General features: G+C 60.1%; 2 long non-coding RNA genes across 2 annotated transcripts; one reads left to right on the plus strand and one right to left on the minus strand.

Annotated features, from left to right (window-relative positions):
• Positions 1 to 1,780: 1,780 nt before the first annotated feature.
• Positions 1,781 to 10,901, minus strand: LOC142830836 (uncharacterized). The gene is made up of 2 exons (XR_016350336.1): positions 7,590 to 10,901; positions 1,781 to 5,075 (listed from the first exon to the last, which is right to left on the minus strand). It is a non-coding gene; the product is annotated as an uncharacterized LOC142830836 (long non-coding RNA).
• Positions 10,902 to 14,686: 3,785 nt separating this feature from the next.
• LOC149523843 (uncharacterized) lies at positions 14,687 to 19,001 on the plus strand. The gene is made up of 3 exons (XR_016350337.1): positions 14,687 to 14,817; positions 15,656 to 15,784; positions 18,830 to 19,001. It is a non-coding gene; the product is annotated as an uncharacterized LOC149523843 (long non-coding RNA).
• Positions 19,002 to 69,485: the final 50,484 nt, after the last annotated feature.

Below are 69,485 nucleotides of genomic sequence, written 5' to 3' on the forward strand. Positions count from 1 at the left end.
CTTATTTGTTCCCCTTTCGGAGCTTATGTACGGCAGCGAGATTCAGCGCCGGGGAGGGAGCCCTGGTTGATCAGACCTGGCTTTTCGGATTCGCAACCCGTCTGCTCGTGGTCTGTTTCTGCCCACCTTATATACCCTGTTTCGGTATTTTGGTACTCCTCCACTCGCCTGACAATTGCTGACGTTAGATTTTTGTTGTCTCATTCTGCCCTTACAAAAAACTTTCGTCTGCTCCATTTGGGGTAATCAGCACTTTGTTGCATACTGCTGTCTGAGTTACTTACTTCCCTAAAAGCGGGGTTATTGTTGGTCAACCAATCAAATTTTGTTTTTATTTTTATCTCCTGTATCTGAGAGTGCTGCCTTTCCTTTCCACTTACAATTAAACTGGTGCTCATTTGACATATTCTGGGTAGGCCTCAATACCTTCCTTTCACAGGGAGGAGACAGGCTTTCAGATGAGATGAAAAGTGAAGGTCCTGACCAATGTTCCCTCTAATTTTTTCCCATCAATGTGCGGACTACATTTTGTCACATGCACCAAGGGATGTGCACCACCAGTAGAAACACAGGCTGCTGGCTGTGGGAGGCTGTGGACACTCTTCTAATCAGTTGGGCAGCATTTGAATCTCTCCTGAGTGACTACCCAAGTGCTCTGCTTAGACAGGGAACGGATCCTGACCCCTCGTGGTCAGCACTGGAACTAAGGCATTGTGTAAGAGTGGGAGAACTTGTTCCAGGGTCCTGGGCAAATTCTGATTTAGGTAATTACATTACACTGCCCTAAATCTCCCTCTTCCCCCTGCCTTTTGCTTTGGACCTAGTATCTCTAGTTGCCTCTGACCCTAATTCTCCTGTGGTGGGTTTGTGCAAGAGTCGCCATGTTTCGCCCCAGAGGTAGCTGCATCGGCAGATATAACTCATCCCTCTTGTCTTGTCCATGCCTGCACCAGCTGCTGCCCCCTTCTCCCATAGGCCTCAGCAGGGCTAGCAGAGAACCCACCACCTGGGTTTCCAGGGCAGAGTGGCTGGTTGCAGCAACAGGGGGATGATCTTGGGAAGTCCTGGACTCCAAGGGTACGTCTAAACTACATGCCTCCGTCGACGGAGGCATGTAGATTAGACAGATCGGCAGAGGGAAATGAAGCCGCGATTAAAATAATCGCGGCTTCATTTAAATTTAAATGGCTGCCCCGCTCTGCCGATCAGCTGTTTGTTGGCAGATCGGGGCAGTCTGGACGCGCCGCGTCGACAAAGAAGCCTTTCTTGATCGGCACAGGTAAACCTTGTTTCACGAGGCATACCTGTGCCGATCAAGAAAGGCTTCTTTGTCGACGCAGTGCGTCCAGACTGCCCCGATCTGCCGACAAACAGCTGATCGGCAGAGCGGGGCAGCCATTTAAATTTAAATGAAGCCACGATTATTTTAATCGCGGCTTCATTTCCCTCTGCCGATCTGTCTAATCTACATGCCTCCGTCGACGGAGGCATGTAGTCTAGACACACCCCAAGGGTCCTACACTGCACCGTGAGTCGAAATAAGATACACAGTTTGAGCTGTGCAAATTGCATATCTTATTTCGAAACAACTCGCTCTTCCGAAACGTCCCTGACTCCTCGTGGAACGAGGTTTACGGGGACGTCGGGCTAGCGAGCCCGTTGATATTTTGAAATAACGGGCGTGCTCAAAAGACGCAGAATTGCTATTTCGGGGATACCAGCGAAAGTGAGCGAGGGTCAGGAAGAGTGAGCAAGAGGAAGGCGGAGGAGGGGGGAGCAAGTGGGGGAAGGCGCTCAAGAAAGGGGCAGGGCGGGGGTGAGACCTCAGGGAAGGGGCAGACCCCAGGGAAGGGCTGGAACAAGCAACTCACTAGCCTCCCGCTGCAGGTAGTGATCGGATGGAAGACAGGAGCATTGCCTTGAATCCGGCCTGGGCCGCCGACCATTTCTAGCCTCTCCCCTCTGCTGACTGCTGGGGAATGTTTCAAGGTGCTGGGCCCCAGCAGGGAGTCCTGCCAGCAAGGGCTGGACTCTCCCAGCCCTGTCTGCAGAAAAAAAGGGGGCAGAAAGCAGCTGGAGGTCCCAGAAGGGGAACCCCTGGGGAAGAGAAGTTCCCAGAGGGGGGCTCAGAACAGCCCCACCCTGGCTAGGTGGGAAGGGGCTGTCAATGGATTGAGGGGGCAGCTAAGAACCAAGGCCACTGGGTTCAAACATAGTCCCCCGATGGGCTCCTTGGGTGCTTGGTTTCCCTCGCGTCCGGTCCCTGCTGCAGCCCGGAGAGGGGACAAGCCTCCTGCAGGGCAGAGCTAGGGTCTAAGGACCGGGTCAGGCTCCCTCCCTGGGAGCCCCAGGATGTCTGCTTCGGGCTGCGGTTGCCTCGGTCCAGGCCTGCGGAGAACAGCAGTGGATGCATGAGCCGCCGAGCCGGGTTTAAAGTGCTTGATCAGGGAGCCAGGCACTGCTGGCGGGAAATTGGCCAGGACGCTCTGCTGGGGTTGTGAGCATGCCAGGCACCGAGCAGAGCCCACGAGCGGCTGCTAACGAACCTGCCGCTCCAGCCGCGTAATTACATCAGGCTGGGCTTTGTGTCTGGGGCCACTTGGCATGGACCAGCGTTGCCGGGGGTGGGTGAATAAACAAGGGGCCGGGCAGGTTCCCACACACAATCACACCGGCTGCTCGTTAGCACGGTGATGGGCAGATCGGATCCAACACAACCGCCAGGGCTAAACCCCGACAGCGGCCCTGTCTGCACGGTGCAGACTCCAGAACAGGATCTGGGGGGGGGGGGGGGAGGTAGGACGCTCTAGGCAGAACTTTGGCCACCTCAGCCGTCCTATGGAAGGCTCCCAGACGAGAATCTGGGGGCCTGAGGTGGGTGGTGGTCAGAGTTGGGTTCCCCTCTCTCTACACCGGTGGGAGCTGGAGTGACCCAGCAGCCTTGCTCTGTCCCGCGGCCCGGGCGCTCCGCTTCCCACTGCCACAGCAAAGCCCTTGCTGCCTCCACGCCGGTCCCCTGATAATCCCCCGGCTCGCACTGTTTGAGGCAGGGGGTAAGAGGGCGGAGCAGGGGTGGAAAGGGGCAGGGCAGGGATGGAAAGGGGCGGGGCTTGGCGGAAGGGATGGGGCAGGGGGTTGCCTTGGGTGCTGGGCCTCTGAGCGCTGGGAGGTATCAATTCAGTGGTGGAAGGGCAGGGAGCTCCATTGACCAGCTTTCAGGGGCACCATGTGTCGCCCCCCCCCCCATTTCCTCCCTTTCAGCCTGTCCAGTTTGCACTCAAAGCCAATAGGGTTCTGGCCACTGGTGCCTAAAAGCACCCCTTGGAATTTTGCAGTGGTCCAGATATGGACCCCCCCCCTTGTCTCTCTGATGGCCTGGCACTCCAGGGCAGCACCCCTGCAGCCGCAGAGGGGTCCCACGCTCAGAGCCCAGCCTGAGCTGCCTGCAGACCTATAAGGGATAAGACCAGCATTTCCAGGCCAGCGCTGCTGCCACCATACCCACCCTTCCTGGGCATATGGATTTAACAGCCTGACCACAGCTCTGGGCCTAGCCTGTCCCTTTTCTCCACTCTTCTGTCCTTATCTCCTGGTATTTTCCGCATTCACTCTGCGGCGTTATTTCCCTTCCCTGCTCGGATGCAGTGTGCTCCTGGATGCTTGCTCGACTCCCTCCCTTGGGAAGGAAGGAAGGCAGGGTGAGAGTTAGGAATCAGATCCACACACCAACTGCAAAGTTCAAGGTGCAGGCTTGTAGCAGAGATGGAGTAAACTGCTGGCTTCAGTCAAGTCCCTGGAGAACCCCCACAGTTTAGATAGGTCAGTGAGTCCTATGCTGAGGGCTTCAGTTTGTAGCAAAGTTCCTCCAGAGGTGAGAGGCAGGATTGAAAACAAAATGGAGGTGTTTCCAGGGCCTTTCATATCTTCTGCCATGTGGCAGGAATACCATGCTTCCTGCTGTGGAAAAATACAGCCGCAAGACGGTGTTTGAAGTCCCATGGGCAAGTTCCTTGGCAGGCCCGGATGAGAGGTGAGCACCACGGAGCAGAGAACAGGCGCGAAGCTGCCAGGGGTGAGAAGCGGCGGGTTTGGGGGGACTCCACTGGGAGCTGGGTATCCCAGGACAGAGGTAGGATGCAGCACCCTGAAACCTTCACCCTGCAGGAGGGAGGAAGAGGATGGGCGAGAGTCATTCTCATTGGTCAGCGCTAGGTTCCCATGGTAACACCTCTCAGGAAAAGGGCGACCCCATCTGGAGCCAGCCCAAAGAGCAGAAACAAAGCTCCCATGTACCCCCAGGGTCTCCCAGGCTTGCACACACCCCAGTTCTGGGCCCCCCATTGACACTGTTATCCAGGGTCTGCCATGCACACAATGCCTCCCCATCAGGCCTCCCCTGCACTCAGCCTGCACCCCATTGCAGGATTCCCCACGCCCCCAGGGCCTCCCACAGCCCCCAGCAGCTGTAACCCACTGACTGCTGCATTTCACAAGCAGACAGTACCCAGGCTGCTCCGACCAAGTCCTGCACAAGGGGCTGGTGCAGGGAAGCAGAGCCCTTTGCAGAAAGCCCCGGTTCATTGAGGCTACGTCTAGACTACAAGCCTCTTTCAAAAGAGAGCGTCTAGACTACAGGCAGATCTTTTGGAAAAGCGCACCGCTTTTCCGAAAGAGAGTCGAGACGTTCTCTTTCGAAAAAGCACAGTTTGCATTCAATAGCGCCTTTTTTCGAGAGTACTTTCCAAAAACGGCGTTATTCCTCGTGCAATGAGGTTTACCGTGATCGAAAAAACTGCCGTGTTCTTTCGATTTACTTTCGAAAGAACACGGCTGCCGTCTAGACGCAGGTGAAGTTTTTTCAGAAAAAGGGTACTTTTTTCCCCCGAAACAACCCTGTAGTCTAGACACACCCTGACAGTCCCAGCTGGGCAGTGCTGTGTTGGGGGAACGGGGGGGACACATAGGGTTGTCGGAGGAAGCCACGTCCACCCGAAGGCCAGGGTCTTGCCAGGCTGTAACAGGGACCGGCAGTGACCAGGTGCTGAGCTGTAGCCAGGGGGAAGGAAGGAAGCCACCTGTTAAAAGCAACCATGGAAGAAAGCCAGATCCTTTCATTCCTGTGGGTCTCCAGCTTTTCCATACTGGGACTCCCTCTCCTACACGGATCTAGCCAGAACATCCCGCCTCCCCCAGTGACCCGGCGCCTGTTCACGAGCCCAGGTTGAGCAGCGCAATTTAGCCAATAAATAGGGCCTAGCTCCAAAGGGCCCCTGGTTTGGGGTCTGTAAAGCCACCTCTCCGAGCCAGCCCCTCAGCTCCTCTCCGGGCCCCAGCCTGCTGGTGGGAGGCTCTTTGTCAGGGGGGTACGTGGACCCCGGCCTCTCCCGTGGCTGACACCGGCTGGAGCCAGAGGCTGTCATGTCTCTGACCCCAGACTGACAATGGTCAGGGCCAAACTCAGCCTCCGCCTCGCCAGGAAATGGCCCATGCCCCGGCTGGCAGGTCAGTGAAACACCCCCAGCCGGAGGGGCTCTACATGGGAGCATTACAGACCAGCACCCTACTCTGAGATCTGCTTTGCTACAGGGGGAACCACACTAGGGCCCCGATCCTGACCCCCCTGGGCCTCCCCAAGCCAGCAAGGATGTCCTGTGCCACAAGGCAGGATGGGGGCAGACCCTCCCCCTGCCCCCATGGGCCCAAACCCACCCGTAGCAAAGGGATCGCCCCGAGCTGTTTGCACCAAGGGCTCAGCTTTGTGCACAGGACAGATCTTTGTGAGGCCCCCTGCAAACACCCTCCCCCTCCCCTGTACTGTACTGGCATGGGTCTCTCAGCATCCTTCTCTCCCCCACTCCCCTCTCCATGGCCTGCATGGTACTTCGGCGTCCTCTGGTGGGGACATGTCAAAACTACATCAGCCCAGGGAAATGATGGGTGTTCGGCCGAATCAAAGACTCAAGAGAACACTAGAACTGGAAGGGACCTCCAGAGGTCATCAAGTCCAGTCCCCTGCCCTCACAGCAGGACCAAGCACTGTCTACACCATCCCTGACAGGTGTCTGTCCATCCTGCTCTTCGATATCTCCAGAGATGGAGATTCCACAACCTCCCTGGGCAATTCATTCCAGTGCTTCACCACCCTGATAGGAAGGAAGTTTTTCCTAATGTCCAAACCTAAACCTCCCTTGCTGCAGTTTAAGCCCATTGCTTCTTGTCCTGTCCTCAGAGAATAATTGTTCCTCTCCCCCTTGTAACACCCTTTTAAGTACTTGAAAACTGCGATCCTGTCCCCTCTCAGTCTTCTCTTTTTCAAAGTAACCAAACCCCGTTCTTTCATGTAGAATAGTGATGTGTTCCCATGTTTGTTTATTGTATCCTTTGGTATATATGGTCGTACCAATTTTCTTCCACAAATTGATCTGAGGAAGTGGGTCTGGCCCACGAAAGCTCCTCACCTAATAAACCATCTTGTTAGTCTTTAAAGTGCTGCATCGTCCTGTCTTTTGTTCCAGTCCTTTCAGACTTCCACCGGAATGACCTTTCGTCATTTTTGTTGCTCTTCTCTGGCCTTCTCCAAATTCTCCGCATTGCTCCCGAAATGTGGGGCCCAGAACTGGACCCAATGTAACCCACACACTAGGGCTGTGTCTACACTCGCGGCTACTTGCGCGGGTAATATGCAAATGAGGCGGAGCGTGGAATATCGCCGAGCCTCATTTGCATACCTAATGAGCCACCATTTTTTTTCAGAAGAGGCTCTTGCGCAAGAAGGAGCGTCTATACTGCCCCTCGTTGCGCAAGAAAAACCCTCTTGCGCAAGGCCGTTACACCTATTACTTGACAGGAAGAACGGCATTGCACAAGAGGGTTTTTCTTGCGCAAGAAGGGGCAGTATAGATGCTCCTTCTTGCTCAAGAGCCTCTTCTGAAAAAAATGGTGGTATGCAAATGAGGCTCGGCGATATTCCACGCTTAGCCTCATTTGCATATTACTCGCGCAAGAAGCTGCAAGTGTAGACACAGCCCTAGTGTGTGGTTCACTGTCCCATGCAGTTGAACTTAGACCACGGCAACAGCTAAGAACAAGAGACCTCCCCAGCGTAGGCTGAGAACCAGTTGGCTTTATAGCTCAAAAGCTGTAGAAGCTCCTGTACTAAGCTTCAGAGGTGCTGGATTCAAATCCACCCAGTGGTGGTTAAACCAATACTCCAGTTGAGGTCTCATCAGCACAGAGTGGCAGGGGGAAGAATGACTTCTGGGTATTGCTCACAGCACTCCTGTTAATGCATCCCAGCATGCTGGCCATCAGAGAGCATGCTCCTGCAGAAGCTTCTGTCTCCTTTCCCGCCACGACCACCAGGGCATGACCCCACTGCAGCCAATCAAGGGGACTCGGGGGGTCTGGAGCCCCCCAGCACCTTCCCTGCCTCAGCCACAATGGTTGCTGCTAAGTGGCTGAAAACCTGCCGTTAACCCTGCTGCTTAGAAGCCGCCACTGTGCAGCAGTCTCTCTGAGAGTCTGGAGCAGCGGTACCCACCCCCACACGGGCCTCCCACCTCTGGGGAGGTGCCCAGCAAGCTGCCCACCTTGGCCAATGTCCTCGGAGCCCTGGCAGCTCCACATTGCTTCCATCCTGGCCTGGCCTGGCCTAGAAGCAAGATCTGTGCCAGATGGGCCCCTGTGCAGAGTAGGGATATAAACAGGTGATGCTTATTGAGTAATGGTTAACCAGTGCCCCCTGCCTGCCGCTGCTGTGGGCGGAAGGCTGCTCCAGTCCTGCCAGGCCCCCACATGGGGCTGTCAGCTGCTAGCCTGCACCAGCTGGGAACCAACAGCCCCAGTTAGGGCCAGCAGCCCTGAGTGGGGCTGGGAGCAGGAGCCCCATGGGAGGAGGGGGCCCCCCACCCTGGGATCCCGCTTAGTTGGGTAACCGGTTCAATATTAGGTTAACCTACTGGTTAACTGGTTAACTGACTAACTGGGATGTTCTGTCCCTAGTGCAGAGCCACCCCCTGCCTCAGAGCCACCCCGTCCCAGAGAAAACTCCAGGGATCCCTTTCCCACTGTGATAAACGTGGGTTCACAAGGCTGCGGGTCCCTGAGGACATGCCAGCAGGGCACAGCAGGGTTCCCTTGGCTCTTTGTGGCCACCGGGCTGGGCAGACTGGCTCCTAAACCAGCAGCTCTTTGCCCTTCTATGCACTAGCACAGGGGTGGGGGCCACAGACCCAGAAAAAAATCAGTTGGGGGCCACACAAAAGTGAGAAGCAACCCCCCCCCCACACACACACACTTCACTGACATGACCCCCGACTGAGAAGGAGAAAGACGCTCTCCACATTCCCCTCGCACACCAGAGCCTCGGGGGGCCCAGGCTAGTAGATTTTGTGGGTCTCCCTAGGCTCTGGGGTGGGCCCAGAAATGAGGGGTTCAGTGTGTGGGAGGGGGCTGCTGGGAAGGGGGCTTGAGGTGTGGGGTCTGGCGGGAGAGAGGGTGCAGGAGCGGGGTGGGGGTTAGTGGGTCTGGGAGAGTGGTCAGGTGCAAGAGTGGGCTGAGGATGGGGATCTGGGCAATGAGGAGAACTTACCTCCCCAGGGATGTGTGTGGTCCTGTGTCCTCCACTATGCCCAGGCACTGGCCCCTACTGCTCCTATTGGCCCTGATTACAGCCAATCAGAGCGATGGGGGGGAAGCCTCCTGCAATGCTTTGCTGCACTGCGATTTCCCCAGTGGGGGGGAGCCGTTCCCCCCGCCAGGCAGGGCTCATGGGTCAGATCCAGCCCTGGGCTTGCCTGACTCCAGCCCCAGAGGCTCGGGGCTCCTCATTGCAGAAGAGGAGGGAGCCCCAACCCTCAGGGGCTGCATCCTCCACCCCTGCGCTAGCAGCAGAGCCAGCTTTGAATGGACAAACCAAAGGGCCAAGGAACGGAGGCTTCAGCACCAAACCCACGATCCTCTAGCGCCGAGCGGCCCTTTTGATACCACAGCAGAGCCGAGCCCTCCAGAAAATGCCCGTCTTTGTGGCCGACCAGCCAACACGGCTACTGCCGCTGCCAGCGACTGGAGCTAATCTCTGAGCTGACATGCCAGAGGCTCGTGAGTTCTGTCCTGGAGCCCCCATAGTCAAACCCCACTGACGACTCGTGCGGAAGGTGGCCAGTGACAAAGGGGGGGGATGGGTCTGATTTCAACAGGATGAAAGTTGAGAATATGAGAACATCAAAATGGCCACCCTGGCTCAGCCCCAAGGTCCCTCTAGCCCAGTGTCCTGCTCTTTTTTGAACCTGTTATAGTCTCTGGCTTTCTCAAACTTCCTCTGGCAAGGAGTTCCACAGGTTGACTTGACTTCAAAGCCAGACAAATCCGAGTTAGAAACAAAGCTCATGGGTAAGAGAGAGGCAGATTAACCCTTGGAAGACACAGCCAAGGGAAGCTGGGAGTTGCCAGTGCAAGGGTGCCTGGGTGAAATGCAATGCCCTGCGGTATGCAGGTCAGGCCAGAGGTGCTAATGATCCATTCTGGCTTCCAGCTCTCTGGCGTAGTGATCGTGTGCACTGGCCTTATGCCCATAACCTGCAGACACTGTGCTGGAAGGGCTGTGCACACCGGTAGGACGCACACGGAGAAGGCTGGGAGGGACGGGAGATGACCAAGCATCAGGAGTCCCTGCGAGGCCAGCTGGGTTCATGTGCAGGGGCAGAGGGGAAGTTGGGGAGAGAACCATGTGATCCTGCACCAGCGCCTGGGATGGGAAGAGAACAGGGCATGGGCAATTCCAAGATCCTTATTGTTGCTATTTCGGTAGCAGCTGGAGGCGCCTCTGGGCTGGGTGCCCTGCTGGGCTAGTGAGCAACAGACGCGCTTACAGGCAAAACGGACGAAGGGTGGGAGAGGCCGCGGCTCGCAGACCATCAGAGGCAGGACTAGATCCTAGTCTCCAGGGTTTAATCTACAAAGCCCCCCTTCCTCTCCTGGGCCCCCCTGCAGAGCAGTGGGGCAGGAGCTGGGCCAAGAAGAGAGGTTGGGGAGGAACAAACACAGCTGGGCTCACACATCAGCAGGGTGCCTAAGACTCCAGCCAGAGGGCTGGGGGTAAGGAAGGTGCTGTGTGAGCCAGGTCGCCGGGACAGGCCAGGGAGCCATAGTCCCCTCACTTGTCACCGCCCAGAGGACAAGCGACTCAGAGATGATGGAGAAGAGCGAATGGAGTCGGGGTCTGGGGGAGAAGAGGCGGTGCAAGTCCTGGCGAGTACAGGCCAACGGCTTGGAGACTTGAGGTTAAATAAAACTCTCCAAGGAAGGAGGAAAACCAGCCCAGAATCTATAGTCCGTGACCGCTCGCAGGGAAACGAAACGGGCAGGAAGAGCCCGGCGTGCTGGCTGCCGAGGTTAACAGGAATCAAAAGGAGCCCCGCCCAGAGAAGGAGGCCGTTAGTGGGGGACGAGAGACAGGGGACAGTAACGAGGGGCCAGCAGTGCTGGGGTTGTTGTAAGCCTGACTGTAATGAAGGAACGAAAGCGCCGCGGCTGGAGCAGTCAGGAAGGAAGGACGCGCTGGGACAAATCGTTATCAGCGCGAGCCAAGAAGGGGCTGCTCCGAACATCAGCACCCAAAGATCAGCCCTTCCAGAGGCGCATTACGTGACCTCCCCCCCCCCCACTCGGACTCTTTGGCTCCTTCCAGTGGCAACGCCACGCATACAGGTCTAGGAACGCTTCTGGCCGTGGTAACAGGGCAGGGTGCTTAGCCCAAGGGGCAGAGGCTGAGCCGTGCTTTGGGTACAGATGGGCAAGGCTCAGGACAGACAGACAGACACTCAGGGTACGTCTAAACTACATGGCGCCGTCGACGGAGCCATGTAGATTTGTTGTTTTGGCAAAGGCAAATGAAGCGGCGATTTAAATGATCGCGGCTTCATTTAAATTTACATGGCTGCCGCGCTGAGCCGACAAACAGCTGATCAGCTGTTTGTCCGCTCAGCGTGCTAGTCTGGACGCTCCCCTGCCGACATCAAAGCCCTTTGTCGGCAGCCCCGGTAAACCTCATCCCACGAGGAATAACGGGGCTGCCGACAAAGGGCTTTGATGTCGGCAGGGGAGCGTCCAGACTAGCGCGCTGAGCGGACAAACAGCTGATCAGCTGTTTGTCAGCTCAGCGCGGCAGCCATGTAAATGTAAATGAAGCTGCGATCATTTAAATCACGGCTTCATTTGCCTTTGCCTATGTGTCTAATCTACATGCCTCTGCCGACAGAGGTATGTAGTCTAGACACAGCCTCAGAGGCATTGCTATGCACTAGGGATGTTAAATATCAATTCACTGAATAGTCGAGTCACCTCATGAATTCTTATCAGTCACTCGACTATTCTGTAGTCCCCGGGGGCAGGAGCAGCAGCCAGCGCGCTCTGGCTTCACTCCTGAGAAGCCCCCTGCCACACCATGCTGCTGCCTCTGTAGCAGAGGCAGCAGCACGGGGTGCCAGGCAGAAGCTGTTCCTTGTAGACTGGCTGCCTGTCACCCCACGCTGCTGTCTCTGATAGAGAAGTGCTGTCTAGGAGAGGGTCTGAGCTCCCCGACCCAGCGCAAGTCAGAACTGAGCCAGGCTGCCTGCCCGCCCAGCTGCTAATACACTTTAAATGCAGAGCCGCAGCGGGAGCAGGTCCCAGACCCGTCGCAAGCCAGGACTGAGCTGGGCTGCTGGCCAGCCTGCTAAAAAATGTACTGGCAAAGCAGGGGAGGGAAATGCATGGAGTCTGTAGCATTAACCTATAAGCCAGTGGTCACCAACCTGGAGATCAGGATCTACTGGTAGATCGTGGAGCCTTTGACAGGTGATCCTGACAGGTTTGGCCAGAAGTCTGTCAAGTACCAGCAATTCATCTGCCCCTCTAAGCACTGCCTTGTTGTCCCTGCCCTCTGCCTTGGAGCTGCCCACAGGCCTGGGAACCCCCTGCTTGCTGTGCAGGGCACAGGAAGAAGAGGAAGAGGTGCTGATGTCAGGATGCCCCTCCTTCCACCCTGTACCCCATCTCCACGGAGCGGGGGTGAGGTGGAGGGGCAGGGATGGAGAGAGTTTGCTGGCTGCTTTTGGGAATGGTGCAGGGCCACCCAGGATAGGGGTGAGCCTGCCTTAGTCCCCTGTACCAACACCCAGACGCCACCTTTGGTAAGCGGTGCCCAGCTGGAGCCTGCATTCCAAATCCTAGCCCTAGTCCGGAACCCCTCCTGCATCCCAAACCACTGCCCTAGCCCCGAGTCCCCCTGCACCCAAACTCCCTCCCAGAGCCTGCACCTGCACCTCAACTCCCTGCCCCGGGCTCTGCTCAGAACCACTCCCACACGCCAAATCCTTTAGCCCAAGAGCAGAGTCCGCATCCCCCTCCCCCGCAGCCCAGCCCAGCCCTCTGCCCCCAGCCTGAGAAAAGTGAGTGAGGATGGGGGGGGAGGGGGGGAGGATGGAGTGAGCAGGGTGGGCCCTTGGAGAAGAGGCGGGGCAAGTGTGTCTGGGTTTGAGGTGGATCCTGGATTGCATTTAAATTCAGAAAGTGATCTCATGCTTTAAAAGGTTGGCGACCACTGCTATAAGCTTTTGCTTATCGGTTAATTGGTTAATTGACTGCACTATTACATCCCTTCTATGCACTCCATAACCCTTATCTGGCTGTGAGGAAAGGGAATAGGGCCCACGGGAGGAGGGCAGGGGGAGGGGCAGGATCTGTAACAGGCAGATCTGATGGCTTTTCCTAAACCAAACTTGTTGGCTGTGTCTAGACAGGCCAGTTTTTCCGGAAAATCAGCCGCTTTTCTGGAAAAACTTACCAGCTGTCTACACTGGCTGCTTGAATTTCCGCAAAAGCACTGACTTCCTACTGTAAGAAATCAGTGCTTTTTGCGGAAATACTATGCTGCTCCTGTTCGGGCAAAAGTCCCTTTTGTGCAAAACTTTTGCGCAAAAGGGCCAGTGTAGACAGCTCAGATTTGTTTTGTGCAAAAAAGCCCCGATCGCGAAAATGGTGATCGGGGCTTTTTTGCGCAAAAGCACGTCTAGATTGGCCAGGGACGCTTTTCCACAAAAAGTGCTTTTGCAGAAAAGCGTCCGGCCAATCTAGACGCTCTGTTCCAAAAATGCTTTTAACGGAAAACTTTTCCGTTCAAAGTATTTGCAGAAAATCATGCCAGTCTAGACGTAGCCGTTAAGTGAGCAGCTGCTGGGAGAGCAGGCGGCAGCTGAAGGCCTGTTGGGTCCCAGGGAAGCAGCTGCAAGGTAGCTCACAAAATCATGCCATCAAAGCTCATCCCAAACTGGCCTGACTATGGAGTCGGAGCGCTGCCGCCATGCCCCCTCCCCGCCACGTCGCCGGCTGGCTCGCCATCCCTCCCAGTGTCACATGGAAATGCTTGTCCTCACCTTTAAGGCTGGGATCTTGGCCGTCTCCCCAGCTCACGCCCCCTGCTCTGTTCTGTGGACCTCATGTGCTTTGTCCTGCTCCTACGTGGGAGGCAGTATGGCTCAATGCACGATGCACTGGACTGGGCCTTGGGAGGCCTCGAGTCAATTGCCACCCCTGCCACCGATGTGCTGGGTGACCTTGGTCAAGTCTTTGTGCCTCAGTTTCCCCACTGTAAAATGACGATACGGCTGCCGCCCTCCCCGCTGTAAAGCACTTTGAGAGCTGCTGAGTAAAAGCGCGACACAAAAGCAAGATTGTGTCTTATTATTCTTAGTCTCTCTAGGGCAGAGCGGCCCCCATTTTACTCACGTGTGCGTGGCCCAGAGCCCTGGCTGGGTGCTACCCTCCAGCCAGTGTAATACATACAGCACCTGAGCCTCAAATCTCGTAACAAGCGGGCCTCCTTCCTGCTGGCTGTGCCCCAGCGCTAGGATGCCAGCCCGCCCTGGAGGGGTGCGGCGGATCCCACGTGCCAAGCCATGGCGAGCTCCCAGAGATAACCAGGGAGGGAAGGAGCCAAGTGGATTGGCAACACCAGTTAATCCCCATGGAGGCCGCTAGATGGCAGCCCCTGCTCCTTCTTTGAGGGCCTCCCCCTCTTCGGTAGGCGCCTAGCTCCCAGGCGCTGGAGGGAGTTCGGGGGGGCAGTGCCACTATCCCAGATGGCTCCCCGGGTCGTCTTCCAGGGATGCACCTGACTTCACCCCCCAATGGGCCAGCCTCCAGCCGGGCCAGCCGCTGAGATTCCGGGAGGGGCTGGATTTCCCCAGCCTCCCCCCCCGGCCAGCTTCAATTCCAGCCCGCTGTGACCCCTCTGGGGTTCAGGACCCATCCCCTCTTTCTGCCCCCGGCTGCCAGCCGGGTTGGACACTGCTCAATCTCTGCCCCATGGCCTGGGGTCACAGCTAAACCCCAGTGCGGTGCCGTTTTCCTGCCTGGCCAGTGGGGGCCCAGGAAACAGCTCTTTGCTGGGCACATTAAAGCAGGATCCTGGGGATCCAGGCATCACCTGGCCTGGGCGGTGCATGAGAAGCTCTGTGCCAGGAGAGGAGTTAGGGGAGATGTGATCCTGGGGTGTGGCTAGGGCCTCTGATGTCATCCTCCTCGTTGTGACATCACATCCGTTGCCGTGGCGATCAACTATGGCCGCACAATAGACTTTGGAGAGGCTCCGCCCATCCCCTGGCTCCTCCCCGCTCGATTCGGGGGATTTATTGCTGGCAGAGCTCCTAGGGGCTCGGGGTTGGAGCCGGGGGAAGGGGCGGCAGGACAGAGTCTGCAGCGCTCCGTGTCCAGGGAGGAAGAGGACTGTCTCGGTGCAGGCCGGGATGCTGAAGTCCGGGGCTTTGATGGAGGAAAAGGGTGGGAGGCCCAGGCCTGGGTTCACAGTTGCCAGGCTTTCGAAGCAGGGGCAGGGGAGGTGCAGGCTGGCCTGCAAAAGCCACCGTGCGTTGGCAGAGCTGCTCCCTCCTGGCTGCCTGTTCCAGCCTCCCTCTTCCCTGCGGAGCCTCCACAGGTGTCACTCCTGCCTGCCACCCTGCCCAGCACCGGGCAGTGACCCCATCCCACCACCCCTGAAAGCCAGCAGTGGAGTCTGGAGAGCCAGGGCTCGTGGAGGGGGGTTGGGAGACCAGCTGGGGTGTCTGTCCCTGGGGGGGGGGATGTCTCCACTTCAGTATCCGGTTGGGGAAATGACAGGCCCTTTCTGCAGCCAAGCACATGGGTGGGAAAGATTAGAGGGGACCTTGTCCTCTGCCCTGTGCAGTCTGGGGGCTGGGCTGTATGTGCCAGGCTGGCTGGCTGGCCTGGGGGAGTCTTTTCCTGGGATCAGTGCTGACTCCAGGCTGCTGCTAGGCCCCGCGGTGCTCCTGGCAGTCCCATCCTTTCACTCCTTGTGACCATTCCAGACCCCCTGGCAGTCAGAGGCAGCAGCCCTGATGTCCTGGCTGAATTCCATTCAGCTGTATCCGTCCGGCATCCCCAACCGCCCCATACTGCTGCATTTGCAAAGCAATTCGGCCTGGCTTCCTCTCCCAGGCTCTCTGGGGTGTAGTGGGTGGGGGCTGTTAAACTGGGGCATGTTCCTCCCCAGAACTGGCTGCATCCCGCTGTGCGGAGTGAAGCACTCCGTCAGGGGAAGGATGGGAGGAGCTTTGGGGTGCTGAAGCGGCAGCCCCAATGTCGCCATATTCCCCCCGAGGCTGAGGCCTCGAGCTGCCCCACAGAGGGCTGTGCCTGGGAGCTGGCAACAGGACCGCGAGCCAGCCCTTTGTCTCCCCTCCTCCAGCCGTGCCCAGCCGGGCAGATTTCCCTCTGGGCATCGCTACAGGTAAGGCCCTTAAAGTCTCTCTCCCCTCACCACCCCCCACCTCTCTTGGGCTGCCTGACACAAGCCCCGGCTAATCCAGCTTGGCAAATCCACTGGATTTCAGATTAACTGGTTCAGTGGCCTGTGCACGACCAGCCCGCAGCTTGGAGATGGAGCTAAGCCCGGAGACCCAGCTGTGCAGATAAACCGGGGGGCTGGGCATGCTAATCTGAAGAGAATGAAGCAGGGAGCTGGGTGAGATCTGGGCCAGGGAAGGGAGGATGAAAGGAAGCGGGGGCAGGGGGGTTGGCTGGCTTGGCAGCTCAGTAAGCCATTGCTCTCATCAACACCCCCTATCCTTGCACTGGCCTGTCCCCAGGGCCCTTGGTGCATCCCCCGCACACAGCAGCCTCGCAACTTCCTGGGGCCGGGGCAGTTCCCGTCTGCTCTTCTCCTCTGCCTTATAGAGAGGGTGGTTTTGTGGCTGATTCCCAGCCCCCGCAGCCAGGACTCCTGGGTTCGGTCTAGTCCCACCTCTGCCTGTATGGCCACCTCCTTTCACTTTCCGTGGGCTTTGAGTTCCCCTTCTGTCAAAGGGGGCCCTGCACTGCCAAAGGAGACCAATGCGTAACTCCTCAGGAGCTGTCCATGGGCATCAGGAGCCTAGGAGGGGGACCTCCGGGCATGACCCTGTCCACACTCCGCCCCCAGAACGCCTGCTGTAGGCCTTCTGTGGGTGGAGTGTTGCTGCCCCCAGTGCCCACCCTCCCGGTGCTTAGGGGCTGGGCCGCATGGCGCGCCCTCCTTCCTCCCCCGGTGCCCTAGGGCTGGGCAGGCTGGGGTGAGCACACGCCTGCCCACTCCTCTACCCCCGTATGGTGGGGGGGCATGTATGCAATGTGCTGCCCCACCTCCCTGTGGCACTCGGTCCTCCTTCCTCAGCTGTGAGCCGCGCGGCCGCAGCTGGGACAAGGGAGTGTGTCCGTGCGCTGATGGTTCTGTAGCAGGCCAGAGAATAATATCTGTTGGCCGTCAGCACTTGTGGGGAGCCAGCCAGGTTGGGTTCCCCGGTCCTGGGGCTTTGCATCGCTCCGCAGCAAGCCGCTGGAGACGGCTGAGGAGGGTCTTGGCAGGGTCTAAAGAGAGCCCAGTCCAGGTCTCCTTTGTTCTAGCAGCAGCAGAGGGCACGACACGGAGGCCACACAGTGGTCTACGCTGAATAACCCAGCTGGTGTCTTGCTGGGCAGTCCTAGTCCCGCTCTCCAGCTGCAGCGGCTCACAGTCTCCGTTCGCTGCCGGTATCTTTCCACTTCAGACTCAGCCTGAGGCTTTCCTCAAACACTGGCAGTCCAATCAATAGGGGCCTCAAAATGTTTACTGTCTCCTCATCTGCCCCTGAGCACCCACCAGACAGACTCCTCCCGCTGGATTCTCCTAGGGTAGCCCCATCGGACCACTATGTCAGCAAAGGGAGCAGGGCCCCACCACTTTAATGGGCCAGAGTCCAAAGCAAAGTGGTTGGGATAAGTAGCTCCAAGCAGGCCATTTATTCAAATGGCATGAGCTTTGGCTAATGCTTTAAGGCCAGACCTCATCCAAACCCCTGGGGACAAGGGGGAAATCTTGCAGATTCATCTGATAAGAACTCTAAATTACACCATTCGTTATCTACTTGCTCCTATAACACAAGAACTAGGGGGTCACCAAATGAAATTAATAGGCAGCGGGTTTAAAACAAATAAAAGGAAGATTTTCTTCACACAGCGCACAGTCAACCTGTGGAACTCCTTGCCAGAGGATATTGTGAAGGCCAGGACTTTAATAGGGTTCAAAAGGAGCTAAATAAATTCATGGAGACAAGGTCCATCAATGGTTATCATTCATGATATGCAGGAACGGTGATCCTAGCTTCTGGGAATGGGTGACGGGAATCACTTGATGATCACCTGTTGTGGTCATGCCCCCTGGGGCACCTGGCATTGGCCACTGTCAGAAGACAGGACCCTGATCTAGACGGACCTTTGGTCTGACCCAGTGTGGACATTCTTATGTTCTTATGACTCCAGCCACAAAACTCAGATCCTGAGCACAGGTCTGGGGATGCAGAGGTTGGCTCAGGCCCTGTCACTGCTAAGGAAAAACCCTGCTCAGAGAAGTTTTATTGCAATGATATTGTGTGTGTACGCAACAACTGTCTCAACGCACTTTCCCGGCTCTTGTAAGGAACTGGCTGACATGCATATACGCCACTGCCTTCTACTGGAGAGATTCAGAACTACAACCGTTTGTTAAAGGCCTCCGCCTGCCAGCAGTGCCTGGAGAGTCTCCCTTAGATCAGGCGATTGGTGAGGCAGAAGGCTCTGAAGGCTCCCCCCACAGTTGCTGCTACATTCCAACTGGAAGAGAAGCTAGGCCAGGACTTTGAAGGGTTTGCAAGGAGGCAGTGGGTTTGCAAAGAGCGCCGAACCTGGCCTGCCTGCCCTTGCGTCTGCCTGGGGTATTCGGCACAGAACTTTCCTTTCTCCCAAATATTTTCCCCCAGTTCTGGAAGCCGAAGGTGGAAAAGCCTTTCCCCAGGTGCCATCCCTCCTCTTGGCCTAGACAGGAGAATTCCAAGTCTCCGGGGCTTTGGCCTTTCAGCTAAATTATGCCCAGGCTAGTTTGTGTGAGTAAGATGAGCTATCGCTCATAGGAGAATGGCTACTCCAGTGCCCACCTGCCATGTGCCTACGCCGCCGGTTTGCCCTATCTCTGTCCATCTATTTAAGGAAGCTACCGTCTGCCTTGCCTGCTCCTGGGCAGCTCTCGCTAAGTAGCTTTGGCAGAAGCCGCTAATCCCAGCCTCTTACTGGCCTGAGGGATCACAGGAGGTGCTGGGGAGAGCCTGCAGGCTAAGCGGGATGGGGAAGGTCAGTACAGAAGGTGAGGGGAAAGTGATGAGCGACTGAAAACAAGGCGTTGGTGTGGTAACTGTTCTGCCACCTTAGCTACAATGGTCATGCCGGCTGTTGTCCATCCTCTGGTAACCCCACAGCCTGACCACACCCCAAACGTTCTATCACCCAGCTGACATAGAATCCCAGAACCCTAGACCTGGAAGGGCCCTCGAGAGGTCATCGAGTCCAGTCCCCTGCCCTCACAGCAGGACCAAGCACCATTCAAGCTGGGCAGAGAAACCGTGACTGCGCCATGTTCTGCCAGCAAATGCAGTTCTGCCAAAATCGAAGCACATCGCAGAATCGGGGCCATTTTGCCAACCTTTCATTGTAGCGGAAAAACCAAGTTCTGATGATGCTGAAATATTGAGTTTCCACATGTACAGAGTGAAATGTTTAGATTTATTGTAAATGACTTCGTTTTGAATTGATTTATCCTGTCTTTAAATTGAATAGAAATATTAGAGAGTTTGTACGTCTGTCTGTGTGTCTGTCCATGAATCCATTTGTTCAAGAACTCCTTCTAAAAGGTAAGCGCTAGGATCACCAAATTCAGTATGCAGCTTCCTCTTATCATAACTTAAGGCAACGTCAGGGTTTGGTTGTGCCAGGAAAACGGGATGTGCATAGAATGGGATTGCTTCTCATAAAACCAAATAGAAAAGAGACAGAATCACCAAATCAAGCACAGTCCTCAAAATTGACATAATTGAGCGAATATTGAAAGAGACTGAATTAAGTTGAGACAGAAAAATAGGACGAACCTGGAATAGGACTGCTTCTCAAACCTCACACAAAAGATATAAAGTGAGAAATTTGGAGTAGTGCTTTGTTTTGACACTGCTAAATCAATGCTTAAGGTTTGAAAACTGGAAGAAAATTGTATTAGAAACCAAATTGACTGTAGCCCTTTTTTGTAAAACACAACAAATGATAAGAGATTGAAGGGATGAAGAAAAAACATACTTGATGGAATTCCCATTTAAAAAAAACACCTACAAATTAAACTTAAAAATGTTAAAAATCCCTTTTATAAAGAAATCCAACATAAACATTAACATCCTAAAAATAACACTGTATTTTAAAAAAATAAAATCATTTAAAAAGACACCGAAGGGTAGCTGTGTTAGTCCTTAGCTTAAAGCAAGTACATATTCCTTTTATTTTCCAAAAAGAAAATTAATTGCATTAAGGACTTGAGCAATGCCGGATAAATCTGCTAGCATAATATAATAGAAAAAGTTGAAATCGAAGTGTTTTGATAGATCCAAAACAATTTTTTTTCCTGTACTATCTTCGGAGGCTTTCAACATTTTCAGGTCTCATGCCCTTTCTAAATGAAGTCAAACTTTGAAACCGCAAAGTCCTTCATAAAACAGAATCTTACTCTCGGTGTCAGTTTGGTCAGTGTGCTCTTTATCCAACTCTGACGCCCTCGTGCCTATGACTCTAGCATTTCTATTAACTCACGCATGCCCTAATGTCATTCTTACCTCTCAGATACTCATAGTACCAGTACTTGTCTTGGACTCTAATCTCCCTAATACCTCTCTGATAATCTAGTACTTTTCATTCCACATAAACTAACGCCTCTATCCCCTCCACCCCAATACTTCAGTGTGCCCTCACCCTCTCGCTTCTTTAGTTCACAATGCTAACACCCCAGTACTCCTCTTACATCTCGCTGCCCCTCTCATGCCCCGCTGCGCTTTTAGTACCTCTAGTAATCCTCCTTTGACATGTTAGTATCTAAAGTCCCCCTGGCTCGCTAACACTCAGCTCATACTCTAGAACGCTCTACTACCACGCTGACGTAGATAGGCTAGTAGCTACAGTAGTGCTTTTGATGCTCTAGTACCCCCCAGGACTAACCCTCCTAGTACTCTAACACCTCAGATACTCTCGAAGCTCGAGTAACACTGGGATCGTCTAGTCTCACTCTGTGACTCCAGTCTCTCCAGGTCCTGCTGATTTCTCTGAGGCCTCTGGGATGCTTCTGGCAATGCAGCACTGCCCAGATGCTTTGGGGATATTCTACTACCTCTCCGTGACCTTACCCCTCTGGGACTCTAGTATCCTATGATCCTCCCCCCAGCACTCCTGCTCTTTAACTGCATTTGCAGCACCCATCCCCTGCTCTCTGCCCCCCGGGAGCGGCCCTGGGTCACCACAAAGGGCAGCAGAGCCAGGCTTCCCGTCCCACTTGGGGCCTGTGCAGCCGGGAGCGTGATGCGACGGCGTTTCAGGAGCTGGCTGGGCCCATCGAGCTGGAGCTGCCGTGGGGCCAGGCCGGCTCGGGCCACGCCATCTCCGTCCCTCCCCGCCCCGCCAAAGCACCCTCGCTCAACCCCGTCTGTCGCCATGGCAATAGTGACCTCACGCAGGGACAGGCAATCTGGGCCCGTCGCCGTAGCAACCATCCCAGTGACATCAAAAGCCGAGCTCCTTGTTCCCAAGGCAACCCACCAGGGCTGGCTGGGCAAAAGGAGCTATTTGTGTCCCTGGGATTTGTTGCCAGAGAGACGGCAGCGGGAGGGGGAGCGAGGCGGGGCGGGGGGGTGCGCCCCCCAGTCATAGCCGCCCTGGGCTGGTGAGCAGGCGGTGTGCATGGGGGTCCCCTCTAGAATCAGATCCTTGCAGGGGGTCGGGCTAACCCCACTTTCTCATGCACACCAGGCGGCTGCTCCTGTCCTGCCCCACAGGAAGCGCCATAGGGACTGGTCTATGCTCAGCCTGTAAGCAGTATCCAGACCTCACACAGCTCCACAGGGGCAGGCCCGTGGTCTCCATGACGCTGAGCCTGGGCCATCAGCACCTGCCATCCCTGTCTCTCTGCGTGGCTCCCTGCCGCGAGGCCAGACGCTTGCGGGAGGCTTGCACGGTAGCCCACTGGGGCGTGGAGGTCCTAGGAAGTCGTCCCAGCAATACAGACCATGCTAGGCCACCGTGCCTAAGTCACCTGGCTACCGTCTTTGCAAGACATTAAGTCAGCCCAGCAAGGCCGAAGTTAAGACATAGCCCATCTTGGCCAAGCCGGTGCTGTGATGAGCCAGCCAAGCTAAAATGAGCTTCATTCCCTGGCTGGATGTCTCTATCTTTTGTCCACTCAGGTGAGAGCAGCCAACTCCCTCCAAAGCCAGCCCTTCTGGTCCCTGCGCCCTTTGCTCTCCAGCTCCATCCAAGAGTCCCACCAGCTGGAGCTTTCTGCTCTTTGATGTTGATTGTTCAACATCTAATCTTAGGGGCTCTCATTGTCTTGGTTGACTGCTATTTTGGGGTTGGCCAGTTCTTGAATGACTCTATTCATTCTACCCAGAGCTAGGTGACACACACTTACCTCCTGTCTCCTGCCCTGTTCCAGGAGCCTTTTGGCCCCGCTGGGTAGCAGTGCAACAGACATAGGGAAACTGAGGCACACCTCGGCTTCATAAAAATATTACAGCTAATTCCCACTCCACGTAAGGTAACAGGACCCCATGTACAGACCCCTGGGAGAGCCATGAATTTAGTGCTGCCAGTGTGACCAACACACCAACACAGGTTGGCTCCAGCCAGCCCTACCCTGGTTTCCTCTAGAAATGGGGGCTTGATCTTGGGAGTGTTCTAGGCCCTCAGGCAGGATGGACTGAAAAGGGAAAGGGCAGTGAGCCGTGAAGATCTGTCTTTATTCTGTGTGCTTCTGCAGAATAAGGTTCAGGAACTGCTTCTCCCCGCTCTCCCCCACCCTCCTCCACCCGCCCCGCAGGTCCCAGGGAAGTACTCAGATAACAGTCATTTGTTTCCCTTCCCTAGTGTCTGCTATCTGAGGAGTACAGACTTTTGTATTCATTCGTGGATTGTCTCCCAGCTACCCTTGGAGGGAAGTGTGCATCGATATCCCCATTGCACAGATGGGGAAACTGAGGCACAGAGCAGGCTGGGTACTTGTCCAGTGAGCTGATGACAGAACCAAGGAGAGAAGCCAGGGCCTTGACTCCCAGCCCCCTGCTCTAACCATGAGAGCGCACTCCCTCTGGCCTACGTTAAATAGGACGCTAAAAATACAAACAACCAGGCTAGTTATTGCATGCATCCCAGCAGGCAGAAACTGCAGCGGGGTGAGGGATAGGGGGAGCCCATCTGTGATAGAACCAAGATGGAGGCCAGCAGGGCTGCCCAAAATTTGCCCAAATGCGGGGCTGTCTGAGCAGCTTGCCAGCAGAGAAGCAGTGGCGCCCTGATTTGTACAAAACAGGGCAGATTGTGGCTACCCTTAATTCTCTATAGAGGTGCTGGATCCAGAGAGAGGCTGGATACCAGCACACCACCACTCAGACCAAGATGGGACATGGGACACTTTCATACTGTATTAGAGCACGAAGTCACATGCCCCGGGCCTCCTTCAGCCAGCAGGCTGCACCATGTCCCCTGGCCTACAAGCAATGCTCCCTCTAATTTTTTCCATCCATGTGCAGAATAAAATGTATGTGCACATGGCATGTGTGGATGTGCACCACCAATAGGAACACATACTCCTGGCTGTGAGTACTTTGCCAATCAGCTAGGTGGTCCCTGAATCTTTCCTGGGTGCAGTTCAAGTGCACAGCTTAGAGGGAACACTGCCCACCCGTGGCATGGCTTCTGATCCATTTGTCAGCCATTGCCCTCAGCAAGATGCCAAGTTCATGATGATCTACTAACCAGGAGGCCATTGCTACACGTGGACCTGGTTCTTTCGAAAGAAGTCCTGGAGGGCGAGTCTCTAGCTGGATGCCAATTTGGTTCTACTGGATCAGGTTCTGAGCTCTGTTCCCTATCAGTAACTGGGTCCAACCTGGCTCCTCTAGAACAGGTTCTGGAAGAACCACATGGAGCTGGATGCTGACCCGGTTCCGGTGGCACCGTCTGGAACTAGAGGCTGATGGGATTCTGGGGGAACAGCTTGCGCTCTAGTTCCCCTGCTGTCCAGCTGCCAGACACTGGCCTCGCACTGCCAGAACAGGCTGCTGGGAATCCCTCCAGCCTTTGTTCGCACAATAATAATGCCATCTGCGCGCACACACACATGGGGGGAAGCTCTGCCAGCCACTGGGGCTTTGCACAGCACAGCAAGTGAGATGAAGTAACAAAGGAAACCTGGGCAGTCATGGGTGATTCCTCTTGTGTGCATGTGTGAAGACAGGCCTGCAAGCTGTCCCTGAATTTCCAGCTGTACCTTCACATCACCTCCCACAGTGCTCCAACAGCCAGGAAAACCTCTGTATACACTACATCCAGGGTTCCAGGGGGAGTTCTCTGCTGTAGAGCTTCCAGGAAAGGGTCCATCCAAGAAACACATCACCGGAGTTTAGCGGGGCTAAAATCAGTGCCCCACCCTCAGCCTAAGATCAGCCAGTGACAGCGAGTCGTGATGATGTAATGATTCTCGCCGGCCATTTCATTGGCTGGGCACACTGTCACTTGGTCTCCGTCTGGAGAACTTTGGCAAACGCCTTTCACCTTTGAAACAGTACGTCAGCAAGTCCCCTCTGGGAGGATAGCTCGTGCCCTAATAAATTTGTTAGTCTCTAAGGCTATGTCGACACAGCAGCGTTATTTCGGAATAACTAACTGGAACTTCTCGAGAGCAGCAGGTTCAGCTGCTGCCTCAGCACTGGGGAGAATCCGTCATGCCACAAAACATCTTAACTAACATGATGTTAAGCCCTTTGTGTGGACAAGGGAGGTTACAGCTAATATATATCTTTAAACACAGCTGTCTTTGCCCACATGTCTACAGAAGTGTTTTTAACCTAAATTCTAGCATCTGCCAGGCAAGATGTAGTTTGAACCCTTGTCAGCTGATCAGAGTAAAACCAAGGCTCCCTTCTAGAGCCGTGGGATCGTCCAAATTGCCCCATCGACACTAGGATTGTAACACACCTGTCTTCCTATTAAAGATGAGCCCATTAGGAGCCAAGTTGTGTTCATATGTTACTTAACCTGTTTGCTCACCGGGCGCCTTGTCCTCAGTATAGCCAAGCCCCTATGTGACAAAGGAAAAGTGAACGTTGTGCTTCTCACCCTAAGTAGCACAAGTCCTCCACACAAACTCCCTGCAGGCACTAGAAATACATTATCTAGCTGCAAAACTCAAGGTTTCTTTTCCAGTGGCTTGGATTCCCAACACGTCGTGAAACTTCTGAGTAAGGCTAGAAGAATGAACACAAGGCTCACAGCCTGGACCTCCTGACTTCTGATCCCAGCTCTGTCCCTGTCTTGATGTGCGATGTTGGTGTAGATCCCATTTGCCTCTCCAAGCCTCAGTTTCCCCTCTTAACAATGGGAATAATTTGACACTCTCCACTCCCAGGTAAATTTTCAGGCTTAGCTCATTAGTGCTCTCAAAGGGCTTTGAAGAAGTGCTACCTATTTATTAAGTAAAACTAACCACTAGATAGCACTGTTGTTCCACAGATGGACAGCTGAACAAGCAGGTATTTGGCAAGAGAGAGCCTGGATTTTAAAGGCAGCCTGCTCACCCAGCACTGCCCACCAGAGAAGATGCAACGCCAGATGGGATCCACTGACGTCGCTGGAGCCTGGCCAGACCTCCAGTGCCCACAGCAAACCAAAAAATAACAATCGCTGACAGTTATATGGTGGCTTTCAGTGGCAAACATGATTTAAAGTCACATGTACCAGTGTGACCCCACTCACCATTGAAATGCAGCCACCTCTGGGGTGGAATGTAGCAGGTGCTTCACAGCAACACAGCCACTGTTTTGAATGGTGAAAGAAGACTATCGCTAACCAGGACTCTGGGGGAAGTGAGGGAGGCAGGCTATAATCATATGAGTAGGAATTTGACTCCACCACCATGGTAAATGCCCTGACGCTTTATTATTTGGGGACCCTTTGTGGTCAAAAGTGGCCAGGACTTTGGGCTCACACCTGGTCTGAAATATGGCCCATGCAATGACTGAACCCCCTAATGGGGCCTGGGAAGAGGACTGACTCAGAGAAGAGAGAGCCTCTTAATGAGTTATCCACAGATCAGAGAGAGAGAGCAAAGGGGCATCCAGGGTTCTGCCTGTCTAGAAAACCAAGTGGCGTGTTGGCTGTTCGAAAACCCCCAAACACCCGCATCTCTCTCTCTCTTGCTCACTCTGTAGCTGTGACTCATGGTCTCCAGCAGCATCTATGCCGAGGGCGTTTTCTGTTTCCCAAGACTCCTTCAAAGACGGTGGCCTGTTCAGAGGGACTCAGCTGTTTGCTTGGGCTCTCGAGGGACCCCCGGGAGGTTTGAGGGGCAGAAGAGAACATGTGTGTGCTGAGGGCCCTTGGGCATCCATTGGCTAGAGGTCATTTTGAATACTATAGGCTCATAGCACTGCAAGGGACTTCTCAGAGCCAAGGCAAAGCTGGGACTGGCCCGGCCGGGCTGTAACAGTACGTCTTGGCATCACTCCTCAAAGGAGCACCCACGTCAGAGCAGATGGGCACTTCCCACACTGCCTCCGTCCCTCCCCTGCCCCTGTGGGGCCAGCAAACCCCTATATTCACCCCCAGGTCCCTCCCCTGCCCCTGTGGGGCCAGCAAACCCCTATATTCACCCCCAGGTCCCTCCACTGCCCCTGTGGGGCCAGCAAACCCCTATATTCACCCCCAGGTCCCTCCGCTGCCCCTGTGGGGCCAGAAAATCCCCAAAGCCACCCTCTCTGGCAAGCTTTGACCTCCTTGGAGAGGGCAGTGCCCTCTGGATCATGCAAACTGGCTGAGAAGGGACTCAGAGGGACCCCCCCCCCAAAGGGGGCAGTTGGGAAGGGGGTCTGCAAAGAAATGGGGAATGGGTGAGGCGGAACATAGGCACAAGAATTAGGGATGTAGGGAATGCTGCAGCACCCCCAGTTTTTAGCCAGAGGTGCCAGAGCCGGCAGCCGCCACCACCCCCGGTCCCATACGCTGCCCGTCCCAGGTCCTGGCTGCTGACCCCACACTGGGGCCTGGGGCCCAGCTCCCGGCTCAGTGCCCACCGCTAGTCCACGGTGGGGAGAAGACAGAGGTAAGGGGGCTGGCTTTCAGCACCCCAACTACTAAAAGTGTCCCTGTGCCACTGAGGCTGAGAAAAGGGCCAAGGCGAGGGCTGTGGGGTGCCCCTTGGACTGGTGCCTGGTGGGCAGCCCATGAGGAAGGCCTGTGCTCTCTGCCTACTGCCTCTCCTGCCCTGCCCTCCGCAGGCAAGGCGGGGCGGCAGGCTGGGCCGTGTGGTTGCATGGGGCATCTCTGCCCTTTGAATCCCGTGGGAATGTGGAGGTGGTAAAATGCCACCAGCTGGGCTGCCGGGGCCAGGAGGTTCACAAAATGCTTTTGTCTGCAGGAGAGGCTCTCCGGGCCCGGATAAAGGAGCCGCTGGGCAGCCAGGGCCATCTCAGGGATCCTGGCAGCTCCGTGTGCCCGTGGCTTAGCCTCCACCCCCCCAGCTGCGTGGCCCCGCTGGGGAGCCCAGCACAGTGTCCCGGTGCCATTTCCAGTTTTGAGGCGGCTTCTCCCCCGGCGGGGGCAGTGGATGCCCTTGGATGTTTTGAAGCGTTGCTGGGGCTGAGGAAGCGACACCTTTCCTCTGCCTGGCCCTCCGTAGCCGTGCCAGCGTCTCCCCCGCTTTTCCTCTCCCTCCTGCCTGCTCTCTCGGCCAGCGGGAGCATGGAGACGTCCCAGTGCCGGGAGGGGAGGCTGCAGGGTAGTGGCCCAAGGGGAACGCTGGGGGACTCCCATGGCCTGGGAGATTTAAAACCCAGCTGGACAAGGCCATGAAGAACAGAGCGGAAGGAACCATCCTGCTCTAGTCCCCAAGAGAGCGGGGCTGGATGGGGCTTTTCCTGCTTTAATGCCCATGATCTCCCCCCATCCGCCCCCACATGTTCAGGGCAACTCCCAGCTGTTCCTGGCAGAGGAGGTCTGTCCCTTTAACAGGGCTGGCCTGGGAGCAGCAGCCCAGCCTCATCAAAGACTCTGGCTCAGCCCCTCCATTAGAGCCTTTTATGGCCATTAGCTCATGGAAGGAAATTATTGGCCGGCCTGCAGCTCTGGTCTGGCTGCCTGGGGGTTGCCCAGGGCAGAGCCCCCACAGCCGGGAATGGGCAGGGGAGAGAGCCAGACACCGCAGTGCAGCCGGGGCTGCCCCGAGACGGCCCCTTCTCCACTGCGGTTCTCCGGGGCTGCCACCAGGAAGGAGCCCGGTAGGACAAGACAGCTGGGAGGCTGCAGCCCAGCCAGGCCAGGAGCCAGAGCCCCCACGTGTCCCAGGGCCAGGGGCCCCGGCTTTATTTTGGGGAACTGTCCTGAAAGCGCCATAGCAAGCGCCCCGCTGCACCGCCCGCGTGGGCGTGGACCTGCCCTCATCGGGAGAGAGCGGGGCTGGAACCAGGAGCTTGCTAGGAAGGGGAGAGGCGAGAGAGGGCACCCTGGCCAATCCGTGGCGTCTGTGTGCCGGAGCCCTGGAGTTCCCAGATGCTATTTTGCCCACCCGCGTGTGCCAGATGTGCCCTGGCCAGGCTGGGTTCTCTCCGTCCCCCTGCCCTGGTAGCTGCGGATCTCAGTGCGCTTCACCCACATGGGCACGTCTGCAACCCTCCCCCCTTTTTACCAGCAGGCAAACTGAGGCAGGGAGAGGGGGAAGGGCTTCCCAGAGGCCATTGAGAACAGGGCCCGGTTCTCCAGACTCCCACCCGGCTGGCCACCCACTAGACAAGGGGCTCTCGACCTTTTTCTTTCTGCACTCCCGCCCCCAACATGCTATAAAAACCGCCTGGCCCCCCTGTGCCAGAAGAATGGGGCTTCCACAAATGCGAGTGTGGCATTTGCCTGGGCCCCAGGTCAGAGGGGCCCCCGCAGTTACATTGCTCAGGCTTCGGCTGCAGCCCCAGGGGTTTCACACCCACGTGGGGGGCTTTGGCATTCTGCCCTGGGCCCTGCCTCCTGGCCCCTTGAAACCTGCTGGGGGGCCCTGGTTGAGAACTCGAGTACTAGACTATCCCATGCGGCAGCTCGGCTCACATCTCTCTGCTTCCTTCTCCTCTGATGCAAAGCAGAAGGGCAATTCAGGCTCATGTGATCCATTGTCCCTGAGCACCCCAAAAGCCCGCTCCCTGCTAACAGCTCCTTTCCGGGCCTCTACCAATACCATGTGTGATTTGACCCTCCAAAGCATTCGCTGGACAGTGGCCCGGAGTGAAGCGATGCTGGCAAATGGATTCTTGATCATTTGGAGGGGAGGTTGTCTCCCATTCTCTCCTCCCCCCGCAGCACACCCCACCCGCCTTCGCCATGCCAGCTCCTGGAGCAAGTCCAGGGCATGTAGCCCCTCGTGCGGCGTAACAAGCCTTCTGTGTAAGGCCCAGTGTTCCCAACCTCGGGAGCCCGCACGCGCCTGGCTTTCCCGCCAAAAGTCGCCGGCCACTGCTCAGCTGTCGAAGGGCGCACTGCCCTACTTCCCCTGGGAGCCACCGCCACAGGGCGCGTGAAGAATTCACGGCTGAGGAGCACCCGACGACGTCCTGCTGCATCGGCCCCGCATGGCATGCACCGCCCACCAGAAATCCCTGGGTGAGCATGGCCACTTGCTTTCCCGCTCTCCCCCCTCACCATCCCACCCCACCCGGAAGGCCCCGACATCCATTATCTGAAAAGATTAAGCAGCTAATGGATCCCTCCCGGTGTTGTCACTGTCTGCGGCCTCTTGGGTGGCACTTCCATGTGGCCCATTAGAGGCAGCCCCCGGGTCTCCGAGGCCTCTGTGGTTTAGCTCAGCCTCTCTCTCATACTGTGAACTTGTCTTGTCCAAACGCATATGCAGACACTTCCTCAGTGCCTCTCTTCCCAAGGGGTGCCCCAGCTATTCCGGGCGAGTTAGGACAGCTTACCCCTCTGCACTGCACCCACTGCAAAATTTTTCTCCATGCCCTGTTCTCAGCTGTTCGGCTACACCCTGCTGTGCTCCTCCCCAGAGGTGGCTGCATGTCAGAGGCCTTAAGTGACCCCTGTGGGTACGTGTAATGCACTCCAAGCAAAGGTGTTACTGTAAACATCAGTAATTATTCCTCCAGCTCAACAGCCTACGCTCTCACACAGCCAAAGCAAGGGAACGGGTTCTGCAGCAAGGAGTGGGATGGGGAGAGGCAGAACGGGAGAGGCTTGGCCGGCGCTGCCTCAGCCACCTGGCGTGCAGCAGCAAGACGCCCAGAGTGCTCGAGATCTGTCAGTTCCACTGGAGAGGCACCGCCCACCACCCCCGTCCTCGGTAACTCTCAGGGAACTGGATGGGAGAGGAGCGTTTGCTCCTGAGGCTGTGGGGCCTAATCTAAGCCTGCCGCGAGGGAAAGTCAGTATCGCGTGGTGGCCGCTGGAAGGCTGCAGCTCCTGCACCCCTCGAGACAGGGCCCTTCACAGACATCGCTGAGCAAGGGCGAGGGAAGCTTACCCCGCCAACGGCCGGCCCCCTCCCTGGCTCTGTGTCCTCCCAGGAGGGAGCTGAGAGGGGCTGCCCACCAGCTGAGCGCCCACATCTGGAGGGGCATCTGCCAACGGCCTGAGCCACTGGTCAGGGCCTCGAGCCCAGAGTAGCCGGCCCAGTTTGTCACCCGGGGCAGGGCTCCTCCCAGGGCAACATGCGTGAGGGCCTTGGTAACACATGCTGCCAGGGCGATGCAGGGCTTTGACGCAGGCAACACGTGACAGGAGCTGCACAGAGCTCTTGGGAGGCTCAGGGCAGGAGCCAATAGCACCAGGGCAGATTAAGACTTGCAAGGCACTGGTAATTGCTTTGCAGGATAAAAATAGGCCCTCCTTTATCCCTCGCCCTGCTCTCCCACCCCCTACTGGCCCTGCTCCCTCCCCCCACCGGCTGACAGATGCCACTCGCCCACCCCCTTCCGCCAGGCGGGGGGGTAGGAAGCAGCTGCCACAGTTGGGGTGGATTCCCAGTGATCTGGGGGTGGCAGGAGGTGCAACAATGTCCCGTTTTGGCAGACGTGCGTGCAAATGGTGCAATTATGGTCCCCAGCGATGCCCCGAGTGGCTGACCTTGCAAAATTCCCAAAGTTCTGCCCAGGAGAGCACCACGACTGCCACAGTAGGGGGTGCTGTGGGGCAGCTGGAGCTGTGTGCAGGGGGAGCCTTGGGCTGGCAGGTACCCTGGGGGGCACGCCGGGCCTGAAATAGCAGGGCAGAGCACAATGTCGTATTTCACAACTGCAACTCCTTAGCCCGGAACTCAGGCCACGTGAGGCTTTCCACCAAGGGCACTAACAAAATATGCTGCAAACCGGATCCCAGCAGCTGGTCCTGCCTGTTTTCCCTGCCTGCCCCTGGCCAGCTCAGCCAATCTGTGTTCCACGGCAGAGCCAAAGGTGCCCAAGCAAGAATCCCACGGTCACAGGGCTGGCTAGGACGCCTGGGAAGGGGCCGGGCCCTGCAGCTCTCGACTCCACTACAGAAGCAAAGGCCAGCACCTTCCACCATCAAAGGGGAGCAGTTCCTACTGAGACCCACAGGCTGGCTTTGGGCGGCAGCTCACATGGGCCACAATGGGTCACATGTGACACCGCAGACACCCGGCTGCCCACCCCAATTTACCATAAGAAAACCATCTGTCTGACAGGACAGAATTGCAGCTGGTAGAGCCGAGAGCTGCCAACCCCGTTCTATTTACAGGGGGAGAGCTACAAAAATAAACAGAAGTGAGATTAAAACATATCTGCTTCCCACACACTGCAAATGCCTGGGGTCAGCGCATGTCCTGTCTGCGTTCCCCTCATACGGGGCTCCGCTATCTTTGGTCGCTCTGCACACGGTTCACCCGGGGTTCGCTAGAGGTGCCCTTCGTGCAGCGTTCACAGCTGCGTATCCAAGTTCACTATACCAGGGCGGTGCTGGATCCCCGGTCAGGATGGGTGACTTGGTGCTTCATTAAGAGTGGGGTTTGGGGAGCTCCCCCTGCTGCCTCCTATCGCCATGTTGGCGGGGAGCCTGGTCCCGCTCTCTGGGCCCTGTGTCCCTCCTGTTCACTAAGGTCACTGGCACATCTGCAAACCGACTGGCGCTCTTGGGTTTCCTGTGCCTCCGAGAAAGGAGGTGACAGGCAGGGCGCACGCCTCTGTCTTGTGGTGCTCTTTCCAGTCCTTGTACCCATGTCGAAAACGAAAGCACGCTGCCCTCTGCTCCCACTCGCCTCTGTGCAGTCTGCCACCGCTCCCCCCAATTGCCCCTGCCTCCTATGCCCCATCCTCAGCACTGCCACCCAGACAACTCCCCCCGAGACATGTCCCCCTGCACCCCATCCTCAGCACTGTCACCCAGACAACTCCCCCGCCCCCCAGACACGTCTCCCTACACCCCATCCTCAGCACTGCCACCCAGACAACTCCCCCCAAGACACATCCCCCTGCACCCCATCCTCAGCACTGCCACCCAGACAACTCCCCCCAAGACACATCCCCCTGCACCCCATCCTCAGCACTGCCACCCAGACAACTCCCCCCAAGACACATCCCCCTGCACCCCATCCTCAGCACTGCCACCCAGACAACTCCCCCCAAGACACATCCCCCTGCACCCCATCCTCAGCACTGTCACCCAGACAACTCCCCCCAAGACACGTCCCCCTACACCCCATCCTCAGCACTGCCACCCAGACAACTCCCCCCAAGACACATCCCCCTGCACCCCATCCTCAGCACTGTCACCCAGACAACTCCCCCGCCCCCAGACACGTCCCCCTACACCCCATCCTCAGCACTGCCACCCAGACAACTCCCCCACCCCCCAGACACATCCCCCTACACCCCATCCTCAGCACTGCCACCCAGACAACTCCCCCCAAGACACGTCCCCATACACCCCATCCTCAGCACTGCCACCCAGACAACTCCCCCGCCCCCCAGACATGTCCCCCTACACCCCATCCTCAGCACTGCCACCCAGACAACTCCCCCCAAGACACATCCCCCTGCACCCCATCCTCAGCACTGCCACACAGACAACTCCCCCCAAGACACGTCCCCCTACACCCCATCCTCAGCACTGTCACCCAGACAACTCCCCCGCTCCCGAGACACGTCTCCCTACACCCCATCCTCAGCACTGCCACCCAGACAACTCCCCCCAAGACACATCCCCCTGCACCCCATCCTCAGCACTGTCACCCAGACAACTCCCCCGCCCCCCAGACACGTCTCCCTACACCCCATCCTCAGCACTGCCACCCAGACAACTCCCCCCAAGACACATCCCCCTGCACCCCATCCTCAGCACTGTCACCCAGACAACTCCCCAGCCCCCAGACACGTCCCCCTACACCCCATCCTCAGCATTGCCACCCAGACAACTCCCCCCAAGACACGTCCCCCTACACCCCATCCTCAGCACTGTCACCCAGACAAGTCCCCCCAAGACACGTCTCCCTACACCCCATCCTCAGCACTGTCACCCAGACAACTCCCCTGCCCCCCAGACACGTCCTCCTACACCCCATCCTCAGCACTGCCACCCAGACAACTCCCCCGCCCCCCAGACACGTCCCCCTACACCCCATCCTCAGCACTGCCACCCAGACAACTCCCCCCGAGACACGTCTCCCTACACCCCATCCTCAGCACTGCCACCCAGACAACTCCCCCGCCCCCCAAAGATACGTCCCCCTACACCCCATCCTCAGCACTGCCACCCAGACAACTCCCCCGCCCCCCAAAGACACGTCCCCCTGCACCCCATCCTCAGCACTGCCACCCAGACAACTCCCCCGCCCCCCAAAGACACGTCCCCCTACACCCCATCCTCAGCACTGCCACCCAAAGAACTACCCTTCCTCCCCCCACTATGTCCCATCCTCTCCATTCCCCCCCCCCACACACACCAATCCTCTCAGCGTCAGCCCTAGCACACCTGTCCTTCCCTCACTTCACCGCCTCCCCATGCACAAATACCCCTCCCCCAATGAACACCCCCCAGCCCCGCAAGCCACACCCCGCATCCCACAGCCGCCCTCCCCACGCTACTCTGCACCACCCACTGCTCCCGGCTTTGCATGCTCTGGTTGCAAATACCCCCCCAGCCGGACACCCTCCCCCCCCCCGCACCAGGGCACACCCCCTCCCGCTCAGGTTTGCAGAGGGTGAGTGAAGGGGCGCGGGGCGGGGCTGGGGGGGATCTATGCCCCCCCCCCGTTTAAAGAGCGCTCCGGGGGCGGCCGCGTGGCTGCTGCATCAGCAGCTTTGTTTGCCCCGTTGCCCTGGGCGCCCCGGTCTCCTCCCTGCCCCGCGGCCCCGGCCCCCTGCCATGCGCCCCTCCCTGCCCCTGCCTCCCCGGCGGGCGGGGCTGCTGCAGCCCCGGGCCCCTCCGCCCCCGCCCCCGAGCCCTGACTGGCTTTTTCCATGGCCCCCGCCCGGCTCCTTTGTTCCCCTGGCTCGGCCCTTGGCGCCGCCCCCCATCGTCCGGCGGGGGGCGCAGGGTCCAGCCCCCCCCCCCCGCATCCTCCCGCGGGGCGGCGCGTGCCCGGCCCCCCCGGAGCGCCCGGCGGCGGGGAAAGCAGCGGTGCCTCCCGGCGCCCCAGCCCCGCGTGCGGGGATCGATCCGGCGGCGGAGGCTGAAGCGGGGGGCGGCTAGAAGCGCCCCCCCCCGTCCTGGCGCGGGGCGAGCCCGGGCCCGGCTGCAAGTCCCGGCTCCCCGCGGCTGCTGCTCCTGCCCCGGCGGGCCGCTCTGCTTGCCTTGCTGCCGCTCGCACTGCCCGGGCGGGCTCCGTGTCCCGGCTCTGCGCTCCCCTCGGGCCGGCTCTGCGCTCCCCTCGGGCCGGCTCACTCGCCCCCTGGAGTCCTGCTCCCGCTAGCTCGCTCTCCGCTCGCTCCCCGGCTCTCTGCGCCCGCGAGGCGGCTGGCTCCCAGGGCTGGGGCAGCGCTCCCCCTCGCTCTGTCTCCTCCTCCTCCGGCTCCCTCGCCCTTGCTCCGCCGCCGTCCCTCTTCCCCGCCAGTTCGACCGCAGCCCGAGACACCCCACATCTCGGCACCCCCGGGGGCCGCCTGCGGGCCCCTCCCGGATCTCTGCACCCCCGGGGGCCGCCTGCGGGCCCCTCCCGGATCTCTGCACCCCCGGGGGCCGCCTGCGGGCCCCTCCCGGATCTCTGCACCCCCGGGGGCCGCCTGCGGGCCCCTCCGGGATCTCTGCACCCCCGGGGGCCGCCTGCGGGCCCCTCCCGGATCTCTGCACCCCCGGGGGCCGCCTGCGGGCCCCTCCCGGATCTCTGCACCCCCAGGGGCCGCCTGCGGGCCCCTCCCGGATCTCTGCACCCCCGGGGGCCGCCTGCGGGCCCCTCCGGGATCTCTGCACCGCCGGGGGCCGCCTGCGGGCCCCCCCTGGATCTCGGCACCCCCGGGGGCCGCCTGAGGGCCCCTCCCGGATCTCTGCACCGCCGGGGGCCACCTGCGGGCCCCTCCCGGATCTCTGCACCCCCGGGGGCCGCCTGCGGGCCCCTCCCGGATCTCGGCTCCCCCGGGGGCCGCCTGTGGGCCCCTCCCGGATCTCTGCACCCCTGGGCACTGCTGGCTCATGGGCAGAGTCGCTCTCCCACCCACTTAGCTCGGTCCCCCAGACACTAGTGCCGTGTTTGTGCAGGGTGCACACAGGGCTGTCCAGTGAGAGCTCAGCTGCGCCAGCCCTTGCCTTACCCTCCTCGCGCCCAGGGGGTCCAGCCAGAGCTGCGGCGCAGCCAGGCCATCCCAGTTCTCCTGTGCGTGCGAGAAGGAGATAGGGAAGCAACCAGGACAGCCCTTGGTGGGGCCCCAGGACCCCCAGCTCAGCTGCTCATTCTACAAAGCCAGTAGCCCCCCCCCCCCCCCCCGCATCCTACTGAGCTCCACACAGAAGGCAGGCGGGGGTGGGAGGCAGGTAGCAGTTTGCCCCGGGCATGGCCTGTTCTGTGCCAGGCCCTAAAATACCCAGCACGTATCACCCGGGCACTATCGGCACGTCCTGCATGCCGCCACCCTGCCACAGGGCTACACGGAGCCGGCAGCAGGCTGCCCCAGTGCTGGCCTGCTTGGCTGGCCCCAGCCGGTGACGCACTCTCTTCCAGGCACCGTGTAGCTCAGGGAGTGGCAGAACAAAGCCCCAGCCTCGGCAGCTGTCGCCGCACAGCGCTGGCCGCTGGGAGCACGCCGGCGCCGGAGGCCAGTGCGTAGCCCCATGCAGAGGGGGCACCCGTGGACAGAATGGAGGGAGGAAGGTTGGAACTGGGTGGGCCAGAAAGCTCCGCATCTTAGCTGGGAAGAAGGCCCCGTGGGACACCCCAATGCAGCCAGGGAACAAATGTCCTGGCCAGTTTGCTGTGGGAGGAAGCCCCCAAGCTAAGGCACCATCCTGGCACTTGGGGGATGGGCATTTCATCCCCCTGCTCTTCCCGAAACCAGCCGAGTGACCTTAAAAACGAGTGCCCAGGCTGAGCCCCCGGGGGGCGGTGGGAATAAAAACCCGATTTCTTTGTGACGGGGATGTGTTTTGAGGCTACGGAACGGGGCCATGGAAGTGCCTTAGCTGGGTAGGAGCTATGGGGTGCGTCTACACAGCAGGACTTTACTCGAAATAAAAAGCGAGGCAAATTGAGCCACGTCCATTGCGTCGCTGATTTCGAACTAGGGAGCATCCCACTTCCTTACTCTCAAACAGGGTTACAGGAGTCGGAGAAAAAGTTCTCCAGCTTGACAGTATTTCGACATTATTCCGAAATAACTGCCGGCTGTGTAGACGTACCCATGGAGAGCCAAGTCCTGGTGGAGCCAATTAAAAAAATTCCTCCTCTCCCAGGCTCTTTAGCCACCCTCTTAGTAGCCTGTGGGGACTTCTGGGGGTTGCGGGGGGACAGGGCAGAGAGCAGCAAATCTGTTATCTGCAGCATTGAATCACAGACCTCCACCACTTGCGCTACGGGCCGACGTTAGCAGCAGCATGGGGTGTTCTCCTCTGTACGGCCCACCGTGCTGCAGGACAGGCCGCACACTGGGCCCCCCGGTACACAGCCATGCCCATGAGCCTGTGGTTTTCACTCGAGCCCGCGGCCCCGACCAGGTCTCCGGTGTCTGAGTCCCAGGGTCCGGGAGTCACTGCCCCGCAGCTTCCTGGAAGGTTTGGGGGGAGGGTTTGAAAGCTGTGCGGCACCCATCTCCAAGCCAGGCTGCGTTGGGGCTAGTGCCAGGCTATGGATTTGGCAACATTCCCAGGCCAGGGCACCTCCTTCTGTATGTGGCACGATCAATCCCTCGTTGCCATAGGAGTTCGAGGCCTCCCCTCTGCCGCGCTGGCCGTCCCCGGATTTCATTCAAACCCTGATGGCTTTGCGGCTACGCTCGGGCCCTGGCATTCCTCACCAGGTGACTCACTGCGTGAATGGCACCTGCCCCGATCTCTGCCTGCCTGCCTCTCGGAAGCGCCTGCAGTCAAACAGCCACTCCCCGTGCTGGGGAGCCAGCATATTCTGGGACACGGCAGGTGTCGAACCCACCTGACTTCAGCTAGAGAACTGACCAGAGATGCCACGCTTGGCTCCTTCCTGGGGATTTGGGCTGGGCCAGGGAATTTCCCAGCGGATTGCTCTGGGCGACCCAGCCCACCTCTCAGTAAACTACATTTGCCTTGCAAATCTTCCCACCCCAGCCATCAGGAGCGGCTCACCCTCTCTGCAGGCTGGCCAGTGCAGGCCCCTCCTAGCCAGGCAGGCTGGGCGGGGGAAGGGCATGGATCATCCACATGTCCTCAAGTTAATACTAGCCTGGGCGGGCCATGGAGAACTCCCAAGATGACCTAATTTCTGCCTCATGTCTGGCATGCATGACTCCTCCGGCGGCAGAGATAGCTCAGCTGTCCCTGGGCCGCTGGTTTGGGCCAAAGGGTGCCCCATAGGCTAACCCTGCTGTGGCAAAAGACCAAACCAATATGAGGGGGAAGGACAGAGAAAATCACCTTTCCCTTTCTCCCCAGCCAAGAAATCCACCTTGTTCATGTTTTGCACAAATCTGGTGATGGGCTGACAGCTTTGCAGCCTGAGACCACCCCCAGAACCGGGGCAGAAGGGCTTATCAGCCGGGCAAGCGGAAGCATCTCCCACCCCACAGAGCTAGCCAGGGTAGGGCGAGGAAAGGCTGGTCCTTGCTGACCTGGGCTGGGTGCAAACAGGGTGCGAAGGGAGAACAGCTCTGAATCCCATTGACAGCCTGTGGTACCCCATGCCGAGTCGCCCCTGGCCCTCCAACGACTGGATTTGGCTTGTGCTAGGGGGTGGGTGAGCTGAAAGTCCCCAGAGCTGCCCTGATAATCCTACAGCTGCCTGTAGCTGGGACCACGCTGGGGCTGCGGCTCCCCTAGACCTGGCAGCTGAAGCCTCAGGTCTGCGGATGAAGCTACAACAGAGGCCAAAGGTATGAACCAGCCAGCACCCCTCCCCACCCTCTCTCACGTGTGGGAGGCCTCTGCAGATCACAGGCGCCGGCCAGAGGGTGACAGAGGCCTCGCGGGTCAGGAGGAGGAAGGTACAGGCACCGGGGTAGGATTCAAGCCCCCTCCTTCACCCTCCAGCCTCTTCTCCTGAGTCAGCATCCCCAGGCTGGGGCTCAGGGCGCAGCGGGAACAGAGCCATGCCGCGAAGGACAGGCGGCTGGGAAATGCATCCTCTCCACAGGTTGCCGGGGGAGCAGCCGAGCTGAGCAGCACAGCACGAGGGAGGGCAGCCAGGCCAGTGCCAACCCAGGCGGCGCCCTGGGGAGATGGCTCTCTGCTGCGGCTGCCCAGACACAGACCCCCCCAGGGCACTATTGTCGCGTGAGCGTGTCTCTGCCGGGGGAAAGACTGAGACCATGTGAGGGCAGCGGTGTCCTGCCCCCTGGGCTGGGTCCAAATGCACAGGGGAGCGGCAGCAGGCGCCAGCAGCAGTCCCCGAGCGTAGCTCCCCCTCCCCGCCACCCGCACGTGCTAGCTTCTCGCCTTAATCTGCTGTTAAAGCCGCAGCTTAAGGACTCCCGTCTTGTGCCTCCCCCAGCACGTGGGTGCTGTGAGAAAGCCACGCGGGCTGCAGCCTGGCCCTTCACACCCCTTTGGTTCCCTCGCTGGCGGCTCCGTGATCTGCAGCCGCAGGGGGCGCCGGTTCCCCGCCCGGCAATGCGCAGCCATGTGGTGCTCAGAGACAAACACCTGGGAACCTACAGCCACATGGCACCGTGGGACTGTTAAAGGCATGAGAGGCTCTGGGCACATTCCCTGTGCCAGGCAATAACAACTCCTTTCACCCAATGCTTTCAGAGCACTTGAGCTGAGGTTATTTTTGATGACCATCCTGGGATGTGGATAGGTCATTTTGTCCCTATGGAACAGATGGGGAAACTGAGGCACGGGGACAGGGAGGCTCTTGTCCAGTCACACAGCGAGTCAGGGCAAAGCAGGCAATAGAACCCAGGTCCTTGCTGCAACCACTCGATGACAGCCCGAGCACGGGTGCCCTTGTGAACGACCCAACCTGCAGCAACGTACCGGAGTCGGAGGGCAGAGAGCGGCTGGGAGGGCAGCTCTCCGATGAGATCACGCTAAAAATAAGCCCCGGCGTGAGCTCAGCTGCTTTGTTGTCAACTACAATGGCCAGGCCTATTTTTAGCTGTTGTGAATTTAGTGGCCGGGCTGCCTGGTATCCCTCAGGGAGCCCAGCGATCCCGGGGGCCGCGGGGGTGGCTCCCAGGGCGTGGTGGAAACCGTAACTTTAGAAACTAAACACACACAGCTCACCTTCCCGTGGCGGCTGACTCACCACCCCTCCCTTCGCGCCTCTCCTTCCCTGCCCCTCCCCCCTCCGCTCGCCCCAGGGGTTCAGAAACCCCCAGTCGGGCCCCCACGGCGTGAGGCTGTCAAGTCCATTACAGGCTGGTTTCCTCTGGCTTGCCTCCTGCTGCTTGGGGATTTGTGAGGCCCTTTTCCCAGCTTGTCCCTGCCCCTGCGAGGGCTGGAGACATAAATGAGAGCGGAGCATCTCTCCAAATCACAGGACTCCGGGATCTGGGGCTTTAAGGAACCCCCCCCCCCCCCAAATGCCACAAGACTCCGGCGGGCCCCCTCTCGGTCTCATTTGCCAGCACAGTCAGAGCTCAGTTTCTGGGGCAGGCTTCCTAGAGTGATGCCCCATGTCCATTTGCGACTCAGTGGTCCATTTGCAACCTGTCCCCTGCACCAGCAGCATTTCAACTTGCACCCCCAACAGGCTCCTCTCCTGCCTGAACTAGAGGGTTAACTCCACCTGCAGGCAGCAGTAGTTGGCTGTTGTCCTCTAACAACAGGGATGAGCCACACCCTGGGCTGGTGTTGGTGATGCTGCCAGGGGCTTGTGGGGCTGTTTCGGTGTCTCCCCATCTCCAGTCCCTCTTTCTCGCCTTTGCTCAGTGTCTCTCCTTCTACTCCTCTTCTTCTCCCACCTCCTGCTGCTTCTATCCCCCCTGCCTGCCTGCCCCCTAGGCTGGGGGGAAGTCCACCGCTGCCTGGCAGGGATAAGGGGCAGTGCAGCTGCTTGTGAAAGGCCCGCAGCTTCCCCCTCCTGCTGTGGCTTCAGAGAGGCCCTGGCCCAGCCCCCCGGAGCTAGCCTGCTCTCCGTCTGCCGAAGCGCCGTGGCTCCGTTCCCAGCGCCAGGACCATCTGCAAAGGGAAGGGCCAAGAACATTCAGGATAAAAATAGCTGTTCTGGAGCTGGGAGCCTGGCTTTTAATAACAAGGGCGTGTCCCTCTTAAAGGCACAGCACCCGGGCTAGGCACGCTCTCATCTGACCCAGGCACCAGAGCCTGCAGAGACAGACCAGGCCCTGTGGTCCGTCCTGTGCGGCTGGGGGCTCTGGCAGGGCACAGATGTGCGAGTGGGCAGGGCAGGGCTTGGTTCTGCTCCCAGCTCTGCCTTGGCCCACCCTCTTCTTGTAGCATGGGCAAGTGAAGGAGGCGCGCCCTGCCTCAGTTTCCCTACCTGTAAAATGCGGCTATTGAGAGCAGCCCTCCTTTGGGAAGAGCGCTCACAGCCTCTGATGGAAAGCACCAGAGCAATATGTGTGTATTTTGGGGGAGATTTCAATGTCACCATAGCCAACCCCCCCCCCACTCACAGGATTCCCCTAAGATCCAGCATTCACACACACACATGCCCTCCCGTCCCCTCCACACTCAGTGAAATGGTTTGGCCAAGGCCAGTCACGGAGAGGGGCAGAATGGGAAGCCGGCCAAACCATCGGCATTAAAGGGGGTCTTTCCGGAGGAGCCCAGCTTAGTGATGCTGGGGAAGGAGTGGGAGGGGCCGGCTGGAGGAGGAGGGTTTTGTCCGGGGAGGGGGCTGTGAAACTTTGGCTGGCGGCTGTTGGGATGGAGATGGAGCGTGTTGAATGATGGGCCTTGTCTTCCCAACCTGCTCCTCTGCCTCCCCCCCCACCCCAGGCGAAGAGCCAGCCTGGACCATCCAGCAGGCTGGCTTTGGGCCAAAGTGGGGTGTAAATGCCATTGCACCGTGTGCTTCCAAAGTCAGCTGTGCACCCACCCCGGAAGCGCTGGGTGCTCGCGGCCCCTGGCAGGAAGCGCTGCCGCCTGGGAGCTGCTGGGAAGGAAGGGCAGAGCTGGGAAAGTTGCCATTGGGCTTCATTAAAGGGCAAGGAAAAACCAAGGCGGCTTCTACTCCCTAGAATAAGGTAATTGAAAACATCCCCGCTCTGGGGGCGGTGAGCCCGGCTGCTCATATTTGACTATGTTAGGATGTGTGCTGTGCTGTCTGAGGAGGGCCCATTACGCCGGGGTCAAGTATTAAGGAACGCCAGTCATCTGGAGCCGCTCCCAGGCCTGTTGGGCAACTCCAAGGCGCGTCAGTGTAGCCTGGCCCTTGTTCTCCAGGTAGTGGGGACTTCCGACATTAACCAGACTCCGCTCCCTGCCCGGGAGCCCGCAGACCCCACCCTGAATCCCTCGCCACGCCAGACCCGCCGTTCCGCTGGAGAGTCCCTCGGGGATTGCTCTGCGGAGGGCCAGGTCTGGAGTGTAGCCTGTGAGCCTGTGCAGCTGGGTGGGCTGCTCGCAGGACACCCTTTGTAGTCCAGTTTGCTTTTGGATGAGAGAGTCATCTCAGCCCCTGAACGGAAAGAGAGCCTAATGGTTAGAGCGGAGCGCTGGCTGGGGCCAGTTCCCTGGCTCTGCTACAGACTTTCTGTGTGCCCTGGGTAAGTCACTTAGCTTCTCTCTGCCACTGTTCCCTCCTCTCAAATGTGAGTCATATTCCTTTGCCCTTCAAGCGCTCCAAAGTCAGGATTGCCCCCTCCTGCATTTCAGGAGGGCTCTGATCTGAGAGAGAGCGAGAACGTGTGCGTGTGTGTGTGTGTGTGTGTGTGTTTGTGTGTGTGTGCAGGGTGTCAGGGAGATAGGACAAGCTCGTGTGTTGCGTCTGAGCATGCCTTTGGGTTTGTGCTCATGGGCGTGACTTTGGCTCTTGATCTGAGCAAATGTGGGGGTGGGTCTGAGTGGAGGCAGGGAGGTGTGGGTCTGTGTGCGAGTTTGGGGAAGGGGCTGGCCCCGGGCTGGGGTCTTGTGGCTGCCGACGGCTGGGTGCGCCAGAGTCTGCTTGGGCCCACGTTTGAGTGGCAGGTGTGCGGTGGGGCACGCGGCCCGGCAGCTGGGGGGCGGGGGCTCCACACCGGACGGGCCTGTCTGGGAGCCCAGCCTGAGCTCAGCTTGCGGCGAAATTTCCTGCTGAGGAAACAGACGCTTCAGCAGCCAAGGCAGTAACTGTCTCAAACCGGGCCGAGGGTGGGGCTGGCAGCGCGGCCAGGCTGAGGCGAGGCTGCTCCCAGCCCTCCAGCGCCGGGGCACAGGAGGGTTTACATTTAGAAGGCCCTTCGCCTCTCCTCGGGAGCTAACCCGACGCCCTGCGATCCCCCTGCCCGGCCCGGCTCGCTTCCCACCGCTGGGCCAGTGGCAGGAGGCGTTTTCCTTCCCCAGTCCCTCCCTAGCTGCCGCCCCCCAGGGCGTGTTGTACACACACAGGCCTTGTGTCCAGGCAGGGAGACCGGCGTTGCCGATGGCCCACCCTGCTTTGTGCTCGTGCCAAGCTCATGCTCCCCCTAAGGCGTCTGCCAAGGGGGTCCCGGGACGCCCTTCTTGCACTCAGGATTAGCTACCACCAATCCACACGCCCACGTCTTGCACTCTGAGACCCCAGGTAGCTGGGGACGAAACAGTGGGGGCTTGAATTGGGCATCTGAATCCATACTCAGGCACCCGGGGGAGGGGGCTGTTTGCCTCGCCTCTGAGTCCGCAAAGCAAGGGGGCAATTTGAGAGCAGGCACTTGACTATCTACCATAAGGAGGTATCTGTCACCCATCCCTCTACTCTCCAAACATCTCCCAGTGGATGTATTGACCCCACTCTGAGGTAGAGTGGTGCTGGTATGCCCACATCACAGATGGGGAAACTGAGGCACTGGGAGAACAAGTGATGTGCCCAAGGTCACGCGGGATGTCTGTGGCAGAGCAGAGGACTAACTTGAACCGGAGCTCCACAGTTGCAAGTGAGTCCCCTAAGCACTGGGCCATCCAGTTTCACAAGTTTACACGAGTCACAAGGCCAGCAAGGGTTATCAGCGGTAGCCACGCTGCATTTAGCATGATCTGTCACGTGGCCTATATTGCCCCTCTGTGCCACCCCCATACAACCCATGGGAGAAAATCGAAAGGTACAGGGCTACCTAACACAGAGCGTGACGCTCACAAGTCTCCCACCGGCCCCTTTGCTCTGTCCTGCTTCCTGGCCCGCTGGCCTTTGTCTGTGCTCAGTCTGGTTTGGCGGCTAAGCCCCCAAGCGCTCCCAGAGGTCTCAAACAATGATGCTAGCAGAGCGGCAAGAGCCTTAAAATTAATAACAAGGAACAAAGTGCTACTCTGAGTAATGTTAACGGCTGGCTTGGACCTGGCACCTTTCGTCAGCAGATCGCAAAGGAGGCCAGTGTCATTATCCGCATGTGGCAGATGGGGAAACCAAGGCATGGTGGTCAAGGTCAACCAAAAAACCACCTGTGTCCCAGCAGATCACCCTGCCTAGCAGAGCTCATCACCACAAGATCTATTGAGGCCAATGGTTTAATAAGATTCCCAAAAGCAATTTAGAAATGGAATAAGAACATCCACGTTTACATTAATGAGGAGACAAAGCCCCATGCTTCAGGGCATAGCTAGCATCAGGGGTCAGGAAGAAACTCCCCTCATCAGCAGTTTATTCCATAATTATCCACTGGGAGGTGATCTCTTCATCCTCTGAAGCGGGGCAACTCAACTCTGGAAGCCCCGGGGCCACAATGATATAGCACATGCCGAGGCCCGCAACTTAAGCGTGGTTGCATATACATGCAAATCTATATGCAAATAGCCTCTTTCACACTGACAGGCAGGAATACAAAGATTAAGCCGTAAGCCGCCGTGACGGACCCAAACGTGGCCAGTGTGAGCCAGTCAGTGCCTCTCACGAGGCTAAGCAGCCGGCACGTCCCACAATGCCCCGGTGCTCCCGGCACCTCCTCCCTGAGGGCTAGAAACACCGACACCCTGCACCCGTCTGTTCCAGCCAGCCCGTCCGCTTGCGTCCCTCAGTGCTCACCCTGCTTGGGAGACGCCTCGCTGTCGTACGGCGTATTCCCAGTGGAGGCCATGTTGAAAGAATCCCATCCAGGGGCCGCAAGTTGAGCCCTGTGTAAACCCAAACAAACAGGCCGCATATGGAGTAGCCCTGCGAAGTATCTGGTAACGGTGAGACAGGCTACTGGTGTGGCTGGCTCACACCTCGCCATAGATGCCGGCAGCTTCTTCACAGCTTTGTCGCCTGTTGTGACTAATGAAAACAAGTGTCCCAGCAAGATCCCTCTTACCAGAAGATTCATCTGGAAAATGAGACTTTGGTGGAAACAATAGAGATGGCCAGGGAGTCATGGCAGGCAGCTGACGTCCATTGCAACAGGCTGGTGCACACTCGGCAGAAAACCTGGCCCCTGCCTTAAGAAGAAGCTTGGCTGAGCCTGCAGCCTTTGCAGCCAAGCAGAGGGGTGCTACTGAAGTTAGGGGGACTGTTAGTCACCAAGGAGTGCTAGTAAAGTTAATGGGACCATTCAGCAGAGTTAGGGTCCTGTAATCTGGCCCTAACTGAGAACCAGACAACACAGGTCACCAGCCAGCTGGCAGGTCAGAGTCATGCGGTGAGAAAGACCCTGAATGTTGTCTCTGAAGGCAGACAAAGGCCACACCCATCACCCGCCGGTGACCCCACACTTAAGAAGAGAGCACGCATATTAGCTTTAAGCAAGAGGGTCATCCCTTTCCGTTGGTACTGGTTTGTTCTGCTGTGAAACAGTCCACCGTGCTGAAATCTAACTAGTCATCAGTAGGATCCAGAGTGAACATCACGCCGCAATGAATGGTGGCTGTTCACTGCTCTCTACACGGCTCCGTCAAGCTGCCCACGGACTCCAGCAGAGGGCCTGGCACTGATTTACCCTGGGAAGGTTTTCTGGGTCCCTACAGAGATTGGAGACATTTTTTAAAATGGACGCTGAGATTCAGAGCAGAAGATGGAGAGCTGGCTCTCGGAGGAATAATGCAGCCGCCCAGCCCAAACCTGGCTGGCTTCCCAGCAGCAGGCCTGCTGCACCGTCCCTCGTGTCCAGGAGCCGATCGATGTCTCTGCCGCCGCAGCATTTCCCAGAGTGTCCCGCGCCCAGAGTGGCGGGTTGCACCGGCACCGGCGCGGCAGATTTGTGCCGAACGCAGCAGGCGGTCAAGTGGCCCTGAGACGGGGGCTCTGGGGAATTCCTTTGCCTGCGGCACTCGGTGGAAGGTAAAGCAGGTCGCATGCTTTTGTGGGGGAAGGATGTGTGGGAGCAACCGCAGGGAGGACTACACAGGGCCAGCTTCAGGGAGAGCAGGAGCAAAACTCAGGCCTACGCAGCCTCTTGCTTTGTCAAAGTGCTGCACGGACGCCAGCCCCACCTTGCAAGCAGGGCATGTTGTTATCTCTGTTCTGCCGGCAGGAAAACTGAGGTGCAGGGTAGGGGGAGGGATTTGCTCCCAGGCACACAGCACACCAGTGGTAGAGCCCACCTGGGCGTCTTGGCTCCAAGTCGCCTGGTGTGACCTCATCACCTTTCTTGTTGGGTGAAATTCCAGTCAAATTAGTTGCAGGGCTCCCCGCCCCGCCCTTCACTCCTTCCCCAGCCACTACGAACAAGCGTGCGGGCCCCGCATCCCTCCCTTCTCCCCCCTCTCCACCAGTCTAGGGGAGAGCTAGAAAGTGGGACCTCGAAAGAGCCTGGAAGAGGGAGGGGTATCAACTGAGCAGCTGACACCTGGGCCCATCTTCTGCAACAGGAGAGCTACACACACACACGGACACGTGCAGACACACGCACACAGGTGTGTGATGCACAGCAACCTGTCCCCTCCTGCCAGCTGCCCTGCAGACCTGTCGCTCATGGCTCAATTGCATGATGAGGGCCGTGAAACAGAGTCCGGTCACTCCCCGGCAACCCACATGTCAGCAGGAAATGAATGGAGTGAATGCAGGGCTGCCAGAGTTCACACCGGACCACGTATCCTGTCGTGTGTGTGTGTGCTTGTGCACGGGCCAGCACCGAGATGGGCCTGGGGGGGCTGGCCAAGGCTGGGCCCAGAGGAATGCGTCTGCTTACTCCGCTACATGATGGTTGCATGGAAGTGAGTGCCGGAGGTGTGGGGGGAGGGTCTTTTTGTGCACCAAGAAACACGTGCACTTGTGAGTGTGCACGAGGGGCAGCTTCATATCGCTGGATCCTTCACTCCATCACTGCCAAGGCTGGGGGCGTTGAGAACACCCCCCAGTTGTGAGGAGAGCCAGGCTTTCCCCCTTCAAGCCCAGCGCCTGGAGTCATTGGGTGAGTGAGAGGCCCGGCTTCCTTTTGAAAAAGGAAAGTGTCTTGCACGGGTGGAGGAAAGCCGGCAAACACGGCCCGAGGCCAGCGACCGGGTGTGCAACGAGGCCAGCGACCGGGTGTGCAACTAGGCGCCAAAGAGGAAGAACCAACTATGGGCTGTTTAATAAAATCTCCTGGTTTTTAAGCCGGACGCGCGATTTGGAGCACTCCTCCATCCTGGCCTGCTCCCTCTTGTGTTCACTAGGATCTACTGCAGCAGGTCAATTAGCGTTAGGCACTGCCCGCCTTCCTCAGAGCTGCATTAACAAAGAGCCACGTGTTCTCTGGAGACACACTCAGTGCGGGAAGCAGACGGCAGAATTACCCAGCGAGGGACAGGCTCAGGTACGGTCAGACCAGCAGCAAGCAACAGCGGTGCAACACCACCAGCACTGTCCTAGAGGATGTCTACCCTGGCACCTTAATTCAGATTACAGCGGGGGTGCGGATGGCTCCAGGGGGCAACAAGACCATCAGTGCCCACACAGCGCATCCACAGATCTCCTGTGAGGTCTGTAACCCGCCTCCCCCGTGTTCCCAGGACGTGTGCAATGTTGTGCCCGGCTGTGCATTCAGGCGTACACACGTGCCCCGTCACACCAGAGCTCACACCCAGTCGCTTGTGTGTGCCCATGTGCACGGGCTGGCACAGGGGTGGTCATGGCCAATGCGGCGCCCAAAGGAACACGTCCGCTACATGTTTGCGAGCGGCACGGGGGGGCTTTTTTTGCACAAATAAATGCGTGCACTTGTGAGTGTGCACAAGGGCAGCGTCATATCCCCGGTCCTGACCCTTTACTCCACCACTGCCAAGGGGGGGGGGCTTTGAAAACACCCCCTAGCTGTGAGGGGAAGCTCACCAGTTTTCCTTCTCCATAACCACAGCCACTCCGTGCCCTGCTGCCAGCCAGCTGTGCGCCCAGACTGCTCCACGCAGCTCCAGGGCTGATGTCAAGGTTCAGCCCAGCCCCCACCCAGACCTTGGCCACGAGAGCTGAGTGGGTGACCACAGGGGAGCTGCCCGGACCCTGGCCCATTGTGGCAGGTGGCGTCCAGCAAAGACCAGCGAGAGCCAGTTGTGACAGGCAACCCTTCTGCCTCCCCCGGGGAACGCTGCCGACCCACTGGCCAGGACGCAATGGCCTGGCCTGGCTTCAAGGAGCCAAAGATCTCCCAAGCTGCCTCCAACCTCCAGGGAGGCTGATGGAAAGAGACAGCGAACGGCAGCATCCAATTGCAGCCAGCTCCCTGGAGCCCACACCACTGGGACCTGGCCACGCTGTGGCACAGAGGGGGGCTGAGAGACGGGATTAACCCTCTGCGTTCAGTGGTAGTGGGGTGGAGGGCCGTCGTCCCTTCAAAGGGGGGACGGCCCTGCCTGCGTGAACACGACGACAGTGAAAACAAGGTCTTTGTACAGCATCGTTCACTCTCCAGGATCCTAACTATAGCCCTTTCCGGCGGAAAGAGAGGCAGCCTCTCTGGAATGCAGCTACCTCTGGGGAGGAACGTAGCAGCTACCGCTCTAGCTCACCATGCTCTGGAGCAGGAATCAGACAGCGCCCAGCGGGAATGGTAGGGGGAAGGGGCGCTAGAGAGGCGGGCAGAACATATCGACCGGGATTAGGATGTGGGCAGGACGTGGGGACCACGAGGGCCCTGTGCCTCCTGTGCACGGAACATGACACCCCTTTCCCCTTCCCCGGCCGCTGTCTAGTTACGCTGTAGGCTCTCCCCTGCAGGGACTGGCCCTTAGATATGTCTGTGCGGCATCTAGCGCATCGAGGCCCCGACTGGCAATTGGGGTCTCTTGGGAACATAAAAATGGGCCGTGGGCTCTTTAATTTGATCCGCAGCTCTGAGCTGAAACATGCATCTGGTAGGTGAGGGGGGGACCCACCACAGCAGCGCTGCCTAGTGGCTCCGAGAATGCTCCGGAGACCAGAGCTGGGTGGGGATGGAGCGTGCCAGCCTGCACCCTGCTGGGCCGGGCTCCAAGTCCCTCTTCTGCAGATGGGGCTGGAGGGGTCCTGGCCTGGCAAATGCTAGGCCAGTGCTGCGGCAGTGCTCAGGGGTGTGAAACCGCCCCCCATGAGGCAAGCTGGCCTAACACTCGGTGTCGCCGGTGCGAGGTGGGTGGAAGAATTCTTCCACTCTCAGGCAGGCGGATTAACCGGAGCCGGCAGACCCCTTCCCGCCAGCGCCGGCACAGAACGGCTGCAGCTCCATCCGTGCCCACCGCGGCGACTCTGCTGGCAAACCGGGAACAAACTCAGGGGGAGCAGATGGCACCCTGCTGCTGTGATCCACGCCGCCCGGGCAAACCCCTCCCGCCCCAGGCTTTGAAAGGGGCGCCGGGGGCATGGGCTGCCTGAGGTGACGGCTGGGGGCAGCCTGAGGTGCGGACGCTCCTGGGCAGGCAGCCGCTGGGGGAGGTGAGCGGAGCCGCCGGGGTGCCGGGCTGGCTCGGAGCGGAGAACACCGGCCACTGGCTCCGGGGCTTGGCGGGAGGCCCCGCTGCAGACGCAGTCTCCTTGCGGGGGCCGCGCGGGATCCGAGCCGCAGCAGGGGCGCGCGGGGCCAGCTGGGGGCTGCTCGCTGGGCGCGGGGGCTGTGACAGGCGGAGACGTCGCAGCAGCGCAGACCTTGCCAGGGCCGGGAGGAAGCCGCCGGCAGGGCCAAGGTTACGGGGCGGAGGGGAGGGGGAGCAGGGGCGTGTCTCCAGGACAAGCCTGGCTCTGTAGCTCTGCAGATGGCCGGGAGGGAGCTGGCGGGCTGCGGCACTGAATGAGGGGGAAGCGCAGCCAGGCCCTGACCCTTAGAGGCACAGGGCTCAGCCTGGGGCCGGGACTCACGGGTGTCCCTTGGAGCCGCATGCTGTGTGGATGGGGAGAGGGGGGTCGAAAGGCTTCCCGCCCCCCAGCACATCAGGGCCAGCATGAGGAAATGCCTCTCTTGCTCCTCTGAGGAAGGCCCAGCCCTGCCCAGCATGGAGCCAGGGAGGGAGGGAGGCGGGGGGCCCGGATGGAGGGAGGGAGGCTGGCAGAGGGGGAAGGAGACAGGTAGCAGAGAGACACGGGGGATGAGGGAGTCGCCCCCCCTACCCCCATCCTTTAACACACTTGGAAGGCGGCGAAGATTTCGGCCGGCCGTGGGGGGGGGGGGGACAGACCAGCCTTTAATCCGAGCTGCCGGGCGAAACGTGGCCCCGTGGCCAGCCATTCCTGAACTGTCGGGGAATCAGCTGGGGCAAGGCGCAGGGCTTTGCCAGCCCCCCAGGCACAGGGAGTGGGGATGGTCCCCTAAAATGCCATCCTGTCACTGCCCCATGTCACCCCTCCCCTCCCAGCCTGGGTCCATTCTGCAGCAGGTTCAATGCAGGGGTGACCCTGCCGTTTCACTTCTCAGGATCCCTGGCCTCTGTGGTGCCCCCCCCCCCCAGCAGGGAGCAGGGTTCAGGCCCAGAGCTGGGGGATCAGCCCCCCCCCATGCCAGACAAACACCCTTATCAGCCTTCTGCAGAGAGCCGCAGGGCCCGCCCAGGCTGCTATCCGCACCAGCCGGCCCTGCTGCCCGGAGAACACAGCCCAGCTCGTCAATCATTGACAGAACCAGCCCAGCCGCTCTTATCACCCCCCCAGCGAACACCCTGGGCCCTGCAAGGGGCACCTGCAGGGGTGTCCACTCCCCACAGCCCCCCAGCCCTGGCCTCCCGCTAGCCACAGTGCCGGTCTGGGCCCCCTCACGCCAGTAGCTACGCACCTCACCGGCTTTCTCCTCACGCTCCCCTTCCCCCCGGAGACTGAGGCCAACGGGTCAGTCCGAGCATGGAGCAGACCCCGGTCTCTGGAGCCCCAGGCTGGGGCTCTAACCACTGGGCAGCATGTCCTTTGCGCCGAGTCCAAGGCGCCGACCGCAGGCCAGGCTTGGGTGAGCTGGATTCTGCGCCTTGGGAATGTGGCTGAGACCGTCCCCCCCCCCAGCGCTCGTAAGTGAGGCTGAGCCACAAAAGGGTCCCCCCCCCCGCGTTAACACCCCCCCTCCGGTGCCTTTCTTCCCAGCGTGAGGTGCAGACACTGAGGCGAGTTTGATCCGTCCTCAGCCTCCTGTAAAGTGGCCGCTGCATTTTTCCCACAGGCACAGCTCAGCAGAGGCTTTATGGAGCTCGGGGCAGGGGCACCTGGCCCCGCAGTGCCCCCTTCTGGCCGAGCTGAGAGCAGCCCCCACCATGCTCACCCAGCAAACCCAAACCCAGGGGGAAGTGGGGAAGCGGAGTCCTGCGGGCTGAGTGGTGTCACCATGGAGAAAAGGCCCAGGGACGCCCCTTGCCCCTCACAGCGCCCCCATGGGCCAGGGTTGCACCGAGGAGCATTTCAGCTTAGCGGTGGGCCTGGACCGATTGCCCCCGGGCCTTGGGGAGCTCTAGGGGATGGGCAGTAGCACTCAGGCTGGAAGTCAGTCCCAAGCTCTCCTAGCAGCACTCACAGCTCTCCCCCCGGAGTCCCCTGCAAGTAGCCTGAGCCGAGGGGACTTGGCATCACTCTGCCAGGCGGCCCGTGTGCCCCCTAGAACAGCATTCCCTCCACGAGCGCCTGATGGTGGCTTGTGCTGCTGGCCCTCAGCTGCCTCTGGCTACGTCTCTACACAGTGCGATTACTTTGGAATAAGCTAGTCTGGAGAAATACACCGAAATAGCTTATTTTGAAATAGCCTTTACATTACAAGGGGATGGATAGCTCAGTGGCTTGAGCATTTGCTTGCTAAGCTTTGGGTTGTGAGTTCAATCCTTGCAGAGGCTATTTGGAGCAAAAATTTGTTAGGGATGGTACTTGGTCCTGCTGTGAAGGCAGGGGACTGGACTTAATGACCTTCTTTTCCAGTCCTAGGAGATAGACAATCTCCATTAATTAAAAAAATATATATTTAATTTAAGCCCAGGAATTAGCAGGCAGGCACCCTTAATGTGGGTGCGCTATCCGATTTAGAGCCCTTGGGGAGTCATTACTCTGAATGGCCCGGGAGAGGTGCTATTCCTCATGGGATGAGGTTTACAAATGCTGAACTAAGCCACCCATTTTTTCGAGCGGGCTAGCTGTGTCGACGTTCGCGTTGTTATTTCGGAATAACATCCGCGATTCCGAAATAACGCTGCTGTGTAAACGCAGCCTCACGGCCACCAGCTCCCACGCCACCGCCCCTTCGTGTCCAGCCCTTTGTGTCCAGTCCAGGGTGACGCTCAAAGCCCTGGGCAGAGGCTAAGATGAAGCCAGAGAGGCACTGAGCCCTTTGGGGCGCACCCTCTGCACCCCTACACCTCTGCTTTGCCAGTCCCCTCGGCTCAGCATGAGAACAGAGACCCCGCCGGCTCCGTACTGGCGTCCCCACCATCTCCAATGGTTGAGTTATGGCTGCGGATGGGCGGGGCTGGTGACCTCTTAGCCAGTAGTGAACTCCGCTGTGGTGCACGTTACTTTGTCGCACGAGAACGTGGCTGTGAGGGAACAAGAAAGCCATTCTTCTCCGCTTGTACCCGGCGTGATGAACATGTAAATGCCACGGTCACCAGACCCAGGAAACGTGGGGGCCACAGGCTGTTGCTGCTGGTACGGAGCAGGACCGGCTGCACCCAGCAGGAGGCAGTGTGGGACAGACATGCTGGAGCAGGCGTTTTCCGACTTTTTTTCTCGTGACCCAGTTGACGAAAATGGTTGGCGCCGCGACCCAGCATCATGTGACGGGAGTGTGGGCTGAGGATGGAGCTTTGGGGCGTGGGAGGAGGCTCCAGCTTTGGGGGTCAGGGCTGGGGCAGGAGGGGTTTGCCTTGAGTGGATCCCGGTCAGTGGTGCAGTGGTGGGGCTAAGGCGGCTTCCTGCCCCTGCTGGCCCCACAGACCAGGCTGCCCCCCAGAAGCACCAGCAGCCAATGGGAGTGCGGAGCTAGTGCTCGGGGCAGGGGCAGTGTGCAGGGCCCTGTGCGCTCTTCCCCCCTCACCTAGGAGCCGGGCCTGCAGCTGTCCCTGCCCCGGCGTTCTGTGCCGCGCCTCAGTGTCCAGAGCCTCCGTCTGGGCCCGTTCCCACTAGGGCATCCCCGGGCCGGTGTGGCCCCGGCCTGGCTGCTGCTCCGTGTCCTTCGCCAGGCGGTCAGGGCCCTGCCGGAGGAAGTAGCTCAGGATCTGGCCCCCAGCACGGAATCCGTCCAGGCCTGGAGCACCTCAGCCTCCTCCCTACCTGGCATGTTGGGTGGGGGCTGCCAAGCGTTCCCGGGAGCGCCAGGGGGACGTGGCACATCCCACAAGCCTTTTCCTTCCCGCTACTGGGGGCCCCTCCTCCGGCCATGCAACCCCCCGCTGCCCAAGGCACCACGGGGCACAGCCAGCCGCAGGCTCCCTGCACAGAGCATCCTGCCTCCTGGCCAGACTTTGGGGCGGGCGGGTACAGAGCCAGGGGCCTGCCTGGGCAGAGCAGCCCACGTGGCGGGCGGCCCTGCCCGGGAGCCGGCGCGCTGGGAAACGGCCCAGCGGCTCAGCCAGCCGCACCAGAAAGGGGCATTGTGCCTTTAAGACAAAGAGCTCGCACAATAGGTGCTTTGTGTCAGGGCTTGCGGAGCTTGGCCCCACGAGCGGCCAGGACAAGTATGGGCTTGAGCGACCCCAGCGCCGCGGATTCCTGGGGCTCCCACTCCTTCCGGTGCGCTGGGCAGGAATGTGCAGCTCCAGCCCCTGCCGGCCCAGCCCTGGGCCCCCCACTCACAGCTCTGCCTGTGCCCCCCACTCCCGACCCGCAGCCCCCAGCCGGCCCAGCCCTGGGACCCCCACTCCCAGCTCTGCCGGTGCCCCCCACTCCCGACCCGCAGCCCCCTGCCAGCCCAGCCCTGGGCCCCCCACTCCCAGCTCTGCCGGTGCCCCCCACTCCCGACCCGCAGCCCCCAGCCGGCCCAGCCCTGGGCCTCCCACTCACAGCTCTGCCGGTGCCCCCCACTCCCGACCCGCAGCCCCCTGCCGGCCCAGCCCTGGGCTCCCCACTCACAGCTCTGCCGGTGCCCCCCACTCCCGACCCGCAGCCCCCTGCCGGCCCAGCCCTGGGCCCCCCACTCACAGCTCTGCCTGTGCCCCCCACTCCCGACCCGCAGCCCCCAGCCGGCCCAGCCCTGGGCCCCCTACTCACAGCTCTGCCTGTGCCCCCCACTCCCGACCCGCAGCCCCCTGCCGGCCCAGCCCTGGGCCCCCTACTCACAGCTCTGCCTGTGCCCCCCACTCCCGACCCGCAGCCCCCAGCCGGCCCAGCCCTGGGCCCCCTACTCACAGCTCTGCCTGTGCCCCCCACTCCCGACCCGCAGCCCCCAGCCGGCCCAGCCCTGGGCCCCCCACTCACAGCTCTGCCGGTGCCCCCCACTCCCGACCCGCACCCCCCTGCCGGCCCAGCCCTGGGCCCCCTACTCACAGCTCTGCCTGTGCCCCTCACTCCCGACCCGCAGCCCCTTGCCGGCCCAGCCCTGGGCCCCCTACTCACAGCTCTGCCTGTGCCCCCCACTCCCGACCCGCAGCCCCCAGCCGGCCCAGCCCTGGGCCCCCTACTCACAGCTCTGCCTGTGCCCCCCACTCCCGACCCGCAGCCCCCAGCCGGCCCAGCCCTGGGCCCCCCACTCACAGCTCTGCCGGTGCCCCCCACTCCCGACCCGCACCCCCCTGCCGGCCCAGCCCTGGGCCCCCTACTCACAGCTCTGCCTGTGCCCCTCACTCCCGACCCGCAGCCCCTTGCCGGCCCAGCCCTGGGCCCCCTACTCACAGCTCTGCCGGTGCCCCCCACTCCCGACCCGCACCCCCCTGCCGGCCCAGCCCTGGGCCCCCTACTCACAGCTCTGCCTGTGCCCCTCACTCCCGACCCGCAGCCCCCCGCTAGCCCACCCAGCCCTGAGCAGACCGCCACCAGCTACGCTGAATGAGGGAGAGTTCTGTACCTGCTAGATGCCAGGCTGGGAATCCCAGTCATTTGGGGACCCTCTCCCTGTGCCCACACCCGCAGTGCAGCCCCGTCTTCCCGCGGGTCCGTGCTCCGGCCGCCCGGCGGTCCAGACTAGCCGTGTGTGCATGCTGGCGCCACCCTCTGCCCCCTGCCTTGGAGGGAAGGGGGGAGAGGAGAGTCGGGGCCCCTCGCCAGTGCTGGGCCCCGAGGGCTTGCAGGGGCGTAGGGCGGGCACAGGCCTCGTCTCTGCACGCTGGCCTGGTGCATGCGGCCCAACCCGGTGCAAGGGCTCTGAGCTGTAGCGGCGGCTGGCCTGGTGCAGCTGGAATCATTTGTGGGGGTTTAGCTGCCCGTGGTGTAGCCATCAGAGACCTGAGGGCGTCATCTGGGGGGACTGTGGGAGACGCCATCTTGTGTCACTGGGGGCTGGGCAAACCGGGGACGCTAGGATCCAGTCAAGTGGGGCCTGCGTAGCTCTACGCCGGGGCCAACCCCCCTGCTTTCCTCCCCGCTGCCCAGCCTGCCCGCGACAGCAGCCGGTCTGAGCACGGCCCCGGCAAGGCCTTGCGCCAGGAGCTCGGGGCAGGGTTGAATGCTGCCTGCGGTGTTTCATGCCATGCCCAGTCCCACGGGCACAGGGCTCGGCTGTGCAGGAGGCGGAGAGCGTGACTCCTCCGGCAGGCTTCAAACCCAGGACCCCCTGGGCTGCAGCTCACCCCTCCCACCGGGGCTAATGGAGCCCCTCCACTAGCAGCAGTGGCAGGCTGTTATCCTGTCCCCTCTCCCTGTGGCTGGTTCGCACTCCCGCAGGGCCAGGGCGTGCTGGGGAGTCAGGCCTGCGCAGTAGAGCAGTCTGTGGGCGGGACACAGCGAGGAGGCATTTACCCAGGGACTGGCACGGTTCTGGGGGGCCGTGGCAGCGTCGATCCCAGCGGCCGCCTGGCTCCCTACACTCGTTACACTATCGCCACCGCCTGCCTGGGTCCGTTCACTTTGTGGCGGTGTCTGGGAGCGCGCAGGGCCAGACGGTGGCGGTGGGAGCCGCCACGTCCCGCTAGATCACGCCTCCCCCAGGTGTCTAGCCAGCCACGTCCTGGAGGCTCACGTCAACAGCCCAGCCGAGCGCAAATGTCTCTCCTCTACATTTTCACCCTCCTAGCTTTGGTATTGTGTGGTGTGTGGGTGTGTGCACGCGCATGCCTGTGTGTGTGTCTGTGCGTCTGTGCATGCCTGTGTGTGTGTGTCTCAGTGCGTGTGTGTCTGTGCATGCCTGTGTGTGTGTGTCTCAGTGCGTGTGTCTGTGCATGCCTGTGTGTGTGTGTCTCAGTGCGTGTGTGTCTGTGCATGCCTGTGTGTGTGTCTGTGCATCTGTGCATGCCTGTGTGTGTGTGTCTCAGTGCGTGTGTGTCTGTGCATGCCTGTGTGTGTGTGTCTCTGTGCATGTGTGTCTTCACATGCTTGTGTGTGTGTCTCTGTGCGTGTCTGTGCATGCCTCTGTGTGTGTGTTTGGGCGTGTCTGTGCATGCCTGTGTGTGCGTGTTTATGTGTCTGTGTGCGTGCTTATGTGTTTGTGTGTGTGCGCGCATGCATGTGTATATGCAAAACGAATCAGAACAGCTTGCGTGTGTGTCAGAAATCCTATAGCAGTAACAGCTAACGGCGATCCCCCATTAGGTGAAGTGATGATGCCAGTCCCTTTAGGACAGGAGAGTCCAAGTTCCAGCCCCACCATGAAGTCCTGGTGGCTGCGCCAGTGGTGAATCCCAGGCATCCACGGGATCCAGTCGTATGATCAGCGTGGCCAGGCCCTCTGGAGTCTGCAGCCTGCGCTTGGCTCTCTCCATTAGGAGAGGGGCCGTCTCTGCAGCCTCGAGGCCCAGGCGTTAGCCGGCATTACCGCTGCCGGAGCTGCGGCTGGGATCTAGGGTTGGGGGAGAAGCTCTCGCTGACTCCCGCCCCCCTATTGCCAGTGGGATCTGCCGCTCGCTGCCAGACGCATCCAGTTACCGGCTCAGCCCAGGAGTTTGAAAAGAAACAGCCCACAGGCAGGGAGGGGGCGAGACGCGGCTGAAGTTTGTTCCATTGAAAGTTTCACGGCTCTGCTCCCTGCGCTGTCCTGTCCCAGAGGTGCCGCTCGGAAGAGGGTTAGAGCACGGCCCCCCGGTGACCAAATCCCTTTGGGGCCTGGAGGCCATCTGCCGCAGAGAGCTCGCGGGGGCCTGGGCGTCTCATCCCCCGCACCGCGTAACCCAGCCCAGCTCACGTGGGCCCCAGCCCTGGACGCTGCCCATTGGCCCCAGGCCTGCGCCCAAGAGGGTTCCAGAGCAGATGCTGCTTTGGATCAGTCGGGGCTGCCCCCAGCAGCTCCCCGCGCTGCGCCGCGTCTCCTGCGCTGCGCCACGTTTCCGGTCACTGCTCATTGTGCCTGGGCTCCATTGCCCCCGGCATCTCTGGGCACAAAGCAGCAGCAGCGCCTGTAAGGTCCTCCAACGGCGGGGAACTCCGGCGGTGCCGTGCCGTCTCCGTTCCCAAGTCCTTGGGGATCTGCGCCTTGGCCGTCATCCCTTCCCGGGCCTTGGCCCTCCATCCCAGCTGTCAGAACAGCCCCTCGGGACAGCTGCGGCCTGCAGGCGCCCCATCCCGTGCCAGCGACGAGGTGGCCAGGGGGGCTCAGAGCCACTGGCGACACATGGCCTTGTGCCAACAGCAGCGGGCCCTGGGCAGAGACACACGCCTGAACTCCCATCACAGCGCCCCTCCCCACCCCAAAACAGCCTCGGCCGCGCTGCATCGCGGCCCTGCGGCGTGTTCCGTGCACCCGCCGCTCTCGCAGCCTGCGGGGGGCCGGAGTCACCGAGTTTATTACTGCCGCAGCTGCACGTTTCCTCCTGGCCCCTGCGCGCTGCGGCTCCGCAGCCTTGAGTTTAACGGGTCACTGGCCAGGCCGGCAAGCCTTTCAGAAACGCGCTGAAGACACCGTCCAGAAGGCAGGCCCAAATTGCCGCACTCGGAGTCGGGACGCCTGGCTTCTAGTCGCAGCTCTGGGGCGCAAGAGGGCTGGGGGGCCTGGGTTCTCGCCCTGGCGGTGCCCTGGTAAGGAAGTCACTGGTGTAAAGGTGATGCTTACCAGTTACTGGTAGCCGGCAGCTCAGCCGGGCTGAAGCAGTCCCTTGCCCACAGTGCGGTGGGCCCAAGCTGACCCGAACAGCCTCTGCCTGGGGCAGGTCTGGCTTGATGAGAGAAGCCCACGATGCACTGGGCCTCCCCTGCTCAGACCATGGGCTGGGGCACTCCAGCCCGGCTGAGCCAGCTGCGCCGTGGGCAAGGGATGCTCCAGTCCGGCCAGGCCCCCACCCGCGGGATCCTGTTGAATTGGTTAACCAGTTAAACATAATGGTGAACTGATGAAATGTATAACCTTCAGCAAGTCATGTCCCTGCTCCGTGACTCGGTTTCCCCATCAGCGCGACAGGGTTAATAACCCTACTACAGCACGGCAAGGTGCGGCACTTACAAAGTGCTCTAAGACCCTTTCTGGGACGCCCTGGAGCAAAAGCAGTCGACTCCTGCCTCTCTGCCCGACCCATGTGCGATCGGGCCTCGTAGGAGGAATTTTCTGCCACTCCGGCACCATCCCACGCCCCAAAGCGAAGCCACGTTCGTTCCCAAACGCTGTGTGCTCAGCTCCCTGGCCAGACCCGCCCTGCCGGCCTGCAGTGAGCCAGCCTGCTGCCTTCCCACAGCCAGACCGACCCCCAGGCTGCTGTGCCCCCCGGCAGGCGGGTTTGGTTCTCAGAGGGGCAGGAGAGGGGGCCGTGGTGGTTCAGAGCTGGGGGCGCTGGGCCCGGCTCAGCCTGGCCACTGTTATGGGACACAGAGCTGAGCTCTGAACTCCTCTCCAATCCGCTTCTCCGCCGACCGCGGAGAATCGGAGCCGGGGCATCCTGGGGGGCGCAGCTGGGGGTGCGCCAGGCCCCCTTCCCCCTCCCGCACCCCGGGGCTGGCAGTACAGGGAGGAGGCCCCGCTCCGCACAGCCTCCCGCTGGCCTCCGTGTTTTCTCTCCAGCCCTTTGTGTGTGAGCCTGTGGGGCTCTGTGTGAGCTCAGCCATGGATCAAGTTGCTGCCTCCCTCCCCTGCTCCCGCCTCCTCTCCTCTCCCCGCCTCCCCAGCCGCCATTTCGCAGCTCCTGCTTCTGCCGCGCAGGCTGCACATCATGGATGCCTGGCGCCAGGCACAACAAAGAGCAAGGCCTGCCCACGAGCAGGCCCAGGGCCACCCACACCCCCGGCAGCCGCTCGAAAACCCACGCTGGGCTCCAGCTGGCCCCGGCGAGGTGGCAAGTGGGTGGGGGTGCAAGCAGACAGGCACACGCCCCTGCCCACCCTCGCGCCCCCCACGGGCACTGTCCCTGGGGAACTCTCGCCACCTGCCCACACCTCTCTTCACGCCCCCGCTGCAGCCTCGTCGCTCACGCCTGGGCACGTTCTGCCTTGCACGTGGAGGGGGGTGCCGTTCACCCGTGTTCACACGCGTGTGCACCGCCGCGCTGCACACATGCACACGACTCCCCCCCCCGCCCAGAGCCTCGTGCCGAGTCGGGCACATGCTCCCTTGGGCGCGCAGTGCACATATATGCTGGGCAGCCTCACACATGCGTGTGCTGCACGCCGAGCACACCTGCCCCCTCCCTCTCCATGCTCACAAATCCAGCAGGTCTGGTGAGTCAGCCGGTTTCCCTCGCATGCCGAAGTGACAGGCAGAGAGCCAGCCCTGGGTAGGGCCCAGCAGGGGCTCACCAGAAAGGAAGTCAGGCTGTGTTTTAATAGGAAAGGAAGGGGGGGAGGAGGGGAGGCCGAGGCAAACCCAGGCCTTTGCGTGGCACAAGAAGAGCCCCCACGCAGGGGCTCCCTCGGCCGCTCCGTGCCAGTGCTGTCGGCTCTGGCAGTTTCCGTGAGACCCTTGAGGCATGAGGTGTTTTTTTTACAAAGCCCCAGCTCCCGGAGTGCCGTGATCACGGGAGACCCACGCTTTTGGGTTTCGTAACCAGCGTCTGGACCTCCTGGCGGCCGCAGAGAAAGGCGCGACAAGGCGGCCCCGCCACCGCTCAAAAAAACCCGGCAGAAGGTGGAGACCCGGAGCGGGCAACCGCATGGCTGCTAAGCCCGCCTCACGCTCATTTGGGGGCGGCCTCCTGAGTTTGGAGCCCCCGGGGCTGGCGACACTGCAGACACGCTGCGAACAGGCGCCCTTCCTGGAGCCTTAACGCACGCTGGAGAAGTGTTGCCACCGTGTTAAAAAGCGAGCCAGAGAGAGGCCTGCCAGGCTCCGGGGCTCCGTCAGAGGCTGGGTCAGTCTCCCCGTGAGAGGCCATCAGACCCTGCCCCCGGCTCTTTATCAGTGGTGGATCAGTTCCGCCCCCAAGACACACACAGGCGTAGGACACACTGCCCCTGAACTCGGCTCCCAGTTTGCCAAGAGTCAGCGCCTCTTTGTCTTTCACGGGACAGTCCCGGGGGGGGTATGTTCTCCAGCAGGCACCCCAGGGAGAGGGCATACTATCCCAGGGGAGGGGGCGCTGGGGCAGGAGTCAGTGGGTTAAAACAAACAGTGAAGGGTAATTCCAAATCTGATGCTTCCACCCAGCTGGGTCACCAAGAACTGGGGTAAACCTTGGAGCACCCCCCCCCCCCCCGCCCGCCCGCCCGCCCGCCATGCAGCCTGGCAGGTCATGAATTCGGGTTTGAATGTGGCACTGCCCTGGGTCCAGCATTGACCCAGAAGGGAGAGCGCCCCCTAGTGAGCCAACCACCCACCTTCCTGCCGCACACAGCGCCCCCTAGTGTTGGGACACCGCGCTCCGCACTGGTTCAGCAGAAAGGCCACCCGGCCCCACTACTGAGTCACCCCTGCACCGTCCTGCTACACACAGCGCCCCCTAGCGCCACATGGGGGTCACTGCTGTTGCTTCCTTTCTCCAACCCCTTGTGGCCGTAAGGAGGAACTTGCTCTCCACTGAGGTCCCCCCCTTCTTCCTCCCCACAGCTTCCTCTGCTGCTTCCCTGTGTGCAGAGCCCCTTGGCCACACCTGCTGTGCAGGAAGGAGGGGGAGGCTCACCATAGTCACCTCCTTCAGCCAGGGCTCCATGTTCTCCTAAGAGTGTCCCACCCCAAGGCAGAGCATGGCTCCTGGCTCCCCTCTCTCCTGCCCTGTTCTCCCAAATCTCACCCCCCCCCCCGTGCCTTCCCTGTCTGGGGGAATAACACAGAGGAGGGTTGCTGGGGCGGGGCTGGTGGAAGGATATTTGCTATGGAAACTCCTCTTCCAGGTGCTGCTCCATATGCAAAGGAGCAACAGGCCTTCAGGCAAAGGAGGCCTCTATTTGAGAGGGGAAGAACCAGAGCTCCAGAAGAAGGTGTCCCTGTGAGGGCGAGGGGGGACGCAGCGTGTCGCTCCTCGGAGGGGCCACGCCGAGCCACGCACAAAATGGCCGCTCCAGCAAAGGGAGACCAAGCGAGACCCTCAGTTTGACCTCCTCCCGCTAGCGCCGCTGTCTTCCCTCCGCTGAGGTACAACAGCAGCATGGGGAGCCCGCGGCCTCGCTTTGCGCCGGCCCCATCGGAGCCGCCATCCACGCCGGCCCAGTGCTCACTCCAGCACTGGCCCACTGGCTTGCCCGCCTTTTAGACCCCTGGGACCCTCCAAAGCCGTCTTCTGCTTCTCCCTGGAAGGCCCCAGGGGCCGGCTGCTGCTGCAACCCCATGCGGGTGGCTCCCCAGCTACAAGCCTGCTGCTTTCCCCCGGGGCGGAGGTGGAGGAGTGGCCAGCATTTATCCTGTTTTCTCTCCCACCAGACCCTGCCCTCGGACCTGCAGTCCCTGATTTGGGAGGAAGTTAGGCCCAAGCCACGCTTAAGGGCCCAGCGTGGCCTGTTATGGTCCGACTGGCCGTTTGTGCCGCCTGAGCTTGGCGGAAACAGGGCCCTACAGGCCTTTCCGGCCATCAGCCTGCAGCCTGCAGATAAGTGCTGCCTCCGCCTCCCGATCCTAGCAGAGCTGCTGACCTGGTTGGCATGTGTCCCCCAGCACCGCTCCAGCTAGGCAGTGCATTCCTCCAGTCCCTCCCCAGCAGCAGCCTGTGTGGCAAACGCTCATGAATTAGGCCTCAACAAGGCAAACGCTCATGCATAAGGCCCTGGCAAAGGCCGGCCGGCAGGCCCCCTGTTTTACAGATGGGGAAACTGAGGCTGTGGGGCCGCGATCATGCAGTGAGAGGGTGGCAGAGACAGGAACTGACCCCAGGGAGTGCCTTCCATGCTGCGTCGTGCTCAGCCCCCGTTTTCCCCCACGAGCGAACGAGCCCATTCTGTAGGCACAGGTGTTGGTTTACAGACACTCTTCCAAACACCTAACCAGCTGGTCCACGGGTACTAGACAGCATTGGCCAGGGATTGGTTACAGTCTGGGGTCAAGGGGTATAGGAGGAACACCCTGGTCCTTCCCCCAGAGACAGTAGGAGCCAGCCAGAAACAGCCGGACCATGCAGTTGTCAGACTCAGACCCACTCGCCTTGAGCTCCAGAATGCTTTGATGTGTGGCTGACAAGAGCTGGCAACACTCAAGGCTGTGCAGCTCTCGCTAGACTCCTGGGCAAAGCCATCCCTTCCCTCCCAAGAAGGACGGACTTAGGGTTAAGTCTGAGATGGGGGGGTCAGGATTCCTGGGTTCTGTCCCCAGCTCTGCCACATACTTGCTGGGTGGCCTTGGGTGAGTTACAGCCCTGCCTCAGTTTCCCCTGTAACACAAGGGTAGTTACCTGCCTCACAGGGGAAAGGATTTAATTCACTAACCATTGTAAAGTTCTTGGGCTCCTCAGAGGGAAGGGGCTGTCCAAATGCCCACTCCCTCCGCCTGCCGCTAGCCCCTGGAGAGGGCTGGGGGGGAGACGGTTTGCGAGCTGTCCAGAGAAGGTGAGGAGGATGGAAAGAGGAGGAGGTGGATAATCAGGAGCAGCTGCAGACTCAGCAAGGAGGAGCTGCTCTCAGCCCTTTGGCTGGCTGCCTGCCCTTGTCTGGCTACACACTGTGGCGATTTTAAATCTCACAGCAACAGCGGCGACTAAGCAAATCTCCTTCTGCTTCAGAAAATCAGGCCCCTTCCGCCTGAGCTAAAGGCAAACAGGGCTGCATAGGGCTTATGACACATGTGGGGTCTATATAGGGCTTATGACACATAGTCGAGCGGTCTGATGCCAGCCAGTAGAGGGCAGTGGTACTCACACACTGAGCCAGTGCCCCCCACACGTGGTAGCAGGACAGCTGCTCTGGCACCTCGTGAGTGGGGAATTCCCCCAGCGGCCCATGAGGACGCTGGCTTGTGAGAACGGAAGCAGTAGACATGGACAGGAGGAGGATGCTGCTGGTTGGGCCCACAGTGCAGGGCTCAGCTCTTGCTCGCTGTGTATTTCTGTGGGGGGAAGGGGCTGGCAGAAGAAGAGGGGAACTATGCACATGTATTTGTGCCGGTCTGCAAAGGGCACTGAGGTGGTACCCACAATCGATCGCAGCACCTGAGGGCCCCGAATACCCCTCCTCCTTGCTCCCCCAGGGGCCCAACTGCCCCTCCTTCCTGCTCCCCCAGGGCCCCGACCGCCCCTCCTTCCTGCTCCCCCAGGGCCCTGACCGCCCCTCCTTCCTGCTCCCCCAGGGCCCTGACCACCCCTCCTTCCTGCTCCCCCAGGGCCCCGACCGCCCCTCCTTCCTGCTCCCCCAGGGCCCTGACCGCCCCTCCTTCCTGCTCCCCAGGGCCCCAATCCCCCTCCTTCCTGCTCCCCCAGGGCCCCGAGCCCCCTCCTTCCTGCTCCCCCAGGGCCCCAATCCCCCTCCTTCCTGCTCCCCCAGGGCCCCGACCGCCCCTCCTTCCTGCTCCCCCAGGGCCCCGACCGCCCCTCCTTCCTGCTCCCCCAGGGCCCTGACCGCCCCTCCTTCCTGCTCCCCCAGGGCCCTGACCACCCCTCCTTCCTGCTCCCCCAGGGCCCCGACCGCCCCTCCTTCCTGCTCCCCCAGGGCCCTGACCGCCCCTCCTTCCTGCTCCCCAGGGCCCCAATCCCCCTCCTTCCTGCTCCCCCAGGGCCCCGAGCCCCCTCCTTCCTGCTCCCCCAGGGCCCCAATCCCCCTCCTTCCTGCTCCCCCAGGGCCCCGACCGCCCCTCCTTCCTGCTCCCCCAGGGCCCTGACCGCCCCTCCTTCCTGCTCCCCAGGGCCCCAATCCCCCTCCTTCCTGCTCCCCCAGGGCCCCGACCGCCCCTCCTTCCTGCTCCCCCAGGGCCCCAATCCCCCTCCTTCCTGCTCCCCCAGGGCCCCGACCGCCCCTCCTTCCTGCTCCCCCAGGGCCCCGACCGCCCCTCCTTCCTGCTCCCCCAGGGCCCTGACCACCCCTCCTTCCTGCTCCCCCAGGGCCCCGACCGCCCCTCCTTCCTGCTCCCCCAGGGCCCTGACCGCCCCTCCTTCCTGCTCCCCAGGGCCCCAATCCCCCTCCTTCCTGCTCCCCCAGGGCCCCGAGCCCCCTCCTTCCTGCTCCCCAGGGCCCCAATCCCCCTCCTTCCTGCTCCCCCAGGGCCCTGACCGCCCCTCCTTCCTGCTCCCCCAGGGCCCCAACCACCCCTCCTCCTTGCTCCCCCAGGGCCCCGAGCCCCCTCCTTCCTGCTCCCCAGGGTCCCAACCCCCCTCCTTCCTGCTCCCCTAGGGCCCCGACTGCCCCTTGTTCCTGCTTCCCCAGAGCCCCAACCCCCCTCCTTCCTGCTCCCCCAGGGCCCCGACCCCCCTCCTTCCTGCTCCCCAAAGCCCCTCCTTCCCCTCCTTCCCGCTCCCGAGGCCCCTCTGCCCCCTCCGCCCTGCTCCCCCCAGTGCCCTGATCAACTGTCCCCTCTGCTCCCCCAGAAGCCCCAGACAGGTCTCAGAGCTGGACCCGTGCCTGGCCAGGGCGTGCAGAGGTGCTGCGGGATCTTTGGGGAGCGGTCAGGCCCTGTTCCCCTCCGGTTGAGCATCCAGCTCGCCTTACTGGTCCCATCCAGTGCACGCTCCTGAGGGTCCTCCTTCCTCTGCCCACAGCCCCTGACTTGCTGCCTGCAAATCTAGGCCGGTCCCAGCCGGTGCCAGGACCAACTCCTACATCTCAGCCTCCAGGAGGCAGGTTTCACCCACAAACCACTGTCTCGCGTCGCTTGTCAAAGAACCGTGACACACCTGCCTGAATACGTCACTTGCTGTAGCAATGGGTTTTGTAGGCCCATGGCAGTGGGTGTTGAAGTGTGGCAGGGGCACTACGACGCCCATCGGGGCCCTGGCACCCTGGGGAGAATGCTGGGGCATGCATCTGCAGGGCAGGGTTCGAGGGAAAGTCTCACAATCGAAATCACGGGAGCCAGATCCTCTTAAAGAGGGCGCTATAGCTTATTCCTCACAGCCCCTCTGGGCCATGACCCCCATGGGATCCTCCACCCCCATGGGATCCTCCAGCTCCCCGAGGTAGGGGTAACCCTCCAGAATTGACCAGGAGTAGTCAGGAATTAAAAATTAGCCTTCAGGGAAAGGTTATGTCGGCTGAGGAAACCTCCAGGAACCCGGCCAACCCAAACTGGCAGCGCTGTTCCCCTCGCAGCCGGCTTACTTTTGCACTTCGCTCGACGGATTCATCGCGGCCAAGGCCAGGCCGGACCAGCGTGACCAACTGCGTACCACCGGCCGAGACCTTCCGCCAAACAATTCCCGGGCAGATCTTATCTAGACAAACATCCAATCTGGATTTAAAAATTGGGAGTGACAGAGCAACACGGCGTCTCCCTGGGCCCTGGATTGGTGAAGCAAGCCGGGCCACTCCTCCGCTTTCTGCTCCTGGCAGGGGGTCTCTGGCTGCTGGCAAATGTTCCCTCTAATTTTTCACATCCATGTGCAGAATAAATTTTGTTATGTGCACCAAGGCATGTGTGCGTGTGCACCACCAATCAAACACTTGCTGCCAGCTGTGGGGCTCCCAGCTCCCTCCGAGGGACTTTACCTACCTAGGGCCAGAGTAAAAGACAGGAAAGAGCTCCGGGTTTGGTCCGTTAGGCTTGTAAAACCTCTGATGCACAGCACCTCACTTGGGGCTCAGTGCCCTTTGGATGGGGAGTCTCCAGACAGGGCCTTGGGGAAAAGAAACCACGCTCAGTGACGTGGGTGCAGTTCTGGGGGGGGGCGTGGAGTTGCCGGGGTGTCACCAAGGGCCGGATTTAACCCTTTGTTGGCGACTGGTGCCCCTCGCGGCCCATGCGGCTGACAGGGGCAGAAGGCCTCAGGTCGTTTCAGGGCCAGGAGTCTCTCCCTGCTGCACCAGTGCCATCTCCTTCTGGAGCAGGGTTTCCGGAAGGAATCTGGAAACCCGGGGACCTGCTGTTCACAATGCCCCAATCAGCAGTTTTCACAGATGTTCTTGGAGGCGGCAGATTACAGGGTGACCTTGGTGGTGACCCTAGCGGTGAATAAATCATGTGTGTGTGTGCGTGAGCGTGTGCACGGGTGTGCAATACCCTCCGCGTGAGTGTCTAGGGGAAGGGCATGGCGCATATGCCGTAAGAGTGGGTGTGCATTTGATCAAGTAAGAATTCACAGTGTATTAGCGAGGCGCACGATTGCGTCTGACTCATAACCAAGCCCATTGGTTTCACTTGGCAGTTCAGCCATCAAAGGCTTGTTTCCAGCTAGAATTTCTATGCCAGTCTTCCCCTCCCCATCGTTCCCCACCGTGCCTGCCACAGCTCCACTGGGGTTAAGCGCGGTGCCGTGCGGGTGTAGACAAGATGTCAGGCGGCGCGCAGTGTTGTAGCCACACTGTTGCACAGCCCTGCCCTCAACAGGCAGCGAGGACTCGGTGGCTAAAACACCGCAGACCCTGACTACATAGGTGCTCCTGCTCTTCCCCCCTCAGGAGCGCTGAAGCGAAGGGCGCAACAGCTCTGTGCGGACAAGGCCTCTCAGGATGTGAGGGAGGCAGGCGCTAAAGCCAGTGAGGACACGGTGGAGGGCAGGAGAGGTGAGGTGTGAGAGGGGGTGCCGGGGAGTGGGGAGACCATGTGTCTTCCTGGGTACACAACCGTAGGTGTGGACGTGTGCCGGCCTGAACACAACCGTGTGTGGAAGGAAGGGCCAGACTGCATGGGCGCGAATGAGCATGGGTGAGTGTGTGTATGCATGTGTGAGTGTGTACTCGTGCATGAGTGTGTGCGGGCACGTGTGTGTGTGTGCTCGTGCGTGAGTGTGTGCATGCACGTGTGAGTGTGTGCTTGTGCGTGAGTGTGTGCTCGTGCGTGAGTGTGTGCGTGCACGTGTGAGTGTGTGCTTGTGCGTGAGTGTGTGCTCGTGCGTGAGTGTGTGCGTGCACGTGTGAGTGTGTGCTCGTGCGTGAGTGTGTGCATGCATGTGTGAGTGTGTGCTCGTGCGTGAGTGTGTGCTCGTGCATGAGTGTATGCGTGCACGTGTGTGTGTGCTCGTGCGTGAGTGTGTGCTCGTGCGTGAGTGTGTGCATGCACGTGTGAGTGTGTGCTCGTGTGTGAGTGTGTGCATGCATGTGTGAGTGTGTGCTTATGCGTGAGTGTGTGCTCGTGCGTGATTGTGTGCATGCACGTGTGTGTATGCTTGTGCGTAAGTGTGTGCTCGTGCGTGTGTGCATGCATGTGTGAGTGTGTGCGTGCACGTGTGTGCTCGTGCGTGAGTGTGTGCTCGTGCTTGCGTGCACATGTGAATGTGTGCTTGTGCGTGAGTGTGCATGCACATGTGAGTGTGTGCTCGTGCGTGAGTGTGTGTGTGTGTGTGTGCACGTGTGAGTGTGTGCTCATGTGTAAGTGAGTGCTTGTGCGTGTGTGACCCCTGCTCCTCCATGTGAGGCTGGGTTGGGGTGTGGATCCATGTTTCCTCCCCGTCGTCCATGGCCCAGACCCTGGCAGTCCCCCTAGCAACCACGCATGCCTCCTGCTATGGCCCACCCTCGCCGGCTCACGCTGCCCTTTGCTCAGGCTGAGCGCCCCGGCCGTTGCTGGGCCTCCCAGGGCCTGGCGGCTGTTCTCAGGCCCTGTCGCAATAAGGCAGTAACGGCCGCATGCAAACAGGCTCCCTCCCCTCCCGCCCCCCATCTCCTCCGCCCCCCTCCCCGCCCCCGGCATAGCATCCGGCCAGCCATAGCAACACTCCTTTGTAGCCCTGGGGGCCTCCTCTGCTCAGGTCCCATGGGGCTGGCCAGGATGTGAGCCTGGGAATCATCCTACCCCCCCGCCCCCCAACCTTTCCCTCAGGGCCCCGGCCTCCCGGCCCTCGAGGCAAGGAAGCCCCACTTGCCCGCCCCCCTGGATCCCACGCAAGCTGCATGGCAGCTGCCAGCATGGTCTCAGCGCGGGGCGAGGGGGACCCTGGCGGGACCCCTCCCGACTCCTCCTCTCCCGTCCAGGCTGGCTCCTTCTCCCCCCGCCCACCCCGAATGGGAACAGAAACTTCCAGGGGCTGAGGCTTTTCCCCCGACACTTCCCCAAACGACAAACGGCCCCGGCAACATCTCCTTATCTGGAGCCGGCGCGGGCTCCTGCCGCAGCGCTGACATGTGCCAGCTGCCGGCTCAAAGGGGAGCGCCGGCCCCTGGGGACGCCGGGCCGAGGGGAGGGGGCGGGGGAGGCTGGCTTGGCTCAGGACGTTAGGGATGCTTCAAAGGACGCTCTCCCCCTTTGATTCGTTGCTTTCTTCCTTTCCCTTCGCCTTGGTGCGCGTCAGCCGCCCCAGGCACGGCGGAGAGCTGGGAAACACCCCCCCCCCCACGCAGGCACGCGACTAGGGTGGGCTCCCCCACTCCTGCGCACGGAGGCAGTGACTCTGTCCTCCCCCGCCCGCTCCCCACAGCCAGCCCCACGGCCAGGGGCATGCGCAGGAAATGCTCGGGCATGCTGGGGGACTTCCAAGGGAAAAGCAGGGTGTGGCAGGAAGCGGCGGATCAGCAAACGGCCCTCTCGCTGCTGAGCCCCTGCACTACCAAACACCGGCCACAGCCTCCGCGCTTGGGGGCGCTGTGCTGCAGGGAGCAGTGGGGATCAGTAGGGGGCGCTGTGCTGTAGGGAGCAGTGGGGATCAGTAGGGGGCGCTGTGCTGCAGGGGGCAGTGGGGCATTAGTAGGGGGCGCTGTCCTGCAAGGAGCAGTGGGGGTCAGTAGAAAGCAGTGGGGGGTCAGTAGGGGGTGCTGTGCTGCAGGGAGCAGTGGGGATCAGTAGGGGGCGCTATACTGCAGGGAGCAGTGGGGGTCAGTAGGGGGCGCTGTGCTGTAGGGAGCAGTGGGGATCAGTAGGGGGTGCTGTGCTGTAGGGAGCAGTGGGGATCAGTTGGGGGCGCTGTGCTGCATGGAGCAGTGGGGATCAGTAGGGGGCGCTGTGCTGTAGGGAGCAGTGGGGATCAGTAGGGGGTGCTGTGCTGTAGGAGCAGTGGGGGTCCGTAGAGAGCAGTGGGGATCAGTAGGGGGTGCTGTGCTGCAGGGAGCAGTGGAGGCCAGTAGGGGGCATTGAGCTGCAGGGGGCAGTGGGGGTCAGTAGGGGGCGCTGTGCTGCAGGGAGCAGTGGGGGCCAGTAGGGGGCGCTGTGCTGCAGGGAGCAGTGGGGTTCAGTAGGGGGCACTGTGCTGTAGGGAGCAGTGGGGAGTCCGTAGGGGATGCTGTGCTGTAGAGGGCAATGGGGGTTAGTGGGCGACGCTGTGTTGCAAGGAACAGTGAGGGATTCATAGAGGGTGCTGTGCTGCAGAGAGCAGAGGGGAATCAGTAGGGGGCGTTGTGATGCTGGGGG

The sequence above is a fragment of the Pelodiscus sinensis genome, chromosome 10, assembly GCF_052426305.1.
Source record: "Pelodiscus sinensis isolate ZL-2025 chromosome 10, ASM5242630v1, whole genome shotgun sequence".
Lineage (NCBI taxonomy): Eukaryota > Metazoa > Chordata > Testudines > Trionychidae > Pelodiscus > Pelodiscus sinensis.